This window comes from Peromyscus maniculatus, chromosome 1 (assembly GCF_049852395.1).
Source record: "Peromyscus maniculatus bairdii isolate BWxNUB_F1_BW_parent chromosome 1, HU_Pman_BW_mat_3.1, whole genome shotgun sequence".
Taxonomy (NCBI): Eukaryota; Metazoa; Chordata; class Mammalia; order Rodentia; family Cricetidae; genus Peromyscus; species Peromyscus maniculatus.
In genome coordinates, this window is record NC_134852.1 from 156690325 (window position 1) to 156745684 (window position 55360).

At 55.0% G+C, this 55360-nt stretch overlaps 7 protein-coding genes across 13 annotated transcripts in view; 6 read left to right on the forward strand and 1 right to left on the reverse strand.

Moving 5' to 3' along the window:
* Positions 1-5497, forward strand: part of LOC102903007 (aldehyde dehydrogenase family 3 member B3) — a 10047-nt gene extending 4550 nt beyond the window's left edge. The window contains exons 3-10 of the mRNA XM_076556506.1: positions 361-471; positions 691-811; positions 929-1014; positions 1128-1209; positions 1502-1888; positions 2237-2403; positions 3594-3693; positions 4896-5497. Coding sequence (XP_076412621.1) covers positions 361-471; positions 691-811; positions 929-1014; positions 1128-1209; positions 1502-1888; positions 2237-2403; positions 3594-3693; positions 4896-5080 — 1239 coding nt within the window. The 3' untranslated portion in view covers positions 5081-5497. The remainder of the gene's footprint in view (positions 1-360; positions 472-690; positions 812-928; positions 1015-1127; positions 1210-1501; positions 1889-2236; positions 2404-3593; positions 3694-4895) is intronic.
* An 8052-nt stretch (positions 5498-13549) lies between these two features.
* LOC102903718 (aldehyde dehydrogenase family 3 member B2) lies at positions 13550-24451 on the forward strand. Its single transcript, XM_076556499.1, has 10 exons — positions 13550-13815; positions 18816-18978; positions 19364-19474; positions 19703-19823; positions 19941-20026; positions 20140-20221; positions 20514-20900; positions 21283-21449; positions 22497-22596; positions 22848-24451. Exons 1-10 carry the CDS (start codon positions 13778-13780, stop codon positions 23030-23032), a joined length of 1440 nt encoding a protein of 479 aa, XP_076412614.1. The 5' UTR covers positions 13550-13777; the 3' UTR covers positions 23033-24451.
* A 2403-nt stretch (positions 24452-26854) lies between these two features.
* On the forward strand, positions 26855-32528 carry Acy3 (aminoacylase 3). Of its 6 annotated transcripts, XM_042258589.2 has the most exons (9): positions 26855-27276; positions 27367-27457; positions 28234-28382; positions 29418-29945; positions 30387-30582; positions 30835-30928; positions 31124-31231; positions 31334-31443; positions 32165-32528. In XM_042258589.2, the coding sequence occupies exons 4-9, from the start codon at positions 29710-29712 to the stop codon at positions 32378-32380; spliced, it is 960 nt and encodes a 319-aa protein (XP_042114523.1). In that variant the 5' UTR covers positions 26855-27276; positions 27367-27457; positions 28234-28382; positions 29418-29709; the 3' UTR covers positions 32381-32528. The 6 variants fall into 6 exon arrangements, with proteins under 6 accessions (XP_042114523.1, XP_006980582.1, XP_042114517.1 ...); XM_006980520.4 differs by having other exon boundaries at positions 26962-27457; XM_076556520.1 differs by lacking the exons at positions 26855-27276; positions 27367-27457; positions 28234-28382 and adding exons at positions 28611-28708; positions 29094-29189.
* A 5484-nt stretch (positions 32529-38012) lies between these two features.
* Tbx10 (T-box transcription factor 10) lies at positions 38013-41024 on the forward strand. The gene is made up of 7 exons (XM_006980521.4): positions 38013-38338; positions 38410-38511; positions 38841-39012; positions 39613-39768; positions 39991-40058; positions 40252-40346; positions 40735-41024. Exons 1-7 carry the CDS (start codon positions 38013-38015, stop codon positions 41022-41024), a joined length of 1209 nt encoding a protein of 402 aa, XP_006980583.2.
* A 1413-nt stretch (positions 41025-42437) lies between these two features.
* On the forward strand, positions 42438-44001 carry Nudt8 (nudix hydrolase 8). Its single transcript, XM_006980522.4, has 4 exons — positions 42438-42750; positions 43082-43214; positions 43521-43598; positions 43696-44001. The coding sequence occupies exons 1-4, from the start codon at positions 42557-42559 to the stop codon at positions 43921-43923; spliced, it is 633 nt and encodes a 210-aa protein (XP_006980584.1). The 5' UTR covers positions 42438-42556; the 3' UTR covers positions 43924-44001.
* A 1089-nt stretch (positions 44002-45090) lies between these two features.
* Positions 45091-48830, forward strand: LOC102904959 (double C2-like domain-containing protein gamma). 2 transcript variants are annotated; one of them, XM_006980523.4, is made up of 11 exons: positions 45091-45234; positions 45370-45673; positions 45827-45906; positions 45978-46049; positions 46207-46316; positions 46394-46529; positions 46644-46697; positions 47927-48084; positions 48173-48254; positions 48377-48473; positions 48545-48830. In XM_006980523.4, exons 2-11 carry the CDS (start codon positions 45430-45432, stop codon positions 48673-48675), a joined length of 1164 nt encoding a protein of 387 aa, XP_006980585.1. In that variant the 5' UTR covers positions 45091-45234; positions 45370-45429; the 3' UTR covers positions 48676-48830. The 2 variants fall into 2 exon arrangements, with proteins under 2 accessions (XP_006980585.1, XP_042114555.1); XM_042258621.2 differs by having other exon boundaries at positions 45096-45234; positions 45978-46055.
* A 510-nt stretch (positions 48831-49340) lies between these two features.
* Ndufv1 (NADH:ubiquinone oxidoreductase core subunit V1) lies at positions 49341-54800 on the reverse strand. Its single transcript, XM_006980524.4, has 10 exons — positions 54565-54800; positions 53419-53501; positions 53176-53346; positions 51661-51844; positions 51202-51391; positions 50415-50627; positions 50088-50254; positions 49864-49945; positions 49608-49753; positions 49341-49504 (listed from the first exon to the last, which is right to left on the reverse strand). The coding sequence occupies exons 1-10, from the start codon at positions 54634-54636 to the stop codon at positions 49418-49420; spliced, it is 1395 nt and encodes a 464-aa protein (XP_006980586.1). The 5' UTR covers positions 54637-54800; the 3' UTR covers positions 49341-49417.
* Positions 54801-55360: the final 560 nt, after the last annotated feature.

The window sequence follows — 55360 nt, forward strand, 5'->3', positions numbered from 1 at the left end:
CCCTAAAGAGAGTCATACCTTGCAATGTGATTGGCTGTGTGCCCAAACTGTATCCTGAATATCCATTCCATGCCTTGTATGCAGAACACAATGTTAACCCAGGAACACACGGAGCCCCTCTGAGAGGCCAGCTGGATGGCTGTTCTCAGGTCACAAACAGAGAAACGGAGGCACTCAGGTTAAGTCTCTCGCCTAAAATTCCAAGATCAGGCAGTGGCAGGTCAGAATCTCGGTTCCCATGGGACCACCATGCTGTCCTTACACTGCATACATTTATGTGCTCAAGGAAAGCACCTCATGCCCTTTCCAAACGGTGGACCCCAGCCCAGCCTTGACCTGACCTCCCCCCCCCCCCCACAGTCAGCCTTCGAGTCAGACATGAGTGAGGTCATCCTGTGCCAGAATGAGGTGGACCTGGCCCTCAAGAACCTGCAGACCTGGATGAAGGATGAGTCTGTGTCCACCAACTTGGTGAGCCCTGTAGGCTGGGCGATGGTAGGTGGAGGAGGCAGTGGGGGGGGGGGGGGCAGAGCACAGGGCAGCCTGCCCCAGACCCCCTCCTGCCCCAGAGACCAAAGTAAGCCAGTCTTTTCATTGGGGACCCCATCAGCCAGGGGGTGAGGACCCACGTGCGGGGGGAGGGAGGGGGCTGTTCCTCACTTGACACCTGACTGTCATCCTGCATCCTAGCTCACGAAACTGAGCTCAGCCTTCATCCGGAAGGAGCCCTTTGGCCTGGTGCTTATCGTGGCACCTTGGAATTATCCTTTGAACTTGATGATCGTGCCCCTAGTGGGGGCCATTGCTGCAGGTGAGTGGGGTTTTGGGGCCCCCTAGTCTGAGGGTCCTTCCCAAAGAGGGCATCCAGAGTTCCCTGGGGGGTGCAGACACCAGCCTCCCTCCTCTGCTTCCCCATTGGCTCCTGCAGGGAACTGCGTGGTACTGAAGCCCTCGGAGATAAGCAAGAACACAGAGAAGGCGCTGGCCGAGCTGCTGCCCCGGTATCTGGACCAGGTGGGCATGGCTCTGCCTGTCAGCACCCGGCATGCCCACAGCCGTGTCCCGGCCAGTGGGGAAGTCCCTGCTGTCCTCAGGGCTGCCTCCTGAGCTGTCACCCTGCCTTGCAGAGCTGCTTTGCTGTGGTGCTGGGTGGGCCCGAGGAGACCGGGCAGCTGCTGAAACATAAATTTGACTATATCTTCTTCACGGGTAAGGATGGCCCTGGCCAGCATCCTGGGGATGGGGGCAGCAGAGAATACAGTGTGAAGGCATTGAAGCATAAGGCCATAGGCCAGGGCAGGGAACCAATCAAGAGGTGCAGGTGTCCCTGAGGTCCAGTCCAGGCCCTCTGAGAATCTTGGAGATTGGATCCTGGGTGGTCAGGATAGATGGGACAGCCCAGAACTTGGGCTGGGAAAGGTGTCTGTGGAGAGAGGAGGCCAAAATTCATGCCTAGACCAGTTTGCCAGGTGAAGATATTGTCTCTTGACCATGTCCTCAGGAAGCTCTCGGGTAGGCAAGATCGTGATGGCCGCTGCTGCCAAACACCTGACGCCCATCACCCTGGAGCTGGGGGGTAAGAACCCCTGCTATGTGGATGACGACTGTGACCCTCAGACCGTGGCCAACCGTGTGGCCTGGTTCCGCTACTTCAATGCTGGCCAGACCTGTGTGGCCCCCGATTACATCCTGTGTAGCCAGGAGATGCAGGAGCGGCTGGTGCCGGCCCTGCAGAATGCCATCACACGTTTCTATGGAGACAACCCACAGACCTCGCCTAATCTGGGCAGAATCATCAACCAGAAACATTTCAAGCGTCTCCAGGGACTGCTGGGCTGTGGCCGCGTGGCCATTGGTGGCCAGAGCGATGAGGGAGAACGCTACATTGGTGAGTCTCCTGCCCCATCACTGGCACACAGCCCACCTGGGCTGAGGCTCTTCTACGCTGGAGGAGCCCATTGTGGACCTCAAGTCTGATCCTGCAACTGAATTCTCGTTTCTGGTGCTAGGAGTCCCCAGCACTGTGGTTCTTGGCCTGTGACTCTTCAGTGATAAACTGCTGTCCCACAGCTCAGCCCCCCTGAGCTACAACCTTATGCTTTTGCCCCATATCCCATAAGGCCAGAGTCCCAGACACTAAGCCTGAAATTCTCAGAGCCCAGGCTCTGTCCCTGTCCGAGCCCCTGTCTCTCAGAGTGTCCTGCCTATGGAGAGGCTGTCTCCTCTGTGTCTGCAGCACCCACCGTGTTAGTGGACGTGCAGGAGACAGAGCCTGTGATGCAGGAGGAGATCTTTGGGCCCATCCTGCCCCTGGTGACCGTGAGGAGCCTGAATGACGCCATTGACTTCATCAACAGGCGGGAGAAGCCGCTGGCGCTGTATGCCTATTCCAACAGTTGCCAGGTGCGCTCCGTCCCAGGAGTGGGCTATGGGAGCGGTGGCAGCAGAGGGCACAGGCCCTCTGGACAGTGACAGAATTTCAGGGATGGTGGCTTCTTGGGCTCTTTCCCTGCCCTCCCTCCCAGAAGGCTCTGAGGTCCCCCTCCACCACATCCTATCCAGATTACACATATTCTCCTAGGCACCACCACATCTGGCTGAACCAAGAGTCTTTTTTTTTGAGACAAAGTCTCAAGTAGCCCTGGCCTTGAGGGCTCATACTTCTTATCTAGCTGAGATGGCTTCAAACCCCTGATTTTCCTGCCTCACATCAGTAGTTCTGGGGTAACAAGGGGTGCACACTGTGCCTCGTTGAAGGTGGTCTGAGGAATCAAACCTAAGGCCTCATACATGTTGAGCAAACACTGTCGACTGAGCTCCATCCTCCAGCCCTCAACATTGGTTTCATAAATACACTTTTATTTGAGAACAAATTTATGGAAAAGCACATTTATCTTCAAAGAATGCTGACCACTAGGCTACTGCAGATATGTTCTGGATCCTGGGAGAAAAGAATTGTCTCCTGAGCCATTTATCTGACTGGATGTGTGTATATACATGTGTGTATGTGTGTGTACATGTGTGTATTTGTGTATATATGTGTGTATGTGTGTGTACATGTGTGTACATGTATGTGTGTATACATGTGTGCATGTGTGTATACATGTGTGCATGTGTGTATGCATGTGCGCATGTGTGTATACATGTGTACACACATGCTGTTTGCTTTGTTTTATGAGGCAAGCTCTTGTAAACCAGACCAGTGTTCTGTTTCCTATGTTGCTGAGAATGACCTTGAACTCCTGGAGCCAATCTCAGGCTGATAAGCCCAAACCTGAAGTTAGTGGCCCAAACTCACCCCACAAAGCCCCCCACTTCTTCCACCATAAGACTCAGCAGCCACCTCACGTCCCTCCGCTGGGATTACCATGACGACCGTACCTCACTACGTCCCCATTCTGACTACCTCTAGCCTCATGCCGCCCCCTTGGGGTTCTCTCCCATCACCTGCCAGGGCCACATACAGGCAGACACACAGGGAACACGTCCACAGCATAGGAGTCTGTGAGTCTGTCCAGACCCACCTTGGACCTCAGACCCTTCCTGAAACAAATTATAACCAGATGTTTTACAAGTTCCTCTTTCTCCCCCAGGTGATTAAACAGGTCCTGGCGCGGACCAGCAGCGGGGGCTTCTGCGGGAACGATGGCTTCATGCACATGACCCTGTCCAGCCTTCCTTTTGGAGGAGTGGGTAGGTGGCTGCAGAGCTCTGCCCTCTGGGCTGCTCCACGGCTGCATCCACACCCTGCTGCTCGAGCACGCTAACTGCAGAACATGCAGCCCACTCTCAGAGCAGCGGACACGAAAGGAAGCCCCTCTCCACAGTCCGTGTCCATCTAGCCTGCCCCCCACCTCCCTACAGCTGTGGGGGACCTTCCAGCTGTGCTTGCACTTGCATGTGTGGGTGAGGATCTGAGAGGCCATTTGTTGGGTTTTAAGAAAACACACCTGAGGCTGCCAGCCATTAAGCGCTTTGACGTTCATCAAAAAACATTTGTCCTCAGCCCCCCATCCCCCACATAACTGTGGGTGTTTTCACTCAAGTAGGAGGCTACCTGTTTGCCACTTCTGCCTTCCCATGTCCCTGTGAACCAAGCCCTGGGCATCGCGGCTTCCAGGAGGCCTGGGATGTGGGATGCATGCCCCACAGGCATGTGTGACCTTGGCAGCCCCTTTCCCTCTGAACCCACTTCATTATTGAAAGGGTATCCCTCCACCTGGTGAGTCTCAGGAGTGGAATGAATGGCAGATGGCTCTGGCTCTCCTGGTCTGTCTAGAGGACTCACTCCCTTCTCTTTCCCTCAGTTTTGTCGGCAATGGCAGCCATTCGGCTTGGCTCTAACATGTCACCCCCCTCCAAGGCTCCCTGAGCAGTTCCCAGTCTGGGTCCTTTTGGCTCACCACCCACTATTCCCCTGGTAGACCTCACCATCCTCTGGCCTCACTCACTCCAGAAATCCCAGCTTCCTGGACTTCCTGGGCTGGGTCTTTGTCCCTTTCCAGACACTGGGAACTCCATGGGGCTGAAGATTCATTTACTTTCTTCACCCTAGGAGGAGGGTGTCACTGTCCCAGAAGAGGAGCCTGAGGCAAAGTCACCTTCTCAAGGTGGCATAGCTATTCAGGGCAAGGCTAGGATCCACCCCCACTCCCACCCTGGCAACTTGGCCTCAGGATACAACCCATTGGCCACTGTCCAGCTATCCTGTGTCATCACCTGGTAGGCTGGTGCCCGCAGGCTCAGGGCTCAACCTTTCGCTCACAGTGCTTTGTGTAGCCCAGTGGACAAATGGGGAAACAGAGGCTCAGATAGCCCCTGTCAGAGCCAGGTCTGTGTGATATCTCTTCAGCTGGCCACTGAAGGCTTGACCCTTTGTTCCATGCTGCCCACAGGATCGAGCGGGATGGGCAGGTACCACGGCAAGTTCTCCTTCGACGCCTTTTCCAACCAGCGAGCCTGTCTGCTGCGCAGCCCCGGGATGGAAAAGCTCAATGACCTCCGTTACCCTCCTTACAGTCCCCGTAACCAGCAGTTGCTGAAATGGGCCCTGGGCTCCCAGAGCTGCACCCTCCTATGAGCACCACCCTGACTCCCCACTGCTGCCCAGCCCCCGACCTACCTGAGCTTTCAGCTGCTCCCACATCCCCAGTGGTTCCCGAAAGGCAGGTGTCTGCCTGTGAACACCCCGCTTCTGGAACGTTTTCTGAACAGACCTGCAGCCAAGCAGGACCTCCAGGTGGCTGGTCCAATCCCCTCCCAGAGCACAGCCCCCCTCAGCAGCCTCCTGACCCTCTGTTTAGACAGGTCTGCTGACAGAGGAGCCCCCTCCCCAAGGCTGGGCAGATCTGGTGACTGAGGAGGACTTCCTTTGTCAGATCATAGACAGGGTCCCAAAAGACAGAGCAGTGGCTCACGGCTCCATCCACACCTGCAGGGTGGCTTTGTCCCATCTGAAGTGACATGATCTTGAACCCAGGTCAGATTAATTGGTGAATCTGTCTGAAGTGTGTTCATTAGTTACTCTCCTGTTGCTTCCATCAAAGGACCTGACATGGGCAAGCTCAAGGGGGAAAGACTCTCTCGTAGCTCATGGTCAGAGGGTTCACTGTCGTGAAGTGTCGTGGCACAGGTGTTAATATTCTGATCTCGCCCCTTGGGGCCACCCTGTGTCCTGATGTAGAAGCTTCTTTTTAAGGAAAAACTCTGCCCCTTCCTCTCTCCTTCCACTTTTCCTCCCATGAGGTGTGCACTTCTCTCTCTCTCTCTCTCTCTCTCTCTCTCTCTCTCTCTCTCTCTCTCTCTCTCTCTCTCTCTCTGTCTTCCTCTTTCTGTCTCCCTGCCTCTTTATCTCTCTATTATAATAAACTCCATGTGGATGCACTGCTGGCTGGGTTGTGTATCACTGGCAGCTGCCTCTGCCTCCAATGCCTCTGCCGCCAAGCTTGCATGGCGTGCATCTGCCCAGCCTGCTGCTACATCTGCTCAGCATGTTTCCCTGCACCCGTGAGATACCCTCCAGGGCTCCCTACATAATAAATAAATCATAACATTGGCACCAAGCATTGCCAGGCAATCCCACTCCTTTCTCCTGCCCGCGGGCAGTCTGAGGAGATCTTGGGACCCTGTACCACCCCCCATTTTTCCGGCTGGGGGACCGCGGGAAACTCTTCACCCTATCAGATTAGTATGGTTCTTCCCTTCCCTTTTGGCCATTTCCCCACAACTGAGAATTCACTCATCTCTCTCGATCGTGGTGCTGATTCTGCTTGTCTTTCGGGCTCTAAGCCCCTCAGGCCTGTGTCCTCTACGACCCATTGCCATTGTGACGACCATTTGTTCCGGTTGGCTCTCTCGGATGCTGGCGGTCAGTCTCGGTTCTCTCGCTGGCACCACCTGTCTTTTGGGCTCATAGCCCCTCAGCCCCGGTCCCTATGCGACGGGGGCGGCCTGTGCCCCCTCAATTCCATGGCCCAGAGCCTCCGGGACGACAGTCCATCGACTAAATTGCACCGTTATACCTCATTGTGGAAAAATATGCCTACCCACTCCCAGCCCCCTCCCCGTCACCTACACCCCACCCCACCCCCGCCCCTACAGGCCTCCACTAAGCAATTACGTCATCACCGGTCACCGGGTTCCTTTGCGCACCATGAGAAATTGCCCACCAGGCAAAGCTCGCTGTCTTTGCCTGTCCCTGCCTCTAATTCCTCTCCTTGTCTTAATCTTTTCTCTCGGTTGCTTTGACTCTGTTATCAAAACCTCCTGTTTGGCGCACAGCCCTGAGCCCCGCCCCACTGGCTGCCCGGCCCCTTCTCCCCCACCCCACCCCCCTTCAGGCCCCCTGGGGACTTGCCACACAAATATCTGGTCACCTGACTATTTCTGCCTCCACCTCCATGGCAGGCTGAACTCCACCGGCGGCTCCGCCACTGCTCAGGCCCCTGCACGTCCTCCTCTGGCAGCCCCCTTCCTCTCCTGCTGGGGCTTGGGAGATGGCCACATTCACTTGTTTCCGACTAACTTTCGGTTTGTTTGTTTTTGAGACAGGGTTTCTCTGTGTAACAGCCCTGGCTGTCCTGGAACTCACTCTGTAGCCCAGGCTGGCCTCGAACTCAGAGACCCAGCTGCCTCTGCCTCCTGAGTACTGGGACCAAAGGCGTGCGCCACCATGCCTAGCTCTGACTAACTTTTAAATGCTTCACTTTATCTGTTCCTTATCTGTTCAGTTTGTCTTGACAAAAAACAAAACAAAACAAAACAAAAAAAAAATCACATGGCCATGTGCCCAGCTGCCATACGGGATAGGGCAATCACGTGATCGGGCTGCACCATCTTAAATAAGGGCAACCACATGGTCTAGCTGCCATCTTGGCTAAGGTCAGAACAGGCAGGTCATATGACCTCGTCGCCATCTTTACTAAGGGCAGCGTGGGTGGGGCGCCTGGCACTCAGGCTGACGGTAAGGAAGGAGGTTAGGGAATTGCCTCCTCCACACAGTTTCACCATTGTTTTACGGCCGAGGAAAAGTCCTCTAGCCTTGGCCTGGTGTTCCCCAGCCGCCTCTCTCAGGCTGCAGCCATCTGGGCAGAGGGAAGTTCCGTCCCGGCTTGCATTCCTTCCTCCCCAGCCACTCGGGTGGGCGGGGAAAGCACGCTCCTATGCTGGGATAGGGTAGCAGCACTAATCTTAAGATTTTAAATTTCAGATTTTGACATTAATACAATTCTGATGCTATTTGAGTGACAAGCTCAGGATTTTAAACCTATAGGTATCAAGTCTACTGCTGCTTTTCAGACGTCCCATCTCTGCTCGAGTTCAGGAGTCTTTCTCGCGTGTCTATTCCTGAGGATGACATTTTTCTCTCCTGGTCTCCAATTACAAAACTACAAGCCTGAAGGCTCCAAATAAATTCATAAAATTTTATCTCCCATCTCTAGTCTATATTCCAGCAGGCTGGCAGAAACATCCAGCAGCAGTTACGGAACCTGCGGCGCTTTCCCTGCCGCGGATGCCAACAGAGGTTCCGGCCTGTGTGATGTGGTCCACAGCCAAACGTGATTGACCCGGGCCTCTACAGCCAGGTCAGAGGACCATGGGCTTCTGACAAGTAACCCGTTGCCTGGGTCCTAAACACCTGCACCCTGGTTCAGCTTGAAGCAGCTATGGAGAATACATCGCCCTGTGCTCCCTGTTCCCAGGACAGGCTGGAGGGCTAGGTTAGGGATGAAAATCCCCTGGCATCGACAACTGATGGGCTATCTAATGCCCATTGATATTTATTAATTAAAATGGTTCTGCATTAATATAAGACACTTGACCTTCTTTATACAGAACCAGGGAGGTATTGTATGACCTTAAGGAATTATTATTTCTTCAGGATGGAGTTTCTGTTCCACCAAGAGGGTCTTTTCCCTTTTCTCAGAGTTGGGCTGCACCCTGACTCACCAGCCCCTTTCTCCTGTTCTCATTCAGCCTTGGGATCTTTCCCTGTCACTCTTCTTTGCCTTCTCAGGAGACAGCTTAAGAAATAAGTATTTCCTGGGTTCAATTCCCAGCACCCACATGGCAGCTCACCACTGTCTGTAACTCCAGTTCTGGGGGGCGCCCAATGCTCCATCTGGCCTCCACCCAGTACCACACGCACATTATATATAGACATACATTCAGACAAAACACCAAAACTGAAAAAAAAAATAAATTAAAAAATTAAAAAAAATTTAAAAAGTAAAGAAATAAGTATTTCTATATAAGTCATTCAGGATTATAATCTGGCTGTACTCAAAGGTTATGCCCCCTGTCCTTGCTAACTTCATTAAGCTGTAACTAACTGGGAAGCATGTATATTCAGATTTAAGTCATATACATGCTCTCAAAGTTATAAATTCATCTAACAGATTTTGTTCCCCCATCCTCAAACACCCGTAGAGATCTGAGAACATGGTATTTAATATGAAGGCGTTTTATGTTAAAGAGACATGTCAGCTCCCAGCTGCAGCATCCTGTATCATCTCCAAGAAGAAAAATGGCTGTAGAACCTTCACCTGGAAGCTTACGACAAGGCCAGCCATGCAGCAGAAAGCTGAGATCCTGTCCAGACCATGAATAAAGAGGAGCAACAAGGATCGATTGTTCTCTCTGCCAAAACAGATAGTACCACCGACCTCCCCAAATTCCTGCTCCACAGAAAAATCTGTCAGATTTTCTGGGCCTATCAGCTGAACAAATGCTACCTTTGGGACCTCTGTCCCCCAGTGACCTCAGAGAGACTTGAAATTGCTGCCTAGACAGCTGGAAAGCTGTCTCACTTCTTAAATTTATCCTTCTCAGATCTGACGATGTTTGGTAACTAGGGTGTATCAGTTTGACAGCTCCAATTCCAAGATTACTGACAGTTCATTAATAAGTTTCCTATTAAAATTAAAGACAGCGGGCTGGAGAGATGGCTCAGAGGTTAAGAACACTGGCAGTTCTTCCAGAGGTCCTGAGTTCAATTCCCAGCACCCACATGGTGGCTCACAACCATCTGTAGTGAGATCTGGCTCCCTCTTCTGGCCTGCAGGGATACATGCAAACAGAACACTGTAGCATACATAATAAATAAATAAATCTTTAAAAAAAAAATATGTTCTCTTAAAAAAAATTAAAGACAGCTATACCTCATTCACAGACTTCATGGTACAGATAGACTGGTTTCAGATATAACTCCAGAGGTTCATAAATGCAGCTTTGATAAAATGATACAGCATTGACTACAAACAGTTCTTTTTTTTTTTTTTTTTTTTTGAGACAGGGTTTCTCTATGTAGTTTTGGAATCTGTCCTGGAACTTTGTAGCCCAGGCTGGCCTCGAACTCACAGAGATCCGCCTGGCTCTGCCTCCGGCGTGCTGGGATTAAAGGCCTGCGCCACCACCTCCTGGCTAAGAAGATTTTTTTTTTTTTTTTTTTTTTTTTTTAGCTGAGGATCAAACCCAGGGCTTCTACCACTGAGCTCAATCCCCAACCCAAACAATTCTTAAGAGTCCTTAAATGTCTATGGATTTTCAACCCTCTTGCTATGATGTAAATCTAGTCCACTGTCTTACAGATACCTATAAGTCCCTGGGAAAAGTTCTGCTACTGCATCTGGTCTAACCAATCCTAGCAGTCTCCAGAGCCCACCTTAACCTCACCCATATTTGAAAACCTTTGCAGTCTCCCTCCTCCTGCCTGGGCCAAGGAGCTCTCCAGATGTGCCAGCCCCTGCACCAGCTGGCACCAGCTCCCAGGATGCCAACCCCCAGCCAAGGACACCCACTGGGATGGAAGCACCCCCACCTCCAATGAAATGACAGATGTGATGGCTCCTACCATCCTGAAGAACACATCCCTCAATTCACTGCTGGTGCCACCTCTCCAGGCTCAGGCGGGCACCTGCCCAGCTACTGGAACCTGGTTTTCCAAGACGTCCCAACGAAGGGCATGCCTGCTCTCGAGTCTCTTCTGTACAACCAGGGCCCTTCCCTGTTCCATTCTTTCTGGCAGTTATCACTCTACCCATGGCTAGCACAGCTCCTAAGGCCAACGATAACCATCTGTTTTTTCTCCCAGCAACCTCAAGGAGCAGACACCTGAGATCTCCACACCAGAGATTTCCACGATGACAGCTAACACCGCTTCTTCACTCAGGCCTTCCACCGTGAGTGACTCCCGGCTTCCCCCCCACTTTGCCCCTTGAAGTGGCCTTGGGAATTCGGTGCCCTTGTTCCCCCACTTGCTCCCCTAACTCACCTCTTTTTATATTAATCAAAATGGAGAAATGTTAATGTTCTGATCCTGACCTTTGGGGCTGCCCGGTGTCCTAATGTAGAAGCCTCTTTTTAAGGAAAAACTCTGCCCCTTTCTCTCTCTCTCTCCTGCTTTTCCTCCCATGAGGTGTGCACCTCCCCCTTCCTCCCTCTCTCTCTCTCTCTCTCTCTCTCTCTCTCTCTCTCTGTCTCTCTCTCTCTCTCTCTCTCTCTCTCTCTCTGTCTCCCTCTTTCTGTCTCTCTGCCTCTTTCTCTCTCTAGTATAATAAACTCTCCATGTGGATGCAGCGTCTGGGCTGTGAATTCCTGGCTGCTGCAGCTGTCATACCCGCATGGCGGGCATCTGCCCAGCCTGCAGCTGCATCTGCCCAGCATGTTTCCCTGCACACTCGGGATACCCACGGGGCCCCGACATAATAATTCATAACAACAGGGGTGTGAGTTCACACAGATCCGGGGAAAGAAAACTCAGAGGCACCTTAAGAATGAATCTAGCCTTTCTTGGCTGCAGGGGGCTCCGGTCTCTAATGACTGAACACTTTCCCTTTTCCCACAGCATTTTTATTTTTCTCTGTATTTACACTTTAGCCAGTTCATTTCCATACGCTCAAAACAACCTGAATGAAGCCTCCAAAAATACAATGCCAAGCGCAAATTTCTCGATTCATCCGATTCATCAGGTACCACAGTTTTCTGGGTTTCCTGAACCAAGGTTTTGCATAGGCTCGTATCCTTGGGAGACTCTCAGACAAGATTCCCATCTGGCCACAAGAGAAACCAAGGGTATCTGCTGAACTTTTAAAGATGGATTGGGGCTAGGTGCTGCTCTCTGGAGGCGGGCCAGGCATCCCGGCGGGAATGTTGCCACAGTTCCCTCCCCCACAACTTCTGATGGAGCTAAGGATCTCGGTGAGAGGGTCATCCACATGGTGCTAACTTCCGTCTCAGGAGCCTAATAAGAGCGAAGCAGGGGGCAGGGAGTAGCTCCATGGTAGACTATTTGCCAAGCATGTGGGAGGCCAGGATTGCTGAAAGAGAAAGGGGGGCTGGGCTGATGTGTTCTGAGACAAGACAGAGACAGGATTAGCTGTGTCCTGAGACAAAGGTTAAGTAAAGATAGGAGGAGACCAAGGTGGTGTGGCTGTAAACCAGGATTCTTGACAGTCACCTGGAGCTGGAAGAAGCAAGGGGCCCCTCCCCCACAGGCTTTTAGGGATCAGGGCCTCAGCATATTTTTATTTACTTTTTCTTGTCTGAGATAGGGTCTCAGTAGGTAGACCAGCCTGTCCTTGAACTCATGGCAATGCTCCTGGCTCAGCTGCGTGAGGACTGGAGCTACACATGTGAGCCACCCTACTTGGCTCCATTGTGGATTTCTCTCTTCAGTGTTGTGAGAGAACACAGCTCTGCTCTCTCATCCACTTGGAGTCATTTGTCACAGCAGCCCCAGGACAGGACAGAGCAGGGTCCAGGAAGCTTCTTAATGATTTGATTTCACGCTCTGCCCACTGCTGTTGGGATCTGGGATATTTTATTCACAGGCTGTGTGGGTTCCTCCATGGTTTAGTTTTCTTGAGATGGCAGCTCTACTGAGTTAGGATTCACACAGCCTGTAGCCTGCACACTGTCTAGCTTCACAACTGGGCATGGGAAATCATCTCTGGGACCCTCCTGCTGCTCTTAGGCAAGGCCACCCCTGAGACACCATCCTCTGGCCCCCTGGCTCGCACTGTGCTCCCTTCCTGGGCCCACATTGGGCATTTAGCTCTAAAACTAGCAAAGATTCAGGGGTCAGGGGTTTGTAGTGTGCTGTGGCTCCCCCTGACTCAGATCCAACCACAAGGAAGGGTTATGGCAGACACTTGCTGGCCCAGAGACACCCTCTCTGCATCCCTGAACTGGGGGTGTATTGATGCCGGTCGGGGAGGGTGGGGACAGGGTCTGGCCATCAGTGAGAGACAGCAGCAGGGCCTGAGCTCAGTCTCCTGCTTCTCCGACCCGAGGAGAAGAATCTCAGTGAGTGTTCACAGAGACACTGGGATCCACCGGTGCCCCAGCCCCAGAAACACTGACTTGTGCCAGAAGCTGAGATCCTGTCTTCCCACTCCCAGGACAGTCTCAAAACTCTCATGATGATAAGGGCTGGAGAGATGGCTCAGTGGTTACCAGCACTGACTGCTCTTCCAGAGGACCTGGGCTTAGTTCCTAGCACTCAGATGGCATCTCACACCATCTGTAACTCCAGTTCCAGGGTATCTGATGCCTTCTTCTGGCCTCTGCGGACACCAGGAATGCAACATGGTACACATATATACATGCAGGCAAAACATGAAAAATTATATATATATATATATATATATATATATATATATATATATATATATGACATTAAGCTTAGAGAGGGTAGGTAACTTGACTAGGATCACACAGTAAATAGGAAATGCAGACATGAGTGACATTCCCCCACTGGAGCAATTCCCCTGCCTGCAGAGTGTCCTCTACAACCGTCAGTGCCCCTTCCTCTGTCCCCTGTGTCATTTGGTCACAGGCGAGTGCAAATAAAAGTACCACAATTTCTCTTCTAGACAGGGACACCCTGATTGTGTGTGAGAGAGGATGGAGAAGATTTAGCCTGTGGAGGCTTCCTGGAGGGACCTGGAGGGGCTGTCAGGGAACTGAGGAGGTTTGTTTTCACCTCCAACCCCCATGACTTTTCTCCCCACTGCTAACTTCCTGTCAGCCTCTCCAGAACATTCAGACCCACAGAGAAGCCTGCACAGCCTGCCATTCCGGTTCCCTATAGCTGTACCCGGGAGGCAGTGCAGAGGGAGAGTGTGGGATTTAGGAGGCGGCTGCCCCACCCACCATCTGTTAGAGCTCAGGCCTGCACTGCTAGGGTAGTGTGGCCCTACTGTGGTCCCACCTAGAAGGATCAGCAGAGGCAAGAGAGAGCCTAGCTAAAAAAAGGAGCCCCACATCTGGAACCAGAATGTCTGCTACGGAAACAGGATCGGAGCCCTCGCTGGGGTAGGTAGGGTCACGGGTACTGGCGGCAGAGGGTCTTAGTGCAAAAGGCCTTGGGTGGGTGACAGTCACTCGTGGAAATGGGGTATGGGTCATAGGTGAGGGATGAGGCTGGGAGCCGAGGGGTTGAGATCACCTGCTGAGCTTAGGACAGGACAGTGGCAACAGGACCAGGGGCTGAGGGCAGAGGTACAGCTGTCTGCTTTCTCCTTCTGAGCCTCATGTTCCTGTGACAGATAGGAAGCAGTCAAGACCCCTAGGACTAGGGACAACCCATCCTGTCTGGAGGAGCTCCATACTGCTGAAGGTGACAGCCATATGAACAGATGGAGACCTGGCAAGGGACACCAGAGCCGTGATTAGGGTGCCAGAAAGGAGGGGACTGCAAGGCCAGAGCTGAGGGTTTTGTTTGTTTGAGGTAGGGTCTCACTACGTAGCTCTGGCTGCCCTGGAACTTACTGTGTAGACCAGGCTGGCCTCAGACTCACAGAGATCCACCTGCCTTTGCCTCTGGAGTGCTGGGGGTTAAAGGCGTGCGCTACCACACCCAATCCAGCTTTAGGTGTAAAATGCACAGTAACAGTGTGGCTGTGCGCCTGTAATCTCAGCTCTCTGGATGCTGAGGTAGTAGGATCATGAATTCAAGGACAGCCTAGAACGCACAGTGAGAGTTGTTTCAAAAAGAAAAGAGAAATTAAAAAAGGAAAGGAAACACTGGGGGCAGGGCTGGTAGAGCGCTTGCCCTGTGTGCATGAAGCACCGTGCCTGACTCAGGACAGCATAGACTGCATGTAGTGGCACATGGATGTAATCCCAGCACTTGGGAGGTAGAAGCAGAGGCATGAGAATCAGGGGTTCCAGGTCAACCTTAGCTAGATATCAAATTTGAGGCTAGCATGAGCTACATAAGATCCAGTCGGGGGGTTGGGGATTTAGCTCAGTGGTAGAGGGCTTGCCTAGCAAGCTCAAGGCCCTGGGTTCGATTCTCAGCTCAAAAAAAAAAAAAAAAAGATCCAGTTGGGGCTGGAGTGATGGCTCAGTTAAGAGCACTGGCTGCTCTTCCAAGGAACCTGGGTTCAACTCCCAGCACCTACACGGCAGCTCGTAACTGTCTGTAACTCTAGTTCCAGGAGATCCAACACCCTCACATAGAGGACCCAACAACCTCACACAGATACACATGTAGGCAAAACACCAATGCACATGAAATAAAAATGATTTTTTTAAAACAAAGATCCTATCATTGCGCTGAATGGCGCATGTCTTTAATCCCAGCACTCTAAAGGCAGAGGGAGGTACATTTCTATGAGTCTGAGGCAGCCTGATCTACACAGAGAGTGCCAGGCCAGCTAGAGCTACATAGTGAGACTTGGTCTTAAAGAAAAAAAAAAGAGCCCTGTTCACTGTGGCTCTGGAAATGTGACATTCTATTAGAAAAGTTGGATGAGCCGGGCGGTGGTGGTGCACGCCTTTAATCCCAGCACTCCGGAGGCAGAGCCAGGTGGATCTCCGTGAGTTCGAGGCCAGCCTGGGCTACAGAGTGAGTTCCAGGAAAGGCGCAAAGCTACCCAGAGAAACCCTGTCTCAAAAAAAAGAAGAAAAAGAAAAAGAAAGAAAGAAAAGTTGGATGCTACCAACAGGCATGGAGGAGATGATAAAAACATGTGACTAGAAGCTTAGTGTGGCAGCAGGAACAACAAGTCACCACCACACTCAGGGGCAGGAGGATTGCTTCAAGTGTACCAGGCTGGCTAGGGCTGCGTAATAAGACCCTGCCCCAAACCCATCACACATACATGGTGATCCCCCACACCCAAGCAAAATCCAGGTGGGCATACCAGCCCACCTGTTAAGCCACTGTTTGGGAAGCAGAGACAGGAAGGCCCCTCGGCCACCCCAACTAGACAGCCAAAGTGGTGAGCTCTAGGTTCAGGGATGGATTCTGGTTCATTAAATAAAGGGGCTTGGGGAAGGCAGCAGGTGTCAGTCTCTGGTCTCCACCCACACCCACACATGCATCTGCACACATACAAGCCCTCACTCATACATGTGAACACACACACCACACACACACAACCCCACACACACCCCGTGTGGGACGCACATTGGAACATGGTCACAGTGTTGGTGGAGGAGAGACCCATGGGGGCTGATAAGCTTGAGGAGGGTTTTCTCACTTCCTCTCTGTAACTTTGATAAAATGCCCAGCCCAGATGCAGCTTACAGGAGGAAAGGCTTGATTTCGCTTACAGGTTACAGACCATCACTGAGGGAAATCAACGCAGGAGCTAACTCAAAGCCAAGGAAGTAGAGCAGAAACCATGGAGGGTGCTGCTTTCTGTAGCGCACAGGCTTCTTCTCGGCTAGCTTTCTTATACAAGCCAGGACCACTGACCTGGGGGATGGTGCCGCCCACGGTCGACCAGGCTGCCTATGTCAACTATCAATCAACACAACATCCCACAGACATGCACACAGGCAAACCTGGTCTGGGCAAGTCCTCATTTGTGACTCGCTTCTCAGGTGACTCTAGGCTGTGTCAGGCTGACAGGCAAAGCTAATTAGGGTGAATCAGCTGGACCCTCCGAGTCTCACTTTCTCATCCTTAGTATGGGGTAATGATATCTCCAGGACTTAAATGAGATGGCACTGCTACCCTTCGGTCCAACTGCCAGCTCTGACTTCCTTCTAGTTTTGTTCCATATTGTATTTGATGTCCACAGACTCTACCACAGCTCCCTCTTAGAGGTCGCATCACGACACCTGCCCCGCTGCATCTCATTGTTCAAAATCTGCACCACAGGCCTTTGCACTGGCTGCCTCACAGGGACAGTCCTCAGCAACGCTGCTGTGAGCTGCCTCCTGCTGCCGGCCGCAGGGGAAGGGGACATGAATGTGGAGGCCTCAGCCAGGAAATCAGCAGCCCTGCCCTGGGGAGGAGGGCAAGTCTGTACCCTCCTGTCTCCCCATATTCCTCAGCTGGGACAGCCCCTCAGAGCCTGCCCTGTCTGCTCAACTTTGCCTCTTGTTCTTAGGAACAGTCTCTGTCCTGAGAGTTCTGTCCACAGGGGGCGCTGTCCTGAGAGTTCTGTCCACAGGGGGCGCTGTCCTGAGAGTTCTGTCTACAGAGGGGGCTGTCCTGAGAGTTCTGTCCACAGGGGGCGCTGTCCTGAGAGTTCTGTCCACAGGGGGCGCTGTCCTGAGAGTTCTGTCTACAGAGGGGGCTGTCCTGAGAGTTCTGTCCACAGGGGGCGCTGTCCTGAGAGTTCTGTCCACAGGGGGCGCTGTCCTGAGAGTTCTGTCCACAGGGGGCGCTGTCCTGAGAGTTCTGTCCACAGGGGGCACTGTCCTGAGAGTTCTGTCCACAGGAGCGCTGTCCTGAGAGTTCTGTCCACAGGGGGCGCTGTCCTGAGAGTTCTGTCCACAGGAGCGCTGTCCTGAGAGTTCTGTCCACAGGGGGCGCTGTCCTGAGAGTTCTGTCCACAGGGGGCGCTGTCCTGAGAGTTCTGTCCACAGGGGGCACTGTCCTGAGAGTTCTGTCCACAGGGGGCGCTGTCCTGAGAGTTCTGTCTACAGAGGGGGCTGTCCTGAGAGTTCTGTCCACAGGGGGGCGCTGTCCTGAGAGTTCTGTCCACAGGGGGGCGCTGTCCTGAGAGTTCTGTCCACAGAGGCGCTGTTGTAAGATTCTGTTCACTGCCTTGGTTGTGGATGTGTGTGGTGGCACTGTTCTGAGAGTATCTTTGTCCACAAGCAAGGCACCGTCTGCAGGAATGTGTGTCGGGATGTCATTAACCAGGATGGTGACCTGCTGAAGTCAAGGGAGGGTGTAGGTGTGCATGGGGCAGGACTTCTTCAACAGCACCTCTGTTCCTGCTCCCTCTCGGGGCTGTGAGCAGGTCCCAGCATGTGCTGTTCCTGTCCACACAGATGCAAAGCAACACCTATTCCCACCCAACTCACCGCACAGGACACATGTACACAGACACTCGGGTGTGCACACAAAGATAAAACAGGCACTCGTGGATACAGGCGCACATGCACATGCACACACAAGCATATAAATATCAGCATCAGAGTTGGAGGCAGCCTGGGCTACTGTTGTGGGGCACAACTTCTACTTCAGGGGCAAAACACAAAGATCTGCTCACCCCAGACAGGGATCCCATGACGGACCAAAGTACGGCTACCACCAAAGTCCAGCCTGGTAAACCAATGACTTTAATTGCAGGTTACTCACAGGAGATGGGTGAGGGGTGGCTTACGAAGCAGAAATGACTCAGGGACAGCTGCATCTCCAAGGCCCAGCACGGTGGCAGCTCACAAAGCTGGAAACCTGGAGCTCACTGCGCAGCCTGCAGCTCAGCTGGTTGGAGAGTGGCCTTACCAGACAGCTTTACTCTGGAGCCTAGTGGATCTGCGCGCTCGGGGGGGGGGGGGGGGGGGGGGAAGAGGGGGAGAGAGAGAGAGAGAGAGAGAGAGAGAGAGAGAGAGAGAGAGAGAGAGAGAGAGAGCTGGTGAGATGAGACGGCTCAGCAAGGTAAACACTCACTTCGCACACGAGCTTGGTGACCTGTGTTTGATTGTGGGGACCCAATGAAAGGTGGAAGGGGAGAATTGACCCCACAATTTGTCCTCTGACCTTCACACACACACAGTATGAGTGCCTCTCTTCACATCCAATAATAAATATAATTTTTTAAAAAAAGATAGAAAGCTAATAAATTGCTTATTTTAAACAATGACAAACAAAAAGTCATTAAAAACAAATCAGACACATACAATAACACCCATGTGCACACAACACCATTCTGTAGCAACTGGTCCATGGGGTATGAAACTTCATCCAAGGGATATGAAACTCAGGGTAGGGGCTTGGGAGGATGGGCAAGTGGGGCGTGACTGACATGCATTTGGGGGGCTGCCTTGGGCCCTGGGGCTGCTGAAGCTCTTCCCAAAGGTTGAGGGGTGCACAAGCTCCCAGTGAACACTGTCCCATCCTGCAGGGTGGACCCCGCTGAGGCCACACTCCGGAGGCTGCGGGAGGCTTTCAACACAGGGCGGACTAAGCCTGCTGAGTTCCGGACATCACAGCTGCAGAGACTGGGCCAATTCTTGAAGGACAACAAGCAGCTGCTGCAGGATGCACTGGCCAAGGACGTGGGCAAGGTGCTGTGGGGGGATGGGAGGGGCACTAGACAGGTGCACCTGTGTCCTTCCCAAGCTGGGCCACATCCTTTCCGAGATCTTGTGCCCTTGATGAGGAGCAAACCTCCTGGGGTGTTTAACCCTTGCAACAGAATGCAACACTAACTTGACAGCACACAGAATATCACGGAGAGGCCCGCTGGATGGTTGTTCTCAGGTCACAAATAGGGAAACTGAGGCAAGTGTTAAGTTGCTTGCTCAAAGTCTCAAAGCCAGGCAGTGGCACTCCAGAATTAGTCCCCATGGAACCATATACTGCATTGATGTGCTCAAGGAAAGCACCTCATGCCCTTTCCAAACGGTGGACCCCAGCCCAGCCTTGACCTGACCTCCCCCCCCCCCACAGTCAGCCTTCGAGTCAGACATGAGTGAGATCATCCTGTGCCAGAATGAGGTGGACCTGGCCCTCAAGAACCTGCAGACCTGGATGAAGGATGAGTCTGTGTCCACCAACTTGGTGAGCCCTGTAGGCTGGGCGATGGTAGGTGGAGGAGGCAGTGGGGGGGGGGGCCAGAGCACAGGGCAGCCTGCCCCAGACCCCTCCTGCCCTAGAGACCAAAGTAAGCCAGTCTTTTCATTGGGGACCCCATCAGTCAGGGGGTGAGGACCCATGTGCGGGGGGACGGGGCGGGGCGGGGGGGAGACTGTTCCTCACTTGACACCTGACTGTCATCCTGCATCCTAGCTCACGAAACTGAGCTCAGCCTTCATCCGGAAGGAGCCCTTTGGCCTGGTGCTTATCGTGGCACCCTGGAATTACCCTTTGAACTTGATGATCATGCCCCTAGTGGGGGCCATTGCTGCAGGTGAGTGGGGTTTTGGGGCCCCCTAGTCTGAGGGTCCTTCCCAAAGAGGGCATCCAGAGTTCCCTGGGGGGTGCAGGCTCCAGCCTCCCTCCTCTACTTCCCCATTGGCTCCTGCAGGGAACTGCGTGGTACTGAAGCCCTCGGAGATAAGCAAGAACACAGAGAAGGCGCTGGCCGAGCTGCTGCCCCAGTATCTGGACCAGGTGGGCATGGCTCTGCCTGTCAGCACCCGGCATCCCCACACCCGTGTCCCGGCCAGTGGGGAAGTCCCTGCTGTCCTCAGGGCTGCCTCCTGAGCTGTCACCTTGCCTTGCAGAGCTGCTTTGCTGTGGTGCTGGGTGGGCCCGAGGAGACCGGGCAGCTGCTGAAACATAAATTTGACTATATCTTCTTCACGGGTAAGGATGGCCCTGGCCAGCATCCTGGGGACGGGGGCAGCAGAGAATACAGTGTGAAGGCATTGAAGCATAAGGCCATAGGCCAGGGCAGGGAACCAATCAAGAGGTGGATGTGTCCCTGAGGTCCAGTCCAGGCCCTCTGAGAATCTTGGAGATTGGATCCTGGGTGGTCAGGATAGGTGGGACAGCCCAGAACTTGGGCTGGGAAAGGTGTCTGTGGAGAGAGGAAGCCAAAATTCATGCCTAGACCAGTTTGCCAGGTGAAGATCTTGTCTCTTGACCATGTCTTCAGGAAGCCCTCAAGTAGGCAAGATCGTGATGGCCGCTGCTGCCAAACACCTGACGCCCATCACCCTGGAGCTGGGGGGTAAGAACCCCTGCTATGTGGATGACGACTGTGACCCTCAGACCGTGGCCAACCGTGTGGCCTGGTTCCGCTACTTCAATGCTGGCCAGACCTGTGTGGCCCCCGATTACATCCTATGTAGCCAGGAGATGCAGGAGCGGCTGGTGCCGGCCCTGCAGAACGCCATCACACGTTTCTATGGAGACAACCCACAGACCTCCCCCAGCCTGGGCAGAATCATCAACCAGAAACATTTCAAGCGTCTCCAGGGACTGCTGGGCTGTGGCCGCGTGGCCATTGGTGGCCAGAGCGATGAGGGAGAACGCTACATTGGTGAGTCTCCTGCCCCCATCACTGGCACACAGCACACCTGGGCTGAGGCTCTTCGATACTGAAGGGGGCTGCATTGGACCCTAAATGTGAGCTTCAACGTGAGTCTCAGATCCTTAAGTTCACCTCTTCTGGTGCCTTAACTGTGGCTGAGCCGTGGCTCCTAAATTCCGACCTTGGGCCCCACAGCTTTAGACTTACTGAGCTGGAACCCAGATTTATGGGCTTAAACTTTCATTTGCTTTTCATTGCCCAGTGAGGGCTGGTCTCTGGGCACTCAGACCCCGGAGTCCTGAGAGGTCAGGTCCTCACACTCTCCAGTCTGGAACCTTGTTTCCATCCAAGCCCCGACAACCAATGAGGCTGTTTCTCCCTTGGTCCACAGCACCCACAGTGCTGGTAGACGTGCAGGAGACGGAGCCTGTGATGCAGGAGGAGATCTTCGGGCCCATCCTGCCTGTGGTGACCGTGAAAAGCCTGGATGAGGCCATCGACTTCATTAACAAGAGGGAGAAGCCGCTGGCACTGTATGCCTATTCCAACAGCAGCCAGGTGGGGCCCGCCAGGGCTGGGGTCCACCAGGGCTGGGGCCCCGAGGAGCTGGAAAGGGGGCGATTGACCACACCTTCTGCTTGGGGCTTTAGACAGATGCTCTGAGTTTAGCAACCAACCTAGTTCCATTGAATACTGCATAAAGACACCCAAGGACAGGACACAGGCAGGGACACCCACGGACAGGACACAGGCAGGGACACCCACGGACAGGACACAGGCAGGGACACCCACGGACAGGACACAGGCAGGGACACCCACGGACAGGATACAGGCAGGGACACCCAAGGATAGGACACAGGCAGGGACACCCAAGGACAGGACACAGGCAGGGACACCCACGGACAGGACACAGGCAGGGACACCCACGGACAGGACACAGGCAGGGACACCCACGGACAGGACACAGGCAGGGACACCCACGGACAGGATACAGGCAGGGACACCCAAGGATAGGACACAGGCAGGGACACCCAAGGACAGGACACAGGCAGGGACACCCAAGGACAGGACACAGGCAGGGACACCCAAGGACAGGACACAGGCAGGGACACCCACGGACAGGACACAGGCAGGGACACCCAAGGACAGGACACAGGCAGGGACATCCAAAGACAGACACAGGCATGGCCACAGGTGCCAGGTACATGTCCGGCCAGCTCTCTGTCCATCCTGGCTGGGGCAGCCTCCACTTGCAGCAAGCGGTGTGTGAGGGAGCCCCCTCCCCTGTTCTGAGCTGTGCAAAGTTCCTCATAAACCAAACTCCTATGGGATTGAAGGGCAATGCCGACCAGGACCGCACAGGCAGAGCCTGGCTGGTTGCAGTGGGGATCCACCACACCCTCACAAAGCCGGGATCTCCTGCATGGTCTTGGATATGGACATGAACTTGTGCCCTATATATCCCTATGAAGTGCGCCCCCCAGTGGGACTGCTCAGTGGAGGGAGGAGCTGGGAAAGGCCATGTAGGGGTGAAAACTCTCTGTTCCCCCAATGGGACAGTCAGTCAGGGCTCACCTCCTGCCCCATGCGCTCCACCTCCCTCAGGTGGTGAACCAGATGTTGGAACGTACCAGCAGTGGCGGCTTTGGAGGCAACGATGGTTTTCTCTACCTGACTCTACCCGCCCTGCCCCTGGGGGGCGTTGGTGAGTTCCTGGCCCCCTCCACAATCCAGCCCCAGCCCCAGAAAGTCCTTTGCTATTCCATCTGAATGTAGGCCCTGGGCCTCATATGGCCTCAGTTTCCCTGTCTGTAAAATGGTTATTTGATTGCCTTGTCTTTCTCTGTTCTCTTGCAAGCTTTGGGCTTCTGGCCCGGGCAGGTGGCTGCTACCCAGGCTGCCAAGCAGGGCTACACAGGTGCTGTCCTCACGCGCTCACTCTCTGTGTCCTTGCAGGTAACAGCGGGATGGGCAGGTACCACGGCAAGTTCTCCTTCGACACCTTCTCCCACCAGCGTGCCTGTCTGCTGCGCAGCCCGGGGATGGAAAAGCTTAATGACCTCCGATACCCTCCTTATGGCCCCTGGAACCAGCAGCTGATAAGCTGGGCCATGGGCTCCCAGAGCTGCACCCTCCTATGAGCACCACCCTGACTCCCCCCTGCTGCCCAGCCCCCGACCTACCTGAGCTTTCAGCTGCTCCCACATCCCCAGTGGTTCCCGAAAGGCAGGTGTCTGCCTGTGAACACCCCGCTTCTGGAACTTTTTCTGAACAGACCTGCAGCCAAGCAGGACCTCCAGGTGGCTGGTCCAATCCCCTCCCAGAGCACAGCCCCCCTCAGCAGCCTCCTGACCCTCTGTTTAGACAGGTCTGCTGACAGAGGAGCCCCCTCCCCAAGGCTGGGCAGATCTGGTGACTGAGGAGGACTTCCTTTATCAGATCATAGACAGGGTCCCAAAAGACAGAGCAGTGGCTCATAGCTCCATCCACACCTGCAGGGTGGCTTTGTCCCATCTGAAGTGACATGATCTTGAACCCAGGTCAGATTAATTGGTGAATCTGTCTGAAGTGTGTTCATTAGTTACTTTTCTGTTACTTCTATCAAAAGACAAGTTCAAGGGGGAAGATTCTCATGTAGTTCATGGCTTCAGGAGGTTCTATCACCATGACTCAGCAGACATGACAGAATACAGTTCAGCTCATGGGATGGCAGGCCAGGAAGCATCATGAATAAGAAGGAAAGCATGGTTGATTAGTCATGTCTGCTCTGGCCCAGGGAGGGCTGTGTGTATGTGTTGGCTACATCTCTACTCCTAGAAAGAGGTAGTGAGAGGTAGAATATGAAATTGGAGACTTGGGGCTAAAGAGATAGCTCTGTGGTTAAGAGTACTGACTGTTCTTCCAGAGGACTGGGATCAGACCCCAGAGCCCACATCACAGCTCACAACCATCTGTAACTCCAGTTTAAGAGGATCCAACACCCTCTTCTGGCCTTAGCAGGTACCAGGCACACATACGATGCCCAGACATACTCACAGGCAAAACACTCATACATGGAAAATACAATTTAAAAATAGAGGCTTGGAACCAGGTGTGGTGGTGCAGGACTTTAATCCCAGCACTTGGGAGGCAGAGACAGGCCTTTGTAATCTTTATGCTCTTTGTAATTTTAGCCTGGGCTACATAGTGAGTTCCAGGACAGTCAGGGGCATGTAGAGACCCTATCTCAAAAAACAAACAAAAAGCTGGAGACTTCATCTGAACATGGGAAACTGAGGTCTTGAGTCAAGGCAGGGTTGTACTGAGTTCACAGAGGAAAGCAGGGCTCGAGCTGAGAGACAGTGGGCTTTGTTGAGGATCACGGGGCTGGAGGCTGGGTAGACAGCATGCCTGGCCCTGGAATTGGTTCCTTGTTCTTCCCCAATCCCCCATCCCTACCCCTGACTCCAGAGCCACTTTCAATCCCCAGCCTTGGCTTGCTGGGCTCCTCATCCTTAGAGTCACAGGAAATCTGAGCCAGTGGCCTGAGGTTGAGAAATTAAAAGAAGTATGGTCTTAGACATTTTGGGTGATGGCATCTCCAGAATGGTACATGGGGACACCGCAGAGGCACCTAACAGGGACTTATGGATGGATGAAGGACAGAACGAATACATGAGAGAGGAACAGATGGGTGTGTGGATGGTGGCTGGCTGGGAGGCGGTTGGATGGAGGGATGATGGGTTACTGAGCAGGTAGCCGGGTGAGTGGCAGGCTTGGGAGCTGCCCTGGGGCTCCAGTGGGTCGTGATAGGTGAAATCTAGCCATAGGTGCTGGGCCCACAGTGTCATTAGCTTCAACCTAGAGTGGCCATAAGAAAATCGGCACTATCATCCTTCCTGGTCCAAACCCAGGACAGCAGGTTAGCAGGAAACCAGCAGGGCAGCGCTGGAGTGAGAGCTGAAGGGAGGGGTCACAGTGAAAGCAGCGGGGAGGTGGAGAGAGCGGGGGGGGGGGGGGGGGAAGGCGGGGGGGGGGGACGGGACGGGGGGGGGGCAGGCCCGATTGTAAACGGCTTTGGGAGGCCAGGTCTGGTGTAGGAAGGACTCAGGTAGGAGCATATATCTGTGTACAGCAGCCTCCTGCCCTTGTGTGGATTGTGCTGGTTAGTGTTTTGATAACTTGAGATAAGCTAGAGTCATTTGGAAAGAGGGAACCTCAATTGAGAAGATGTCCCCATCAGACTGGCCTGCAGGCAAGTCTGTGGGTTATTTTCCTGATTAATGAGTGATGGTGGGAGGCCCAGCTCACTGTGAGTGGAGCCATCCCTGGGCAGGTGGTCCTGGGGTATGAAAGGTTGAGCAAGCCCTGGGGAACAAGCCGGTAAGCAGTGTTCCTTCACAGCCTGTTTCCGTTCCTGCTTTCAGGTTCCTGCCTTGAGTTCCTGTCCTGACTCCCTTCAGTGACAGGCTTGTGCAGGCCTGTTAACCCTTCCTTCCCAAGTAGCTCTGGTCATGGCGTCTTTATCACAGCCACAGGAAGCAGGACGCTGTCCCTTCAGAGGTGGCAGCTTTAGCTCCTATGAGGCAGCACCAAGCGCCAAAAGTCTTGCCTGGCACAGTGCAGAGGGCAGAGGACAGAGCTGTCCTCTGGGGCTGTACCTGCGCATCTCAGAGGGTTCTCGGTGCCCTCCAGAGGGATACAAAGAGACTTCCCACACCCCCCTGCCCAAGCGTCTGTTCTCTAGAAAGTAGACACAAGGGGACAGAAGCCAGCTCTGGCTGGTTGCCATGTCCCCAGTACCCAGCCAGAGCTGGCCCTGCCTGGCACCTAAATCAAATTAATAAGGCAGGGTTGAGGGACAAGAAACAAAGGCACCCCTCAACCTCTCCCTCCCCCCAACCAGCCATGCACTCTTTGAGAAGGGGCCAAGTGTCCCCACCTCGGCATCCTCGAGAACTAGTTATGGTGGCCTGACCACAAGGCCAGTGCCCACATGGCTACCCTTCCAGGTCTCCACTTCAGCAAGGCTCAAAATTTAAACTTCTCATTCAGTGAACCTTTCACCCGAGCTGGGCCCTAGCCTTCTTGTGGTGCTGACTCCCCTCCCCTCCTCCGCCCTCTCCCTGGTCCACTTCCTCAGCTCCTTCCCCCAGTGCAGGCCGTGTGGTCTCTGACCTGGTCCGTGGTGGCACAGCCTCCCAGGTCCTCCCCTGGCTCATTCCCCGGGGCTGGCATCCAAAGCGCTTTCAGAGAAAGACAAAGCCGACTGTCATCCCCTAGTCCTTGGCAGAAAACACCAGGCAGATGCCACAGCCCTGCAAGGCTACAGCCTCCCTCTCAGAGTGGCCAGCACTGTTGCCTGGGAGATTCCATCCCAGAAGGAAGCTGGAGGTGCAGCTACATGACACACAGTGTGTCTCAGATGTCACCTTTGGAGATGGGAGGCCATTTGTGAAGGATGGACAGGACAGAGCAGCCTGGAGAAGCTGGGGTGGGGGTGGGGTGGCCAGTGGCACTTCCCTGAGGACTCAGCGGACCGGGCACAGGGAGCAAGGCTGATGGACCTTGACCAAGATGTGACAGGCAGGCCAAAGGAGCCATAGCCTGGCCAGGAGAGTGGAGGGTCAGGCAGGGGTTCCAAAGCCGCTGGGCCCATGACCCTCAGGCATGGATCTCAGGTCCCAAGGCCCTCTTGGACCAAGATTTACAATTTGGGGAGAGCGGGGAGCTTGGTTCTGATGCCTTTCTGGGCCTCAGCTTCCCTAACTAGAGAGATGCTGGGCCTGTGGATACTGTGATGGGCATTGCTCAGCCGTGTTCACCTTGGGGCGTTCTTGCCCACGCCAGTTTTCCAGGCTTGCTCTTGCTCCGCCCCTACCCCCCACAGGTGCCTCACCCCCACTTCCCATACAGGATCCAACAGCTTCTCAGGGGCCCCTCTGTTTCCTGGGGTGGGGGGAGAGAGAGAGAGAGAGAGAGAGAGAGAGAGAGAGAGAGAGAGAGAGAGAGAGAGAGAGAGAGAGAGAGAGAGAGAGAGAGAGAGAGAGAGAGAAACTACGATTGTACGATTGTGTTTACATGTTGGCGCCCAGCCCCATTTCCAGTCTAGAAACGGCAGAAACAGAGAAGCCCAGGAAGTGAGGCACTCACTCCTCCCGGCTGCCCGCCCCGTAGCTCCAAGCCTCCTGGCCGGAAGCGCTAGAACACTGCCACCCGCCTAAACAGCCAAGAATTCCTACTTCTGAGTCCCTGCAGGAGTCAGCAGGACCCCAGCAGCTGGCGGCTTTCAGATTGAACACCGAGGCTTTGGGCTGGAGCACAGCGGGCACTGGGAAGGGGACCGGCCCGGGGGCGGGCGGACTGATCCGTTCCGATCTCCTCCGACACCCCCGCCACCTGCGGGGTAAGGGCTTGGTGAACAGCTGCTGGGAACTGTCAACAAAGGTTCGGTGACCCTCTGCGTAGGCCTCATGGAGGTCTCTGCCTCTCTCAGCTGAGGCCCGAGACTCCAGAAAGGGTGCTCAGGACCACACTCCACCGCCTCCAGCGCTCCGCCAAAGGACGGTGCTCTGCGGAGGACTAAGGTGAGCCACAGGTGCCCACTCTCCTCCCCACATCGACTTCGCAGAGACACAGGGCGGGGGAGGGTAAGAGGGCAGGCTCAGGCTACCGGAGTCAGCGGTCTGCGTGGCTTTGAGGAAAGTTAGCCCGGAGGACCCTGGCCACCCAGAAGCCCCAAACTGGTCAGCTTGAACCTACGGCAGGAACTACAGGTAATCGGACTGCACGCTTAAGCGGGCTGCAACAGTTCACCGCCTCCGTCTTGCCTCTCTGCTCAGCGACCTCTGAACAGTGCTTGGCTCCTGCCAGGGGACAGTTGAGCTCAGTGAGAGGGACAGCTCTGGTTCAGGGGACAAGGACTTCTCCTTTGCCCTCCCCCAGGACCCTATAGAGGCAGCAGGGAACGGAAAGGGTCAGACCCTGTCTTCCAGGTCCAACTGTCTCCTGCGTTCAGTGCATCCTTAGCTACTCTGCCTGGGCCTCAGTTTCCACATCTGTAAACGGAGTCTGAGTGTTGTTTCCCAAAACAGAGCAAATAAAGCCATTTCAGTTACAGCGTCCTTGGAGACCACAAAGACTAAAGCAAGACCTTCTGCAATTTTGTTTGAAGCATCAGTGACCTATACTGAACCCCATGGGTCACAGCCTTAAGAAGTGGGGAGGTGCCCTGAGAGACGCAAGGGCAGAGGGCGACACTAAAGAGGCAGAAGGAAGGGGGCTTCTTTTCTGATGGTCCCCAAGGTACCAGGCTGGTGCAGCCACAACCAAGTCACCACCCACTGCTCTCTGTCCTAAGCAGCTTCATGGAAAGCGCCTCTCCGGGTGGATCCAGGCAGGACAGCAGGCAGGCCTTGTCTCCCTGTGTTGAACTAGGGGGCTTCCTTGCCAGTTCTGAGGACTGGGAGTCATCGGTCCAAGTCAGGAATCTCTGTGATTCATCTTCCAAGGGTAAGTGCAGTTCCAGCAGGGGTCCTCAGAGGCCCTGGCAGGCAGAACTGTCCCCATTCCCAGAGGAGGAGCAGAGGGCAAGGACAGGAGCCTGCCCCAGGGACCTGGACCCATTAGACCGTGGGGAGTCAGGGCAGGTGGAGCTGGGGGGTGGAGGCGGGGCCCTGCGAACTTTGGCTGCCTGGATCTCAGCCCAGCCACCGCCCCCAGATCTCCACTAACTGGGCACAAATACTCCCTGCCTGCGGCCTCCAGGCCCGTAAATACAGCGGCTAGGAAGTGGACAGACAGACACATGAGGCCTGTGGCCTAGGGAAGCCCAGCAGGTAAGAGGCCTCGCAGAGGCTTCCTGCCAGTCGAGAGGCGGGTGCGGGGGTGGCCTGGGGCCCACATGCTTGCCACATAGCTAATGGAGTGACAGTCTCTTCTCCCTGGAAAGCTTGGCATTGGCTTACCATCTATAAAATGGGTGTATGGTTCTATGGTGAGGATGGTGTGGGTGGGACCAGGTCACCCTTCTGAATGTCCGAGTCCCTCTTCTCAGCTTCGGGGTGTTAGACCTGAGTGGGGAAAAACATTTCCACAGCTGCCTGATTAAAGCAAGCTGTATTTAGAGGTGTACAAGGGACTGGCCAGATGGCAGTCTCTCCCTAAGTCAGGGTTTCGGAGGGCAGCCCCTCCCTGGCTTTTGAGGTCCCTTTTATGGGGGAGGGTTAGGTTGATAGAAAACAGCTGTGGAGATTATCGGCTGTTAGCACACGGACAGAAGAGTGGGGGCCTCGGAGGCCAAGGCTGCCGCCGGGGTAGGTAAGTGCAAGAATACGTCATGTGGAAGGGGGGTCACCACCGGTGTTCAGGGGTTTAACAAGGCTGGGCATATATCCTGGGGTCACAAGTTCAGCACAGGTTGAAAAACATGGCTTGCAGGATACATTCGGTTTCCGGAACAGAAACTTCTTGTGAGGCTTGGAGACTTAGTAACAATGTATGACAACCTGGCTCCTTAACAAGGCGGCTCTCCTGTTGGTTTCACAGGTGGAAGAAACTTCTTCTAAAAGCATCAAGGAAAGTCTCCTCCAAGAGAAAATCGGGGAGATCAACACCCACCCTCAAAGAGAGTTCCTGAGGCGGGACTGAGGTTCCAAGTGGAACAAAAATTTGGCTGACGGTGTCCTTGAACTTGGCTTCTGGGTACAGGTGAGACACAGCTGACACTACCACTTAGCTACCTCTTCACGAGCAGCCCCCTGTCTCAGACTCCTCAGGGCCTGGGGAGCTCACCCTACGGTCCAGCTCTGTCTCTTGTGGACTCCTGACCCACACTGCGATGTGCTCCCTTCCTGTGCCCCGGGAGCCCCTGCGCCGAGTGGCTGTGACTGGGGGCACCCACGGAAATGAGATGTGTGGCGTCCACCTGGTCCGGCATTGGCTGCAGGCCCCAGGGGAGCTGCAGAGACCCAGCTTCTCAGCCATGCCAGTTCTGGCCAACCCAGCAGCCACCGCTGCCTGTCGCCGTTACATGGACCGTGATCTCAACCGCACCTTCACCCTCACCTTCCTCAAGTGAGTAGGCTTGGCCAGGTTGGCTGGTCCGCAGCCGGGTACAAGCATCCCTGCAGACCCACCCCTGTGGAGAGCAAGCTACCCCTGCCTTTGCTCATTGACCCTCTGGTTTAGAGAGCTCCAGATCACAGTCACCTCTTCCAAAAAGTCTATCCTGATGGCAAGCTGGGTCAGTCACTGAACCTTAGGCCAGACTCTTACCAGCTGGAGTGAGATTAGCATGCGGACTAGGACCAAGGTGTGGGCCTCAGGTTACTGGGGACACAGAGGAAGTGGGAGGTGGGTGCTACATGAAGCATCCAACCTGGCCAAAAGCAGTCAGGGAAGGCTTCTTGTAGGAGGTAGCATTCTCAGCCAAGCCCTCAAAGGTGAGAAGTTAGCCAAGAAAAAGGAGATTGATTGAGATGATGGGACTGGTGTCCCCAACTCCTTCCCCCACAGTTCCACAGCCACTCCCGATGACCCATATGAGGTGACAAGAGCCCGAGAGCTGAACGAGCTACTGGGTCCCAAGGGCACAGACCAGGCCTTCGACTTTATCCTAGACCTGCACAACACCACAGCCAACACTGGGGTCTGCCTCGTCTCTGAAGGCTCCCACAACACCCTCAACTTGCACCTGTGCCACTACCTACAGGTGGTCCCTAGAGGGCAGGAGAGGGAGGGCAGGGAGGGGACAGAGTGACCGGTGCCACCTCTGCCTGTCCCCTGTCCCCAGGGGCCTGCCACCTGCAGGTACTCCAGACTCTCTGGAACCTTCCAACCAAGGGAGAGAGGTGGGGCAGGGTGGATGACTCGGTGCTTCCTGTACCCTGCTCTTCCCAGCCTCAGTGCCTCAGTTTCCCTCTCAATAAGGCCTGGGTCCTGACTGGCTCCTCTCACCCCACAGCTGCAGAACCCGGGGCTGCCCTGCCGCCTCTTGCAGTACGATCCACCAGGGATGGAGACCTACAGCTTGGAATCTGTGTCCAAGAACGGAATCGGTGAGGAGGATGGAGGAATCAGCAGGGAGGAGAGGAAAGGGGCCAGAAGGGCGGAGTCAGGGCCTGGAGAGGCGGAGTTGGAAGGGGTGGGAAGACGCTCGGAGGGCGGAATCGGGGCCTAGAAGGGCAGGACCTCCTTCCTGTAGGTGTCTGGGCCTGGGACACCTGCCTGACATCTCCTTTCCTGGTCCCCAGGTCTGGAGATGGGCCCCCAGCCTCAGGGCGTGCTGCGGGCCGACCTGTTCTCACGGATGAGAACCCTGGTGGCGTCCATTCTGGACTTCATCGAGCTCTACAACCAAGGTGAGGCCCCACAATAGCTTGCAGGGAAACTGAGGTCGAGGAGAGGGCTGGCTCCTGGAAAACGGAGAAATGGACAGACGGTTATACCCAACCTCTACATAGGCATGGCTTTTCCCGCCTTTGAGATAGACATCTACAGGAACTTGGGCAAGGTGGACTTCCCACGCACCTCAGACGGTGACCTGGCTGGCACTGTGCACCCTCAGCTGCAGGTCGGTACTGTGGGGAGCGTGTGGGGGGTACCCTGAGAGTCAGACAGAGCCCCCACTACCTTAGAACCGTGGCTGGACCAGAGGCTGGTCCAGTCCATGCCTGCACCTGGAGCCCCACCATGCACCTGGCATTTGGAGCCACAGTAATCTTCACACTCCTGGGTGGCTGCTCTTTGACTGAAGAAGCGGAGGGGAGGGGACAGGACCCAAGTCACTTGATTGGAAATGCAAATATTCTTTTCCCATGGATATGTGAGCAGACCCGTGTCTGTGAGCTAACTGTCCACAAGGGGTCGCTGTTGAACAGGGTCTTGTGCAGTCTTGCGGACTTTTCCTGCAGCAGTCTTAGTACCTTCGAGAGCATTTGACACCTGGTAGAGCATCCTAACTGCCCATATGCTTCGCAAATGCTATGTAACAACAGTTACATTACAGCTATTTTAGGGAGTTTACCTTAAAAAAATATAAGCATGTTCTATATTTTGCCCAAAAGGGGACTGTACAGAAGCAATTCTGGTGAGAGGGTATTTCCTGATGATGTCATAGCCATACTAATTTGCATAGTATACTCCATGAAGTTCTTGTAGTTGATGACACATCTCTCAAAACTAACCCTGTCTTCAGTCAGTGCTCCTTGGCAAGCCTGGAGTTATTCCCTCCTGGGGAGGATGGGGTGCAGAGGTCATGGCCCCAGCAACCTTGGCCTTGGCTCTTCTCCTAGGACCACGACTTTGAGCCATTGAAGCCTGGTGAACCCATCTTCAAGCTGTTCAGTGGTGAGGACGTACTGTATGAGGGCAACTCCACTGTGTACCCTGTGTTCATTAATGAGGCCGCCTACTACGAGAAGCACGTGGCTTTCCTGAAATCTGAGAGGATCCGGGTCTCTGTGCCTGCCTTGCCGGAACTGACCTCCAGCTCCACCCTGGCCCCCTAACCCAAGTCATACCTGCCTGGTCTCAGTCTCCCTTTCTGAAAAATCAGTCCTAAGGCATAGTTCCAAGTCCAGGGTCCACTGTCCTACCCTGGGCACCGCGTCCCTTGCCAGACAACCAATCTCATGATATAAATGCAATGTGCCTGGAGACCACGGTTCCTGCTCTCTGCCCAGCATGGCCTCTCTTCGAATAGGGAGGTGGGTGGAGGAGAGGAGGGATGTCCACAGGACTATGCACGTACCTGCACGTGTGAGCACAGCATGCTGAAGGGGAAACTGGGGGAAGGGCCACTGGTGTAACCCTGGACCTGGGAACAGTGGTAGCAATCTCTGGGCCCACATTTAGCCACACATCCTGGAAATAGAGAGAGATCCTATATGTGGAGAAAGATCTGGAGAGGGACTTCTAGGATCCCAGGAGGGATCCCCAGTCTCCTGCAGACATGTGCCCATGTAAGCATTCAGAGCTGTGCTTGTCCAGGTGTGTGCCTACCCAAGTGTTCTTAGCATATGTGTGTGTTCCCAAGAGTTCCCAAGGCCCGCAAATGTTCTTTTTAGGTGATCTGTACGTAGCTAAGCACATGGCCTAGATGCAAATTTCCATGTGAGTCAAGGGATTCAGGACGCAGAAGGGGTGTGCCCAGGACAACTGCCCAGCTGCTGGGTACTGGGGGGAGATGGCTTGGGTCGGGGCAGAAGGAAGCTTACCAGAAGCCAAAGTCCCTTTACCGCCATCACCACCCTCTCTACCTTCCCCCACCCGCCAGCATCAGGGGAGTGAACATGAACTGAAATCTGAGAGGGTCCGGGTCTCTGTGCCTGCCAGGTCTGACCTCTGGTTCCACCCTGGCTCCCTAACCCTACAGCAATGTCCTAGTGGTGCCCCCCCAGTCCTCACCCAGGTGCCCCCCTGGGCAGGCACAGCATTGCAAACCACCCAGGAAAGGTCAGGATGCTGGGGCCCAGAGCTCTGTGCTGCTGCCGCACTCTCTGGGCCTCTGCAGACTGCCTGGCCCATTCATCTCCCTGCGGCCACGGCTGCCATGCCGCCTCCTGGTATCGAGCTGGGAGATGAGAAGGTGTGAAGGATATGGGTGCGCCAGGGACCAGCTGGCAGACAAGATGGATGAGGGGCCAGCGGAGGCCAGCAGGAGCCTGGGGCAGGAAAGCAGGCCAGTTAGGGAGGGGCGCAGGATGGCTTGCCTTGCATAGTGTGCATGTGTTCACGTGCCGGGCTGTGTGCCCCGTGTGGACAGACTACACACACATAAAAGCTCCATCCACTGTCCTGCCATGGCTGGGCCTCTGAGTTCATGAGTGTGCTTGTAGGCATGTGAGTTAGCATGTCTATGCTCACGTGTGTGTTTCCCATCACATGTATCAAAGGCAAGCACACACATGTCAAGACCCAACAGAAGCCCAGGCTGGCCCACTTCTGGAGGAGGAACTGCAGACTGGGAAGAACCCCCAAGCCTCTCCTTTACTCTCCTCCTCCTCCCTCGCACCACACTGAATCCTGGGGCAGGAGCGCTGGGGCACACCTGGCTGGAGTTCCCTGGGAGACTCTGGCACCCTTACTTGCCTGACTGAGAGCTCCAGAGCCAACGTCAATGTCTTTCACACCGTGGAGTATGGATTTGTGCAGGGTGGGATCCTCCCTCATCCGTGTGTGTGTGTGTGTGTGTGTGTGTGTGTGTGTGTGTGTGTCCGTCCGTCCATCCGTCCGTCCAGCTTCAGGCTGGAATCTGAGGCTGAGGGCATGGAATGAGTGGCAGGGAGAGGCAGGACATTCCTGCCTGAGTGCACTACCCCCAGAGAAAAGCACCCCTCCAGCCGTGGGTTTGGGTCCTGCCCATTTGCCCCTGGCAGAGACCGTGGCTTCTATGAACCGAGCCTAGCGCCAGACTCTAAGGAAGCCTAGGTATTCCCTCCCAGGGTGGGCTGAGGTGGCCTGGCCAGGTGAATTCTGTGGGCCATTTAGTACAGGCCACTAGTCAAGGGGTGCCCTCAGCTAAGGAAGTGTGGGCTTAGAGGAAGCCCCACCCCTGGACAGTGACTAGGTTTCCCTCAGGACAGATAGGGAAGCTTGGAGGAGGTGCCTGGCAAGGCTGGAGAGGGACCAGTGGGTCGAGTGGATGCACAACCTGCCTCAGTTTACCCTAATGAAGATGACAGGTGACCATCAGGTGAGGATATGACCCCTGCTGTGCCGTTCTCAGCTAAGGCTGGATCACCCCAGACAAAGTTGATTATTCACTGAAGCCAGGGAAACTGAGGCAATCAGGACTGGTGGGAGGATCTGAATATCTTACTACCCAATCTGGAGCTCTCCCCGCCCCTCTTGTGTTTCCTGCTTGTCTCTTGCCCCATGCAATACCAGTAGGCTGGGTCCCAGGCTAGGAGGGAGGGCATCACCTCTGCACTTAGCCCTCATCAGCTGCCTCCCCTTCAGCCCTTCCATCTAGCCAGATCCTGGCTGGCCCCCCGTGGACACCAGGCTGTCCTCAAGATGGCACCCCACCCCCACCTGCACTGGGCCCATTGATCAGGAATAGCTGGGGGGCTCTTAGCTGGAGAAGAGAGAGGGAAGCTTTGCAACGTCACAACCTCCCACCTGCCCCCTTCCACATGCGCCTGCCCCTGGAGCTAAGCCCAGCCAGTGGCCCAGCTCCAGACGCTACGATCAGAGGTGGTTTGGAGACGCTCCCCTCACCCCCAGACATCCCAGAGCCAGACTTTATGAACATCCAGACCAAGTGCCAGCTCAGGAGGACAAGCCTTGGCCAGGGACGTGGACAGTCGAGGAGTGAAGGACAGTCCTGGAACTGGGGACTTGGGCACGCTTGCGAGTGAAGTGTGCTGCTGAGCACCCCTCCCTGGGTGAGGCTGCATCCCAGCCTGAGCAGAGATCCGCATGGCAGGTCGGTATGGTTCAGGCAGCAGAGGTGGTCTCCTAAGTGGATGGGGTTCCGGGACTTGGGCAACTGGATGGGGGGCTCCCTAAGCTACGGCCTCAGATCCAGCCGATCTTTCCCAAAGGTCTCCACCCCCTGCCGCGATCCCAGGATCTTGTAACATGTCAGTCTTCATGGGTCAGGGGCAGTCAGGGCTGCGGCAAATTCCTGTCCTCACTGCTCTGTAAGCAGTCCAGGGGCACTGCCTACCCGGTGTCATGTTAGACACCTCTAGCCACCTGTCTGTTTTATTGTTTATAATTATTGTTTCCTGCACATATATGCATGCTAGTGTGCATGGTAGGGTGGGGCAGCCGTAGAACTCCTGCGGGGGTCAGAGGACAACTTTTGTGGAGTCGGTTGGTTCTCTCTTTCCAGCTTGGTTGGTTCTGGGAACGACACTCAGGTCATCTGGCTTTCATGGCAACCATCTCCCCTGCTGAACCATCTCACCAGCCCTCCATCTCTCTTCATCTGTCTGTCCAGCAGCCTCCTTTGCTCAGGCTTACCTGGTGGCACTGTTGGGAATGGAGACCTGGCCTCCTGCCTCCCGGCCATCATGGATTCTGTGGGTCCTCCTGCCCCCTGACTGGAATGGTGCTCACTGGTTTTTGTTTCCGCATCGAACAGAGGTCTCACGTAGCCGAGGCTGACCTTGAATTCTGTATATAGCTGACAGCACCTTCAGCTCCCAAGCATTGGGAGTACAAGTGTGCACCCACCACATCTGGCTCAAAATAACCTGCTTTAAAATCCAGTGTGGGCATTGAAAACAAGTCCCCATACTTGCTAGGCAAGTGCTCAATTGCTGAGCTATATCCCCAGCAAAACCTTTAAATTGTGGCAAGGATATATAATGTAAAATTTACTGTATTGACCATGTTTGAGCATACGGCATTAGGTATTAGGACATTCATGGCTGTGTATCCCTCACCACAGTCGGCTTATATCTCTTTGCATCTTATAGAGCCGAAACTCTCTCATCCCCACTGAACATTCTCGTCCTCCTGGGCCCTGGCAGCCACCACTGAACTTTGTGTTTCTATAACTTTTTACCTTCTCTGAGTAGAATTACAGAGTTTGGCCCTGTGCTTCTGGCTTCTGGTTTATCTCACTGAGCAGAATGTTCACACACACACACACACAAACACACACACACACACACACACACACACACACAGCCTCAGAAAGTCCTTTCCTTTGCAGGGTGAATAGTAGCCCACTGTGAGCTATTATTTATCTACTCATCTGTCAGTGGACACTCAATTGCTTCTGCCTTTTGGCTATGGCAAGCCATGCTGCCCAGAGGTGGGTGGGCAGACACCTTTGTGTGGGCTCCTGTTTTGGTGACTCCATGTTTAGTTTTGCAAGAAGCCTCTGATTTCCGCAAAGGCTGCACAGTTTTAAATTCCCACCAACCCTAGGATTCCAGTTTCTCCATAATTTCAGCCACACTTGTTAAATTCCGGCTTCTTCTCTTGTCCTAGCAGCCATCCTGATGGCTGGACCTGGTGTCTTACTGAGAATAGCATCACTGTTTATTTATTTGTAGGTTTTGAATCAGAGTCCTATCCATTCTGTTTGCTTGTTAATTTTCTTTTTATTTATTTATTTATTTATTTATTTTGAGACAGGGTCTCATGTGGTCAAGGCTGGCCTCAAACTCACTATATAGCTAGGAAGAGCCTTGAACTTCTGATCCTCCTGCCTCTACCTCTCAAGTCCTACCATTACAGGCATGTACTACCATGTTGCTGTGTTTTTAATGTAGTCCTGGGGATCAAACCCAGCGTTTTGCGCACACTAGGCAGCAAGCAATCTAGCAGCTGAGCTGTGCCCCAGCCCATCGCCATTATTTTATGTTGATATTTATCCTAATGCCATGAGTTGTATGCTTAAACATGGTTAACACTGTAAATTTTTGTACATTATGTATACTCCAGCCCAATTTAAAGGTTTTGATGGGGATATCGCTCAGGTTTCAGGTCTAAGGAAGATCATTTAGATAATTCGGATGAACTGAGATCCTCCCCCCCCCCCATCAGCCCCCTTCCCCGTAAACAACACTAGGCAGCTGGGGTTCCACAGACTTTCTAAGCTCCTGTTGCCCTTCCTCAATTTTACACCATCTGTAAACACGTCACCTACGTACGGAGAGTCTCCTATGTGTCACACTCGGCTCTCCACACCAATGTGCATGTCTGCCCTAGGAGACAGGGAACCTGGGGGTCCAAGAGCTGAGACAACTCGGCCAAGGCCATGCAGCTCTTGTCTCTGCTCTCCAGAATCTTCTGGGGAAAGACTTTACATCAGGAACAGTGACTGTAATCCCAGCACTTGGAAAGCTGAGGCAGGAGGAGTCCCTCTAGCTTGTGGCTAGCCTTGGCTCCCGAATGCTACCATGCCTCAAACTCCCATCCAGATACACATGGTTGTAACCCTAGGCCTGGGAAGCAGAGGCAAGAGGCTCCAAAGTTCAAGGATATCTTCAGTTACATATTGAGTTTGAGGCCAGCCTGGGCTACATGAGACTGTGTCTCAGAAAAAAAAAAAAAAAAGGTTCACTGTAACTGAATATGGGGTGATGTTTTATGACAAAATTGGGAACAGAAGCCTGGAAGGGAGGGAGGCCTTCCAGAAGAAGAGGTGTGTGGATACTACCTGAAAGATAAGGCTGAATGGACAGTGAGTCAGGCCGGCAAGGTCAGGGCTCACAGATTCACCCTCTCTCCACAGTCTTCCTGTCTGCTGGCCTAGGGGTACTTGCTCCCCCAGAGACCTACCCCCCACCTGTGACCGGTGCCAGCTGGGAGCCCCAGCTGGGGATGTCCTTCCCATCAGGTTCCTGCACCATGCCCACAGAAGGCCAAGCCATGGTGGAGCCCACTGGGCAGGGCCCCAAGAACCCACGTGTGTCCGGTGTGATGGTACAGTTGGAGATGAAGCCACTGTGGGAAGAATTCAACCAGCTGGGCACAGAAATGATTGTCACCAAAGCGGGCAGGTGTGGGCATGGACAGCGGGGGCTGGGCAGGGGTGGGGGCCACAGCCAGGCTGAGCACCTCCCTCCCACAGGAGGATGTTCCCCACCTTCCAGGTGAAGATCTTGGGCATGGACACATTGGCTGACTATGCTCTGCTCATGGACTTCATCCCGCTGGATGACAAGAGATACAGGTCTGGGCCCCGGGGGTGGGGGGTGGTCCTGAGGACAGGAACTGGACCCCAAGGGTGGGCAGGGTGATGTGGAATCCTTCTGAGTTCATGCCTGGGAGGCCTAGCCTGGAGCAATAGCCTTTAGGCAGAAGGAAGCCCAGCACAGAGGGGTGGGCTAGCCTGAGGCAGGCACAGACATGTACACATGCAGAATTAATTCCAAAACGAAAGATGCTCACCAGGCAGCCTGAGCATGCTGGGTCAGGATCAGCCTCTTCACCATTCTCTTGGCCAGACTTGGCACTGAGCAGGACAGGGACAGCCCTTGACCCCTCACTATGCTCCCCCAGGTACGCCTTCCACAGTTCTGCCTGGCTGGTGGCCGGCAAGGCCGACCCCGCCACACCTGGCAGAGTGCACTTCCACCCTGACTCGCCAGCCAAGGGTGCCCAGTGGATGCGTCAGATCGTGTCCTTCGACAAACTCAAGCTGACCAACAACCTGATGGATGACAACGGCCATGTGAGGCACAAGCCACGTAGCCATTGGGGAGGGGCTGAGCGATTGTAGCAGGCTGGCACTCTGACTGGGATGAAGCCTGGAGCTGGGGCTGGCAGGGCTGACATATTTGAATGGGTATCAGAAGGAAGAGGGGGAGGAAGGTATGGGAGGAGGCTGTTTGAAGCCCAGGGGACAGCCTGAGCAAGGTCCTGAGGCCAGAAAATATGGAGTGAGTTGGGAGGCTGCCAGGAGATTCCAGTGGGGCTGAAGGGAAGACAGGGAGGTGGTGGGGAGGCTCTCACACGGGGCCAGGTGAGAACCCTGGCTCTTCCTCCCCGTGGATGGAGCTCCAGAGGGTTTAGAGCAGGTGTGCGTGTCTCGCCCAGCTGCTGTGTGGAAACCGGGCAGGACAAGATGGGGAGGCAGGGAGGCCAGGCAGGATACAGCTGAAAGATGTCGGGGCTGGCTAACATGGGGGTAGGTTGGAGCGGTAACCAGAGTCTACGTAGTTGTGAAGGGAGAGCAGAGATGGGCCATGGGCAAGAAGGGGCAGAAGAATCGTGGGCCCAGGGAGGGTGGCTGCAGGCTGTAGCCCTGCACTCGACTCCCACCCTCCTACAGATCATTCTCAACTCCATGCACCGGTACCAGCCCCGTTTCCATGTGGTCTTCGTGGACCCACGCAAGGACAGCGCCCGCTACGCCCAGGAAAACTTCAAGTCCTTTGTTTTCACGGAGACCCAGTTCACAGCTGTGACAGCCTATCAGAACCACCGGGTGGGTCATACCAGAGCTCATGAGGGCCAGCCCATCTCTGAGTGGTGGAGACTGAGGCTGGGGGTTCCTCCTGTCCCCTGGACATCTGCCTTCGTGTTGGCTCTGGAGGCCCTAGGCCAAGGGGGTCTGGGTCCTGCTGACTGGGAGTTCCCAGGGGACAGAGTGGCTAAGTCAGGGCCCAATGGCTGGAGGCCAGCCCACAACTATACTTTCTCTCTGTAGATCACACAGCTGAAAATTGCCAGCAACCCCTTTGCCAAAGGCTTCAGAGAGAGTGACACGGACTCATGGTACAACCTCACCCCCTAACTTAAGCCCAGCCCTGGTTCCACCCAAGCAGCTCCAAAGGCCTTCACTCCTGACTTGTTTCACGGTTATGTCCTCTGGCTTGCCCCTGGGCTCCCCCATCTGACTCTGACCACAATGTCTGGGGTGGGGGTTCCCCTTGGCCTCCTACCTGATTCCTGCTTGCCATATCTTCAGGCCTGTGTCCCCAAGGCCGCTGCTCAGCATCTCAGCCCGGAGTCGTAGCAGTCTCGGTCCTTGCCTGCTTAAGGGTTCTGCAGAACGAGAGAAAGGTGAGAACCCAGCCCAAACACAAGGACAGGGACACACAGGCCTCTAGGAAGGGGCTTCACCGTGATCAGCAATATCCCCACCTAGGCAGAAAGGCCCAGGGAAGAGAGAGCAGGGCAGGGACATGGTATAGAACACAGTTGGGGTGCCTGGTAGGCTTCCTGGAGGAAGCAGATCCTGAGTTGGACATTGGAGATGGAAGCCCAGCGTGGGACTGGGAGAGGGTATTGGGATAGAGGAGAAGGTAAGGAAGAAAGTCCAGGCAGAAAAGAAAACAAGGAGAAATACTGAAGCAGGCCAAGATGGGCGACCAGGGACAAGTAGGCCTCAGTATTAGGACCGGGAATGTGAGGGAAAACTGGGGTCCTCTGAAACCATTTTCTCCCTCAGAAGCCAGTAAAAATTCAGCTTCCAGCTCCAGGACCCCTACCCAGCCGCACCATCAGCTGCTGCCTGCCTCAGAAGTCCTGCTGGCCCCTGCCACCTACGGGCCCCTCCCTTACCAGGACCTGTACCCTGGAGCCCCTGGCCACGTTGGAATCCCAAGGGCTCGGCTGGCACCGTACCCTCTCCCCAACATCGGCACTGATGGAGATCAGGAGGACCCAACCCTCCCAGGCAGACTGGGGCTCCTGCCCTCCTCTGCCTTGTGCTTGGGGCCTAGCCAGGGCTCCCAGTGATGGCCAAGTGCTTTGGATGCCCTTTTACCCTGTGCCCACCTCTCCTACCCTCCTCTCTAGAGACATCTTCCACGGAGAGCAGGGCAACTGTAAGCCCTGATGGCAGCGGTTCCTGCCTCAAAGCCAGTCTGGAGCCTGCCAGTCTTGGAAGCAGGACTCCTACCCAGAAGCCCTGAATTCTGCCCCCCTGCCTCAAAGATGACTCCTCTAAATCCTGCTTCGATTGTCCTTCCCCCCGCATTAAACTGCTTGACACCAGAGGTCAAAGCACTTCTGTTCACCCACAGGAACTCCCAGACCAGATAATCCCATCACTTTTGTAGGAATCCAAAAGCTGGGCCCAGGAGCACAGGGTGATGGTAACAGTGATGACACCAGCAAGGCTGTGCTTAGCCTGGTGTGTCCCCCACTTTGTGCACCCATATAAGGACGTAACTGGCTCAGAGAGGCGTCTGCTCACAGTCACACAGCAAAATACCGCTGACACCCATCACTCCATTTAAATGATGTGCTCCAAGGCTGGTCCTGAAGGCTAGAGGCCATCAAGGGGTGCTTAATATGATAGGTAGGGATCACACAGGCCAGGGGAGGGACGGGTGTAGACTCGGAGAGCCAATCAAGGCCCGAGGGAAAAGTCCAGGTGGACAGGGGCTGGAGTCCTGCTCGGCAGAGGCTGGTGGGATAAGGCTGGGGCAGGCGCGTATCCTTCATCCTCTTGGAGTGGGCGCCCCAGGACCCGGAGGATCCGACTCTGCTTAACCCAGAGCTCTTCCTGTGAGACCTTCTGGAAAGCACCGACACCCACAGGGGCGAGAGACAAGGAGCCCAGCAGATCTTCAGGAGCCAGACATCTCACCACCCCCCGAACCTGAAGTCAGGACCCACTCAATTCAGGTCACCCAAGTGTTCTGGAAACACAAAGATCAAAACAACACCGCAGCTTTGATAGGGAAGTCAAACTGGCCCGCTTTTCTGGACACAGCTCCACTAGCTCTATGCCCGGTGGAAACCCTCAGGTGGCGCTCTGGTTCCGGTACGCAAAACCTCGTCTGCCCTCGCCTAGCAAGCCCCGCCCCAATCAACCTCCGCTGCCCAATAGCAGCAAACCCCGCCTTCACGCCCCCGGTATGCCCCGCCCCCAAAGCCTCCGAGACTGCCCCAGCCGGCTTCGTGTGGGACGCCTCCGAGGTCCCGCCCCAGCAGACACTGCCTTGCCCGCCTCCGAGGCCCTGCTCCTCCGCCAGGCCCGGTCCCCTCGGCCTCTGAGGCCTTGCTCCGTCGGTCCCCGGCCGGCCCGCCTCCGATACCCGCCTCCGGAAAGCTCCGCCCCGCCCCCCGAGGCCCCGCCCCGCTCCCGAGGCCCCGCCCCAGCAGGAGCCCAGGCTTCCGACCGCCCCTGAGGCTCCGCCCCTCAGTCCCCAGCAACACCCCCTGCCGACTCTCGCTTAAGTCCCGCTCCGCGCCTGAGCCTCCGCGCCGCCGCGACTCCTCCCTCGGTGCCCGGCACCCTCCATGTCCCGGGCGTCTGGGACATGCTACCTGATTGCTTGTCCGCCGAGGGCGAGCGGCGCTGCCGGCAGCTGCTAGCGGGGACCACTGCCCGGCTGCGCTCGCGGCCTGCGGCGGCCGCGGTGCTCGTGCCGCTGTGCCTGGTGCGCGGTGTCCCGGCGCTGCTCTACACGCTGCGCTCCAGACGCCTGGTCGGGAAGCACAAGGGGGAAGTCAGGTACGGGCGCACCACCTGCGGCCCGCACAGCCCGCCCAATTTTCCCCTCCAAAAACTGGACTCTGCCCCTTACCGGAGCCTGGAGAGAGGCCGTCTGGGGCTCCCCTTGAGGACACCCCAGGGTCAATATCTGTGCCGCTGGGACACCATAGGCAGACTTGGGGTGTCTGAGCAGCAGGATACTCTTACCCTGCTGTCGACCCTCATGTCCTAACTTGCATTTCCAGTGCCTGTCGTCCTCTCCTCCCCGCTCCCCACTTACTCTAATGATTCAGGGAGGTAAACTGCCTCCTGAAGGCCTGTGGTTCTAAGACACCCTTTGCCCATTCAGTTTCCCAGGTGGTAAGTGTGATCCCGACGACCAAGATGTAATACATACGGCCCTTCGGGAGACCCGAGAGGAGCTGGGCCTAGAGGTGCCCAAGGAGCACGTGTGGGGTGTCCTGCAGCCTGTGTATGACCGGGTGAGCCACCCTCATCCTGTCACACTCTGTGCCCCAAGTGAAGGGGTGAGCCAGCCCTGCTCAGGGTCCGGGAAGGCTTGCAGGGTAGGCTGCATTGATCTGGGCTTGAAAGTCAAGTGGGAGATTTTAGGGTCGTAAGGGAAGGAGATTGTAAACACTTCAAACATGTGAGTCAGTCAGCATGGCGAGAAGCCAAGGAAGAGGATTGGAGGGCTTGGCCATGACTGCCCAAGGCCTCTGGATGGCAGAGTGAGGTCTGCCTCTCAGCTTTGCATCACCTGACTGCTCACTCTCCTCCTACCCTAGAGAAAGGCCACCGTAGTCCCTGTGCTTGCCAACGTGGGCCCACTGGATCTGCAGAACCTCAGGCCCAACCCTGAGGAGGTGAATGGGGGGGGGGGTTACTGAGGAGCTGGGATGTCCTACCAGGGGGACTCAGAGGCAGCCCTCTGCCCACCCTCTCTTTGTCTCTTGCCCACAGGTGGATGAGGTATTTGAGCTGTCTCTGGCCCATCTGCTGCAGACCCAGAACCAGGGGTATACCCACTTCTGCCAGGGTGGCCACTTCCGCTACACAATGCCTGTCTTCTTGCATGGACCACACCGTGTCTGGGGCCTCACAGCTGTCATCACTGAGTTCACCCTGAAGTTGCTGGCCCCTGGCATCTACCAGCCCTGCCTAGCTGTCCCCGAGATGCCTAGGAGTTGAGGTCTGGCCTTTAGGGGCCTCTGCCTTCATTTGAGCAGGCTACTCCAGAGCCAATTAAAAGACTCTTTGACAACTTTACCTTAGCATCTTCTGTGTGGAACTGGGGGAACAAGCAGGGCGGGGTGACACACCCTTGTAATCCCAGCACTGGGGAAACAGATAGGTGGATCTCTTGGGGCTGCTGGCCAGCCAGGATAGGCTACTTGGAGAGACCCAGACCAATGAAAGACTCTGTTTCAAAAGAAAAAAAAAAGAGAGAGAGAGAGAGCGAGCTGCTGAAATAGCTGGGTGGGTAAGGGCACCTGCCCCAAGGCCTGACAACCAGTATTTGATCTTTGGGACCCACACGGCGGAAGGAGAGAACCAACCCCTGCAAGTTATCTTCTGACCACTCCCTGCACGCTCACATCTGTGCATGTGTATACACACACAAAATAAATATTAAGTGAGAGAAGCGGAGTGTGGGGCACAGCCCTGTAATGCCTGCACGCTGGAGGAGAGCTGGGGGTGGGGAATTCAAGGCCCCTTGTACTTGTGTTACATAGTGAGACTTTGTCTCAGAAACCAATAGGCTGCTGGGTAGCAGAAGGGGAAGGGGTTGCTGGGGAGCTACTGTCAGTGAGATCCCCTGGCAGGAACACCTCAAAAAAGTGACCAATGGCCAGGGCAAAGGCCAGCCTAGGTAGAGGGTGCTGCCTGGAAGGTGGAAGGGAAGAGCCATATGGAGATGGAGAGATAGGCCAGTTCCACCACACAGAGGGCCACCATAAGGCCAAGCGGACAGACTTGGGAGACAAAGGGACATGACTGCTTTGATTGTATCCCAGCCAGGGGACAGGGCCAGAGTGGCACGATTTCCAGCTGGTTTCCTCAAGGGAACTAGAATGCAGGGCCTTCCCAGCTGCTGTACCCACTTCTCCCACAGATGCCTCCCCATCCCTGCACACATCCACAGCCCCCTCTCCTCACCTCCGTCTCCCCACATTCCTGCCCTTCTCACCTATGTCCTCTCCCGCCTACCCCCAACACACCCTCTTTGTCACCTCTAGCCCTGTGGCCTCCTTACCCAACAGAGGACCACATGATGCTGGTAAAAATAGCTCTGTTTGACAGAGTGTGGATGGAGGGAGGGGCAGAGGCAGGAGACAAGGCTGGGCCCCCAGTGCTAGGGAAGGGCCCTTGGGTGGTGTGGGCTCCTGACCCCTCCCTGCTCAGTCACACATTTGCTCAGGTCACTTTAGTCTCGGGTTCTGTCACCCTAAGCATGCACCCAGGACCAGCAGCAGCACAGCGGTATGACAGCTGTCTCAGGTAAGGACCCCAGAAGGCTGACTCCAGCCTTGACCCTCCAGGTAGAGCCCCAACCCTGCCCTTTTAGTCTTAGGATGCCTTGGTCTGTCCTAGGGCAGCCTTGGTGATGCTTCTTTCTTCCATCTTGGTGGTTAGGTGTGTGCCCGGTGTCTCCAGTAGGTGGGAGTCTCTCTGAGTCTCTATGTCTGAGCCACCATGGCATGTGCAGGGCGAGCCGGTGGGCGGCAACGGGTGAGCATGCAGGAACACATGGCCATCGACGTGAGCCCCGGGCCCATCCAGCCCATCCACCTCATTTCTGACTACTTCCCACACTTCTACCCCTTCCTGGAGCCGGTGCTGCGCGCACCAGACCGGCAGGCTGTGCTGGCCCCGGCCATCCACCCTGCACCCCAGCTGCAGCCCAGCCCAGAGCCAGAAGGAGACTCAGATGACAGCAGTGAGTAGGGGGAGCAATGAAGGGGTGCTCCCTAGGACCGGGTCGGGGTGTCTCTAGCACCCATGGCAGAGGCCAGGCAAGTGGCACTGTGCCATGTGGGACAGGTGGGTGCAGGAGTGGGGTGACCATGCCTGCCCCCGCCCGCCCCCTTAGCTGCCCTGGGTACCCTGGAGTTCACACTTCTCTTTGACGCGGACAACAGCACCCTACACTGCACAGCTCACCGAGCCAAGGTGAGGATGGAGGCAGAGTTCCTGGGATGGGACGAGCCACAGGCCTCTCTACATCCACGTTCTGTTTCCAGGGCCTCAAACCGCCAGCCTCGGGCTCTGTGGACACCTATGTCAAAGCCAACTTGCTGCCAGGGGCCAGCAAGGTGAGGGTAAGATCTAGGCCCCCTTAGATGGCAGGGCCAGCTTAGGTACCCACGGGAACTACTTCACCCCTACCCCAAGAACTAAGTCTCAGTTGATAGGATCCAAGAGTCAGGGCAGGAGGCCAGGAGGGGACCTGACCTGCCTGCCTGGATCCAGGCCAGTCAGCTCCGGACTCGCACTGTTCGAGGCACGAGGGGACCTGTCTGGGAGGAGACGCTCACCTATCATGGCTTCACTCGCCAGGATGCTGGACGGAAGACCCTGAGGTGAGGACCAGATTAGCCACCAGTGGGGGGCAAGGGGTGGGGTTTGTATGATCAGGAGTGACCTGGATGGCCACCAGGTTATGCGTATGTGAAGATTCACGGCTGCGGCGCCGGCGGCGAGCACCCCCTTTAGGGGAGCTACGAGTGCCCCTGAGGAAGCTGGTGCCAAACCGAGCCAGGAGCTTTGATATCTGCCTGGAGAAGCGGAGGCTGGTGAGTAGGGCTGGGGCTCAGGCTGGGTCCACAGGGCCAGGATCCGTGTGATGAGAATGAGGGAAGGAACCTGGACAAGATCCACTGAAGTAACTAAGTGCTATGCTTTTTCAGACCAAGAGGCCCAAGAGCCTGGACACAGCCCGCGGCATGTCTCTGTACGAGGAGGTAGGTAGGAAAACTTGACTGAGCAGGTATGGAGACAGACAGGTCTAGATGGCCCGGGCTGGGATCAGGTGTGAGCTGGACAGTGGTCCAGGTCCTTAAAGGCTTGGAGGAATTTGAGTCCATTTCTCTCATAAGTTCTGTGAGTCCTCAAGAACTGGCTGGGCAGGGTGACAGTGACTCTTTTGCTAGGGTAGCCTGGAGATGAGGAACCCTAAGCAGGCCCTGCCGAGTTCTCAGAGGATATGTAGGCAGAGACCCAGGCATCTAGAGGCAGAACCTAAAAGGTGGTGCCCGTGGCCAGAGGTGGAAGGACTGGCCCGGGTAGAAGAATAAGCTGCCAGGATGCTTGTCTGCCTAGTGTCAGTGCTGGGGATACCTCTGGGTGTGCCCGTCAGGAGGCAGTGAAGGTGACCAGTGCTTACTGAACCCCACCTGAGACCCTGCCCAGAAGCCCCACCGCCCAGCAGGAAGGGCGTCTAAAGGCTGGAGGCAGGCTCTCCACCTGCTGCTGTCAACAGAGTGGGTGCCCTGCCTCCTAGTGGAGGCCCAAGTTTCTGCAGCGGCTGATTAGCTAAGCCCAAGCCTTTGAGTCCCTCATAGTGGACATCACTAAGAACCCCCGAAACAGTCACAGACAATCCCAGAGCCTGTGTGCAATTGTGCCCTGGCACACGGAGGCTGCGGCAGAGCACTCCTGTATTACCGAACACCACCAATGATAAGGAAGTTTGGATCTCTGCTGTCAGTTCTACCCTGAAGGTGGGAAAGAAGGCATGATCTCCCAGGCTATCATCCCAGCTGGGGGGCTCCAGTGTCTAAAGAATGTGGCAAAGGACATTCATAACATGGTCTTCCAGGCAGTGTTTGTGGAGGTGGGCTGAAGAGGTAAGAGACCTGTCTCTCCCCGATGACAGCCTCCCAGAGCTACTTCCATTGCATGGGAACAAGCTGGTTAGAAAGCCCCTGGCATGGCTGTGACAAACATCAGTTCCCTTACTTGACCTGACAGAGATGTGAGCAGAAAGCCCTTCCTTTCCTTGGGCTTTGGAGGGTACAGACCTCTGAGTGCCACGGGAAGGTCTCTTCACTGGGTACTGGGAAATTGCTGTTTAGGGAAATAAACTTGACGGCCTGGTTTCTCTATGGCCATTTGTGCTCACACTGGGGCCCAGCCCCTGCAGGTGGGAGCTCCAGACTAGACAGGGTCTGACCGTAGCTTGCATCTGCAGGAGGAGATGGAGGCAGAGGTGTCTGGGGAGGACCGTGGGCGCATCCTACTGTCCCTGTGCTACAGCTCCCAGCGCGGCGGCCTGCTGGTGGGTGTGCTGCGCTGCGCCCACCTGGCCCCCATGGATGCCAATGGCTACTCGGACCCCTTTGTCCGCCTGTGAGTAGAGACAGGCAGGTGGGCATGAAGCGTGAGAGAGAGAACCCTTGGCTCTGCAGGGTTCTAGCTAGCACATCTCTCCCTCCAGTTTCCTGCATCCAAGTTCTGGGAAGAAATCCAAATATAAGACCAGTGTTCGGAGAAAGACCCTGAACCCCGAGTTCAATGAGGTGGGTCACGGCTGGGAGAACCCAGTGAGTGTGGTCTTGATTTAGCAAACCAGGCCCTGCCTGAGGCTGTCTCTAAAGCTGCAAAGGACTCACCTCCCTCTTCCCTGTCCCTTTCCCTACAGGAATTCTTTTATGCAGGTCACCGGGAGGAGTTGGCCCAGAAAGCACTGCTGGTGTCTGTGTGGGACTATGACCTGGGCACTGCTGATGACTTCATCGGTGAGCAGAAACACGGGGTGCTGAGGGGAGCCTCAGGAGCCTCTGCTGGCTACTGAGCCATCCTTCGGCAGGTGGGGTGCAGCTGAGTAGCAGAGCCAGTGGGGAACGCCTTCGCCACTGGCGCGAGTGCCTGGGCCGCAGTGACCGCCGGCTGGAACTGTGGCACCTGCTGGACAGTGTGCCCCCCCAACTTGGCGACTAGCCAGCACAGGGCCTGCTCGCAGCCTGTTCAGGGGCCGAGACATCTGCTGCAGCTGCAGAGTGTAGGTTGGCCCCTACCTACTGTGCCCACTCCTGTCTCCTTTCAGTCACCCCACCCCCAAACACAACGCAAAATAAACATCTGCTTCTGCCAGCCAGGAGCCTGTCCTTTCTCTAGGGACATCTGCCTCTTCTCTGCCCTCACCTCACAGGGCCGAGCAGGCCCATATTCTGTTTCCCATCCCTTAGAGCAGTAGTTCTCGACCTTCCTAATTGTTCGACCCTCCCAAACAGTTCCTCATGGTGTGGTGACCTCCAACTATAAAATCATCGTTGCTACTTCATAACTGTAACTTTGCTACTGTTATGGATCATAATGTAACGAACTGACATGTGACCCCAAAAGGGCCATGACCCACGGGCTGAGAACCACTGCTTTAGAGACTGCATTGGGCCAGGTTCGGGACTGGGGATACAGCTCAGTGGCAGCATGCACACCCGGCATGCACAGGGCCCTGGGATGGATCCCCTAGTGTCACAGAAAGAAAAGTAGGCCATGCCCAGCCTTCACCTCCCTGTCCCATCCTGCTTCTCTCGCCCAGTGAAGAGGAATCCTCCACAGGTGGATGGAGGAGAGTGGGGTGAAAAGCACAGCCACAGACAAGCTGTGATTGAAGAGTGGGCACACTTGTTTATTGTCCGGCTGCCCAAAGGATGTGAAATCACCAGGCCAGGGTACGGGCTCAGGATGCTGACTGCCTGGCCTGGTGCTGCTGTGCGAACCGCTGCATCCGCTCCTCAAGCTCTGGCCGAAAGTGTCGGATCAGACCCTGGGAGAGAGGCAGGCACTGTATGAACCAGAGTTCCAAATTCCCAAAGCTCCGGGCTCTCAATGCCACCCACTTTAGAGTCACACAGCAGGGCAGTGTGTACCTGTACTGGCCAGGCGGCCCCATCACCCAGGGCGCAAATGGTGTGGCCCTCTATCTGCTTGCTGATCTCCCAGAGGGAGTCGATCTCAGCTGGCCGGGCATCCCCCTTCACAAAGCGGGCCATCACTTTGTTCATCCAGTCGACACCTGCAGCAGAACAGCAGAGGGGCCTGAGGCTCCCCCACCAGGGAGGGGCAACAGGAAGGGGAGGTCAAGAACAGCCCAGCAACCAACCCCGGCCTTCCCAGGACGCTCACCCTCACGGCATGGGGTACACTGGCCGCAGCTCTCGTGCTTGTAGAACTCAATGAGTCGAGCGATGGCTTTCACGATGTCTGTCTAGGGGACAAGGAGCAATGCACAGAGACCTCAGCCTCCCACCGCGCCCCTGACCTGGATTCCAGTGTTCCGGCCCCCACTTCCCACGGTACTGGGATCTCAGGCTGCCAGAAGGATTGTGGGGCATGGGGAATGCAATTACCGAGCGATCCATGACAATCACTGCAGCTGTGCCCAGGCCTGTCTGGGCCTGCACCAGCGCATCAAAGTCCATCAGAACCGTCTCACACACAGATTTGGGGATCAGTGGAGTGGATGAGCCACCAGGAATCACAGCAAGGAGGTTGTCCCAGCCACCTGTGACACCACCTGTGACAATTCCCCAAAGAATGATCATAGCTAAGACTGGCACATCTGCTCGGGCTTAAGACAGGACCAGCGTCAGCCCCTGAAGCCAGCCCAGCCGCTGAGGTTTCCCACCGTGCCCTCTCACGGCACCCTGCCCCTCCTGGCTGGCCCCCAGGCTTACCCGCATGCTTCTCAATCAGCTCCTTCAGTGGCACAGACATCTCCTCCTCCACAGTGCAGGGGTGGTTGACATGGCCAGAAATGTTGAACAGTTTGGTACCTGAGTTGCGTTCTCTGCCAAAGCCAGCAAACCAGGTGCCCCCACGACGGCAGATGGTGGGGGACACAGCCACTGTCTCCACGTTGGCCACAGTTGTGGGGCATCCAAACACTCCTTCAAGGAAATGAGAAGAGAGAGGTGACTGGTGGCTTCTCGGGAAAGGGAGCATGGTTCTTTTTTTTTTTTTTTGAGACAAGGTTTCTCTGTGTAGCCTTGGCTGTCCTGGAACTTGCTCTGTAGACCAGGCTGGCCTTGAACTCAGAGATCCTCCTGCTTCTGCCTCCCAAGCGGTAAATTAAAGGCGTGTGCCACCACTGTGTGGCTGGGAATGTTTCTTGCAGTGGGATGTTTTATGTCCTGGTCCCATGGCAGTTCCTGTTCTTGTCTCCTCATCACTCTTGGCCCACACTGCACCCCAGACTCCAGGGAAGCTCATCTCCTGTTCACCACCACTCCTAGCTCCTAGGACAGGTACCGTGAAAGAAAGCCCACTGCCAGGAGGGGACATGGGTCTGTGATGGTGGCACTGGTGGAGCCTGTGTTAGTAACACTGTCCCCTATCAATCTGTCCTCCCCTCCAAAGAGCACAGAGAAATATTGTAAGAAGCACCCAGAGGGCACCTGGTCACATCAAGATCCCACAGAGCAGAGCTAAGGCAAGGCCTCACCCAGGGCCAGGCAGTCTTACCCACATCTGCTGGGAAGGGTGGCTTCAGGCGTGGCTTTCCCTGCTTGCCCTCAATGGACTCAATGAGCGCCGTCTCCTCTCCACAGATGTAGGCCCCAGCCCCGCGCACCACGAACACGTCAAAATCATAGTCAGAGCCACAGGCATTCTTGCCAATCAGACCTGCTTCATAGGCCTCTCGGATAGCTACCTGTGGGACAAGGTGTGAGGTCCCCAGCCCCACCACAGCCCAAGAGTCAGCCTCCAACCCAGGGGCCGTGGAACCCTTGAAGACTTCCTAAATGGACCTTTGGAGCACAAAGGAAGAACTCTGGGGCCAGGTCCTGTTGTTGATGGACTCAGAAATGGACCCCTGCCCCCTGCTGGACCAGAGACTGGAGCTACATCTAAGGATGGCTGTGCCAGGAGAGGGAGCATGTGAGGTGTGCATGCACTGGTGGCCAACACCCATGTGCTCACCTGCAGATTGGAGGCCTCATTGTAGAATTCCCCTCGGATGTAGATGTAGGCAGCCCGGGCGCCCATGGCCCGGCCTCCAACCAGGCAGCCCTCCACCAGCTTATGAGGGTCATGGCGCATGATCTCTCGGTCCTTACAGGTTCCTGGCTCCCCCTCGTCAGCATTCACCACCAGATACTTGGGCCTGTGGGGTCCTGAACATCAGTCAGGCTACAGACCCACCAGCACCCAGCTCTCAATCAAACTCCATTCCTCTTGGACCCAGAGAACCTCAGAAAAGCTGCTCCTCTCTGCCCTACCTGAGGCTCTCTGCTTCACCACCAATGCCAGGGCACTCCCGGCCTAGTCCATCTGTGGCCAGGTATGTCCACAAGCAAAGTCTTTGTTCTCCTTAGTCCTGACATCATCACTCCCTGTGCCTTCTCTTGAGAGTCAGCTCTTGCTCATAAAGACTCTTCTTCAGCCTCCACCACAGCCCTGAGGCCAACAGGAGGTAGAGTGGCTGACTTTAAAAAAAAAGGGCTTTAGGAATATATCCTCAAACTACTGAAAATGTGCACCTATGAAACATGTACATGAAAGTTTACAGCAGTGTGTTGCTAATAGTAAAAAAGTTAAAACAACTCAAATAGCTATCAAATACTGGAGAAAAATAAAATGTGGCTTATTCATACAATAGAATATTATTAAGACATAAAAATGAATGAGAAACTGACAGATTAAATGACTTTGGTGAACCTTCATAATTTCATTTGTAGATCTTTCCATTTCTAATTTATAAATACATTTGGGGTTATAAATTATAAATGTAAAAAATAAATAAATAAATAAATAAAAAAAAAAGGGGGCTGGACATGGTAGTCAACATCTTTAATCCCAGACTCTCAAGTCAGTGGCGGATGGATCTCTGTGAGTTCGAGGACAGTCTGGTCTACAAAGCAAGTTCCAGGAAAGCCAGGGCACACAGAGAAACCCTGTCTTGAAAAAAAAAAATTTTTTTTTTTGTTTATTACATATATTTACTGGTTAGGGGCAGCATGTGAAGCTCAGGGAACAATTTGTGGGACTCGGTTCTCTCTTTCTTCCAAGTGGGTCCTGGAGATGACCTCAGGTCACCAGGCTTGGAGGCAGGCTCCCTTACCTCCTGAACCATTATGCTAGCCTCGTGGCTAACTGTTATAATTTGTATTCTAGGTGTCAACTGAAGTTGCAGGTCAAAAACTGAACCAACAGTATCTTTTTAATTCTTGAATATCATGCTGAGGCACGAAAAAAGAAACTTGAAATTCAAAAGGGCCAGATTCCCCAAAACTTGACAATTACTAAAAGGCAAAGTTGTGATTTGAGTAATAAGGTCTGCCTGAATCAAGTCTTGTATACACTATAATCTCTTGAGTCCCTGCTGAAGAAATCCAGAGATGTCTCGTAAGTTCTGCCTAGAATCAGCCCCAAAGCCCAGCACTTCAGCAGCTCTAGTCTGTCCTACAACCACAGCTCAAGGTACTCCCCACAAACCTGCCATCTGAGGGCTTATTCATGAAGCTCCACTTGAGGCCAGTGGGGAAGCCAGCACCGCCGCGGCCCCGTAAGCCAGATGTCTTGATCTCACCCAAGATCCAGTCAGGCCCTTTCAGCAGGATCTCCTTTGTCTTGTACCAGTCACCCCGACTCTGGGCACCTTTTAGCCTGGACAGAGAAGGAAAGGATGTGAAGGAGAGGCCCTGCTAAGGGACCAGCAGGCTAAGGGCACTGTCTCACCTCCAGTCATGGCGGCCATATAGGTTGGTGAAGATCCGGTCTTCATCCTTCAGCGAGCCAAATGAGGTTTTCTTGGGTGCTGTCTGGGGAGACGGAAGGTCAGGAGGCCCCGCAGAGCTCTGTGGCCATGAGGGGTTGGGGCAGAGGCTTCAAACTCTCTGAAGCATCATAGCTACCTATCATCACTACCAATTCCAACGCTTCCTGTTTAGAAGTTACTGGGCTAAACATTCCATACTTCATCTCAATTCATCCTGGTACCAATCCCAAGACAGGAATGGTTTCCTCCATTCTACAAAGAAGGGATCTGAGGCCCTGAGCGAAAGGAACTTAGGGAAGGTCACAAAGCTAAAAGCAGATGGTCCCTGCGGAGCCCATATCAAACTTCAACTATGGCACCAACACTGGTTCCCCAAGCCCAGCATTTATTTGTCCAGCTCTTCCACCAAAGCAAAACCTCGTTAGAGGAGGGGTTTGACTTCCCTAACTCGGCTAAAGAGGCAGTATGTGTTCACTGATGGAAAGGAAATGCCTCACTGGAGCTGGGACACAAAAGGGATGAGGGTCTACCTGAGATTAAGTGGAGGGGTACGGATTGGATTGGCTCATGGTAGTAGAAAGTGGCCTGACTTCCATTCTTACCTCCTTAAAAGCATTTTTTCAGGTGTGGTGGTGGATGCCTGTGGTCCCAGGAGCACCCCGGGGGGCAGAGATAGGAGGATCATCACTAGTTCGAATACAGCTTGGATATAGTGAGCCTCTATCTCATAAAGCAAACAAAAACCACAAAAGTGCTTCCTGGTCACTACAGGAAGCAGAACACTGGCGGGGCAACGAGGAGGTCTACATCCTCTCCAAAGCGGTTTTCTGCATTTGCAAATGGGGCCATGACCCTGATACCCGGCAAGCGTGCGAGAAAGAAATAACAGACTAAGATGTCGCAAAACCTGCAAACCCTCATGCTAGGACGAGGCTGTTAAACAAAGGAAGCTGGGCCGGAGAGCGTCAGCCCTGGGTTGGGACCGTTCGTTTTTATCCAGGCTGGGCGGCAGCCTGGATTAAAGAGGACTCTGCAGAGGGGACCACAGACCCGAGGGAGGAGCGCGCTGCGCGGACACCCCAGGCCTGAACCAGGACGGGCCTCACCGTGCCGCTGCTGAAACGCACAGACACCCGCACGGGAAGAGACCCGCCGAGAAGCTGCCGTGCCGCTAGCATCGCCGGACCCAGGCGGGTCACCTCCCGCTGTCACCTTCAGAACTCCGAGCCGCGGGACCGGCGCGACAGAAAGGCACGGGGACGCACAGGAAGCGCGTCACACGTCTCTCAACCGGCGGCGCGCCCATGCACGCGCGCGCCTTTCGCGCTCCGCCCTCGGCCCCGCCTACTAAGGGGGCGTGGACACAGAGACCGGAACTTTACTTTAGGGCTGGGGCTTCTGGGAGGTGTAGTCCAGCTGGCCCAGCCTGTCCTTTCTTAGCGACCAGGTTCCTCTCCCAAGTAAACAAATGCTCTGGTGTCGCCCTCTGCTGGATCCCGAGTATTCCACTTCCTACAGGTTCTGCGTTTAGTGGGCACAAACTGTATGCATGAAAGGACACTGGGAAGAGAATCAGTCGGACTAGAGCCGAATCGACTTGATCTAGTGTAATTACACCGACACAGCCGAGCCCTGCTGGATAAAGAGCTCTCTCTGGACATCGTGTCCCCGGGAAAGTGCTCATTAACCACAGAACCGGGTGACACCTCTTCCCCCCCACACACACACCTCCCACACCCACCCACCCACCACCCACCCCCACCCCCTGACCCCCAAGGCTGACTGGGCATCTTTGCATTGATCTTCTCTGGAGCAGTGTGTCTGCAGGCCTTTTGGAGTGATGCAGAGACCGTGGTCAGTGAGTGTCACAAACCACTTTCTCTCCAGTCGATGCTGCAAGGC

Coding starts and splice junctions, on each gene's coding strand:
- LOC102903718 (XM_076556499.1), top strand. CDS start 13,778: ATGTCTGCTACGGAAACAGGATCGGAGCCCTCGCTGGG. Junction 13,816..18,815: donor GGATCGGAGCCCTCGCTGGG/GTAGGTAGGGTC, acceptor CCCATCCTGCAG/GGTGGACCCCGCTGAGGCCA. Junction 18,979..19,363: donor TGGCCAAGGACGTGGGCAAG/GTGCTGTGGGGG, acceptor CCCCCCCCACAG/TCAGCCTTCGAGTCAGACAT.
- Acy3 (XM_042258589.2), top strand. CDS start 29,710: ATGTGCTCCCTTCCTGTGCCCCGGGAGCCCCTGCGCCGAGTGGCTGTG. Junction 31,232..31,333: donor CATCGAGCTCTACAACCAAG/GTGAGGCCCCAC, acceptor ACCTCTACATAG/GCATGGCTTTTCCCGCCTTT. Junction 31,444..32,164: donor CTGTGCACCCTCAGCTGCAG/GTCGGTACTGTG, acceptor CTCTTCTCCTAG/GACCACGACTTTGAGCCATT.
- Tbx10 (XM_006980521.4), top strand. CDS start 38,013: ATGGACAGTGAGTCAGGCCGGCAAGGTCAGGGCTCACAGATTCACCCT. Junction 38,512..38,840: donor CTGGATGACAAGAGATACAG/GTCTGGGCCCCG, acceptor ATGCTCCCCCAG/GTACGCCTTCCACAGTTCTG. Junction 40,059..40,251: donor GAGAGTGACACGGACTCATG/GTACAACCTCAC, acceptor CCATATCTTCAG/GCCTGTGTCCCCAAGGCCGC.
- Nudt8 (XM_006980522.4), top strand. CDS start 42,557: ATGCTACCTGATTGCTTGTCCGCCGAGGGCGAGCGGCGCTGCCGGCAG. Junction 43,215..43,520: donor TGCAGCCTGTGTATGACCGG/GTGAGCCACCCT, acceptor CTCCTACCCTAG/AGAAAGGCCACCGTAGTCCC. Junction 43,599..43,695: donor TCAGGCCCAACCCTGAGGAG/GTGAATGGGGGG, acceptor TCTTGCCCACAG/GTGGATGAGGTATTTGAGCT.
- LOC102904959 (XM_042258621.2), top strand. CDS start 45,430: ATGGCATGTGCAGGGCGAGCCGGTGGGCGGCAACGGGTGAGCATGCAG. Junction 46,698..47,926: donor GCATGTCTCTGTACGAGGAG/GTAGGTAGGAAA, acceptor TTGCATCTGCAG/GAGGAGATGGAGGCAGAGGT. Junction 48,474..48,544: donor CACTGCTGATGACTTCATCG/GTGAGCAGAAAC, acceptor ATCCTTCGGCAG/GTGGGGTGCAGCTGAGTAGC.
- Ndufv1 (XM_006980524.4), bottom strand. CDS start 54,636: ATGCTAGCGGCACGGCAGCTTCTCGGCGGGTCTCTTCCCGTGCGGGTG. Junction 50,628..51,201: donor ACCCTTCCCAGCAGATGTGG/GTAAGACTGCCT, acceptor ATTTCCTTGAAG/GAGTGTTTGGATGCCCCACA. Junction 49,946..50,087: donor TGATTGTCATGGATCGCTCG/GTAATTGCATTC, acceptor CTTGTCCCCTAG/ACAGACATCGTGAAAGCCAT.